Raw genomic sequence first — 72089 nt, 5'->3', positions numbered from 1 at the left:
GGCTGGAGAAAAGGAGGCTCAGGGGGAATTTCTGGCTCTGCGCAAGTCCCTGACAGGAGGGACAACTGAGGGGTTGAGTTCTGGGAACAGGGAACAGGGACAGGAGGAGGGGGGAATGGCCCAAACTGTGCCAGGGGAGGTTTAGACTGGATATTGGGGAAAATTTTTTCACTGAAAGAGAGATCAGACACTGGCACAGCTGCCCAGGGCAGTGGTGGACAGGGGCACCTGGGGTCAGGGGTTATAGTGAGCACAGCACTGCTGGGGGAATGGCTAGACTTGATAATCCTGAAAATCCTTTTCCAGCTGAATGATTCCATGATTCCCTGGTCTTTCAGGGGTCAAGACCTCTTACTTTTGGTGCTGAGCCCCACATTTCAAGGTCCTAGAGCCCGGCCCTGGCAGAGCAGCTCCTGGGCACTTTTCCTGCCTGTGCAGAGCTCGGTGGGCTCAGGTGCTGCTGCACAACCCACTGACAATTAATTTCCTGTACACGATCATGATGTGTTTGTAAAACAAACTCTGCTCAAGTACTGGCTGCCTCTGAAGCAGGAGGCACTGGAATGGCTGAGTTTCAAGCTATTCTCCTTTTGCCCTGACAGGCACAACCAAACTCCAGCTCGCAGCAGCTTCAGTCTGTCATCGCTGATACAAAGCCACGAGCTGCAATTAAATTTCTGGGCAATTTACAGACTTCCTGGTAAGTCAGGGTTCTGATGAAGGACATGGACTCTCTATGCACTGTGGAACACCCATTTTTTGTGGATCACAGGGAATTGCTGGCCAGTTTTGTGACTTCTCTGTCTGTGTTTGCTGTTCCTCAGCCTCTCATCTTTCCCTTTCCTGTGCCCTCGTGAGACCCCACCTGCAGCAACTCTTAAAAAAAAAAAACAACTACAGTTGGATTGCTGTCCCACCAATTCTGCCTTTCAGGACGTGTTTCCTCATGAGAATCCAGGCACAGTGGGAGTTTTCCTGCTCCCAGCAGTGAGGTAGGACACGTTTGTTGACAGGCTGACACATGCAGCACGTCCTTGCAGCGAGGACAAGCTCTGTGCAGAGGAAAAAACCTTGGGAGAGCTGGACAAGCCCTCACAGGATCCAGGAGCCACCCCAGACCTCTCTACATTCCATTCAAATGCCAGGTGTGCTCTTTTGATCTGGCTCCAGGAGAGAGAAGGCACGGAGTGAGGCAGGAGCACTTCCATCCTCATGGATGAGGAGAGGGGCAGGATGCCTTGTGGCAGATGCTGGTTTTGCTTTTTTTTTTGGAGCACTATTGGGTAATGCTTGGAACCTGTCAATGAGCTTGATGCAAAAGCTGAGTGGGATGGAGACACTGAGCTGAGTGGGATGGAGATCTGGTTTTTACTACTGATGTATTGATCTAATCCTTCCATGCTTTCCATGTATGTCCTGGATATTTATGGCATAAGAACACACCACTAGAAACACTGAGCACCCAGATCATCCAATTTTTATCACTTTGTAAAGCTCCTCTTTGAAGTGTCTTGAAGGGGATTTTTTGCTGTTTAGTAATAGTCAGAATTTAGAGCACATGGGAAATAAAAGGAGTTATTCTGTAGTAACCTCCTGAATGATAACAGTGCTGTGTACAGGGGAACTTGTCTGTCTAAAAGGAGCATATCCTTTAAAATTGAATAAATTCTACCTCCCTAGGAGGAGCTTTCTATGCCTGGAATAAGAAGAAATTACTTTCCTTCTGCTGAGTGGAGATTTTGCGAACATATTTCATTGTTTTGGGGTTTTAAAATTAATTTTATTGGGGGGGGCGGGGGGTGGTTTAAGCAAATACCATGACTTGAAGTTTTGGGTGAACTCCCTCTTTCCTGAGAGTTTTTGGGTGGAATAAAGAACAGAAGTGAAAGTTTATCTGAGGCTAATGACTTTGTTCTTCAGCTTAAATTAGATTGTTTCCATGACAATCCTTCAGTTAATTGCACTTAAGCCACTTAATACCACAGTTTCTTCTGGGCTTCCTGTGCTGCTGCATGTGTGGCCTGACAGGAGCTTTCTTAGCAAAACAGCTGAAACTGCACCAGTGAGGACTCAGAATATGGAAAGGAAAAGAGAAGTGAGGAAGAATAACAGAACAATGGACAATGAGTGTGAGTCTGACCCAAACTGCTGGGATGCACATGGAGCTGAGGATGATTGAGGCAGAAAGGAAGAAATGAGAATAAAAACTTCTCCCCTGGGTTCAAAGCTCTTGGGGAAAGCACAGGAGCCCCTCCAGTTGCTGAGGTCAAACATGGAGGAGATGGCTGTGTAGAGTTTTAGGATGTCTGGAGCTGCCAATTTCCAATTAAATTAAAAAATAGAGCTCTGAACGTGGAGAAACATGAAGGAGGAAAGCCTGTGTGATGCCATATGACTCGATTTGGACAAGAGGTAAATTTTAGAAATAGTGCAAAATTCTGGACTCAGAATTTTGACCTGTTACTGAAAAAGCAGCATTTCAGATTTTAGATATGGAGCTGTTTCTCTGAGATGTGTGGCTGAAGAAAACAAGATAAATGTGAATAAAGATCTGCGAGAATCTTCTGGAAGTCAGTCCTTTTCCATGGATGTTTTTGGCAATATAACCTGCACCAGCTCCTTGTGCTTGTTCACTTATCAAGTGAAGGTGGGTGATGTTGTGTTGGCCAATATTTTCTTTTACATGACCTGGATAATGTAATGGGAACTCTGTCAGGAATTTATGAATGACAACAAAACTGTAAAATGCTGCCAGAATGGGGGAGGACAGAATTTCAATTATAAATTACAGACTGGGGGAAACCTCTAAAAGAGCTGCTATAACTTCATCATAACATTAAAGATCATGGATTTGTGTAGGAATAATCATCCTCACAGGGGCAGCATTGGGAGCAAATGGCCAGGTAAGGTCTGCACTGAGGAATTTGGGAGCAGAAAATGCTGCAGGGGAGGAGGTCAATGTGGACAGGTGCCAGTTTAGGGGTGACCACGACAATCAGCACTCACAGCCCCTGTGGGGTTCTGCTCCCCAGGGAAGGTGGGCACCACTAGGGGACAACCCAGACCAACTTTCAGCTCTCTGATCCCTCTTGGAGCTGTAAACATGAGATCATTCCGGGATATCTCCTGCATATGTCCTACATATGTCTGCAGTCTTCACTGTGAACTCTGCAAATACTGCAAAGAATAATATGAAAGCACAGCCCAGATGAGGTGGTATCAGAATGTAGGGAAAAAAAAAAAGCTTAGAATGTAGGGGGAAAAAAAATCCAAGTGACAAAAGCTGGATGAATCTGGAAACTTGCTCCTTCATAGCTTTGTGATTAGAATCCTGCTTTCTGTCTTTCTTTGGCTGTCCTGTTTGATTGCTCAGAAATGGGGGAAGTCTCAACTAATTTCCTTGATCCTTACAGTCAATATCTGAATGTCCTTTTTTCCTGCATTTCCAGGCCAGGTAGGGAACTTCTCCTGGATGCTTGTGGTGATTATGGATGCCTTAAAAGCTGTTGGAAATCACAGGATTTCTGGTGCCTCTGATGTTGGCTTATATCTATCTGGCTTTCTTCTGTGACTTTCACAGGTCCTTAAGAATTAAGCACTTCTGCTGGAATTGAGGTGATGTGGGAGTATCACCATTCCTAAATCTTTTTTCTTTCCACCCAGATCTCTTGGGTGTTCCTGTGCCTGCAGGTCGTGTGTCACAGTTGTGTCCTGTTGGGGAGACACAGATTTGTTCTGGCTCAGGATGTTTTAATGCTTTTAAGGTAAATTTTTTTTTTTTTTTTTTTTTTTTTTTTTTTTTTTTTTTTTTAGTGTAAAAATGGGACCATCCACCAACCTTTCCTGCCCTGATGACTGCCAGCTTCTCCTGATCCTGTGGAGGGAGGGACATGGATAGGGTAGGTTTAGATCAGATGTTAGGAAGGAATTGTTCCCTGTGAGGGTGGGGAGGCCCTGGCACAGGGTGCCCAGAGCAGCTGTGGCTGCCCCTGGATCCCTGGAATGTCCAAGGCCAGGTTGGACATTGGGGCTTGGAGCAGCCTGGGACAGTGGAAGGTGCCTCTGCCATGACAGGGCTGGGACTGGATGAGCTTTAAGGTCCCTTCCAACCCAAACCATCCTGTGGTTCTACAATTTTACAACCTCATCAAAACAATACCTATTATTGAACATTTTATTTATATATTTATTTTCTGAGCAGTAACTCCCCTGTCAGTTTTTTTGTGGCTGCAGTGAATTCTGGGCTGAGCTCAGGGTCCTGCATTCCTGGTGAGATCTCGACCAACATTTAAATGTGTGTTGAGCCCTGTCTGACAAACCTGGCAATTTGCAGTTTCCCTATAAATGCCACTTTGCATAGCAAGTATTTTTCAATCAGTATCATCTGTCTTGCAGGTTTTGTTTCCTCCAGGATAACAAACCCCTCCTCTGTTTGCAAGAGTCTTTTGCTCTTTCCAAGAGTTGCAAACCATTTACTGAGGGTAATAGTAACTCAGGCTCAGTAAAAGGAACCATACGGCTGAGTTAAGATCCTCCAAGGAGGAATATGGCTGGAAGCAGCTCAGGTCTCTGCACTGAGCTGTTAAGGCTGAGCTTCCAAGTTTCTAATCAAAAGCTGAAACCAGATGGAAGTAAAATGTGAGGAATAATATGAAAAATATGTTGCCGAGGAGATCAAATGGAAGAAAGAAAATGAAAATGTTCTCAATTGACTGCAGGGTTCCTTCAGAAGCAGCTTTGGAGGAGTCACCTCGTTCATCCTCCACCTTTATTTTGCCTCCCCAGGTGCACCCAGGTGAGGCCAAGTGGAGCTGGGGCTTTGCCACAGTGCTCTGCCAGCACTGAGCACCTCAGGCTTTCTGTGTTACTAAATCAGATTTAGGAATCCAGCAGGTTTTCTGTGCTCTCCAAAGGCTCTCCCTGCTGAAAGGACAATAATTGAAGGTGTCTGCTCTGTTCTTGTCTATTTGAGGTAGTTAGGATGACTTTCTCTGAAGAGCAAGATTTAGAAGGACCTGAAACCTCCTGATCTGAAGATCCAACAATTCAAGGAGGAGAAGGGAAAATAAATAATTAAATCTCTCTGACAAGCAAGATGTGTCCTTATTCAGAGAACAGGAATACCATTCTTTCCTTCTTTGGGGAATACATGAACAGAAAAATGAACCCAGAGACAATAACATAAGAGTGTTGTCAAAGTATTCCAAAAAATAACTGAGACTTGTGCAGATGCCAAGTCTAACTTTGGCTGATTCTCTTTTTTAGGAATGTTGTAGAGCAATTTTCTGAATTCTATTAATATAACAAGCAAACAGACTTTAGATGCTCTGGATCTACATTGTGGGAAGTAAAGGTGATTTCTTGGAGATTTTATAGAGGCCAAGAGGCTGCATGCTTTTGAAACATGAACTCAGATGTTATTTATAAACTAAAAGATGGTAAAAAGTTTAGGGGAGGGAAAGAGGGATGCAAGGCCTATGGAAAATATACTGGTAATGGTACAGGATATGTGCAGCCCATGATGAGGGATGATCACAACAATAAATTCTGTTTATTCCAGCCATGGCAGGGAGGATGGAGAGGAGAGGCCTGTCCATGGCTCTGAGCTGATTCCTTTCTGTAGCACTTGGCCTCTGCTGCAGCAGCTTTGTTTGAATGTACATTGCAGTGTCCTTCTGCAAAATTAGCATGGGAGTGACCTGCTGAACCTTCCACCACTGAAGTGCATTTGTCTTTCCCTGATGTGGTTTCCCAGACTCCTGGAAACACTGGTGTGTCCTCAAGCTCCCTGCAGGGCTGACAGTTTGGGTGCTGAGCTCCAGAACAGGAGGCTGAAATGTTGATTTGATTCCTTGCTCATTCCCAGCTCCCTCAGTGTCTTACATTTATAATGGAAGAGCCTAAACAGAGGCACAGATACTTTTACAGTAATAACAAAATACTGTTTAGGTGCAAAAAGCAGCTGGTTTTGACAAGGTTAACAAGATTTTGGGTTTTGCTGCTGTTGGCTCAGGGGTCCTGTATTTCTTATCTCTTGTTTTTCTTCCTATTTGCTTTTCTTACCCTGATAAAATGAACCAAGAGCCTTGAAGTTTTCCATCTTTTCCGGGGATCAGACTGTCCCAAAGGCACCAGAATTCCCAAGCTGAGAGCAGAGGGCTCAGCTTTCCTCTGTTTCCTCCAAAACACCCCTCAGCTGCAGCCTGAGCCTCTCCTGCAACGTCAGAGTTGTCACAGAGGAGCAGCACCACGTTCTGCTGCTTCCATCACACTGGGAAAATAAATAAAAGCAATTTCACTTTGACCTCTGGCTTAGAGAGGAAGACAATTTAAACACAAAGAATAAACATAAAATGGAGGACACACAGTTGAAGCACTACCAAGTCATTCCTACTTATTCTGTTTATCTTTTGTTGTTGATTAGACTCTGCTTGACTAAGGACCTTCTGTGCCTTCAGAGCAAAGATGTGAATGAAAGTAACAAGAATTTAACAACAACAGTGAATTAGTTCTTGCAATGTTACCTGTCAACAGTGGCAGACAAGAAGCTGTCTCCAGATGATTCCAATTTCTCACATCTTCTATCATCTGAACAGCTTTAGGTAATATTGCAGCAATCAAAGAGGGGTAGGAGAAGCTGAGTAACGGTGTCACCAGAGTCAGGAAATGTATTCCTAAGCATGCTGTCACAATATGACTGCAGGAATGCAGGATTAGTGAACTTCTGACAATATGTGTGTCAGATTTCCAGGCATAACTCACTATTTTGGTGTTGTGTGGATGTGTGGAGAAAGTACCCAGAGCAATCTGCTGGAGCAGTGAGGAACAAAAATTAATAAAACTTGTTGAAAGGGGCTAAAAAGGCAAGGCTGTGCAGGTTGCACAGTCTTCATTCAAGGTGAAGGCAAAGGAAAAAATGCCTTTGAGAGTAGAAATGTTTTGAATGAGAAGCACAGCCTTGAGTGGAATCTGCAAACTGAACGAGTCCAAACAACTCTCACAGAAGAAGAAAGGGGAAACCTGGAGGAAGAAGAAAAAAAAAAAAAAAAACCCAAGCAGCTGTTAGGAAATGTTACTCCAAAGTAGTTGATGAGGAGAAATGAGTAGTTTTAAGTAGGCTCAAGTTTTTCAGGCCTCAGAGGCTGGTTAAGCTCTGGCTGGTGCAGCACAGTGGAGGTGCTAAGACCATGTTCCTGCTTCCAATTTCATGCTGCATTTGCACTTTCCACCTCTCAGTCCTGATGTGCTTATCTCCCCTGCTGGATCACTGAATCAGGAGTAATCTTTAGCTAAATATTTCCTAAAGCTCTTGAAACCTAATGTCTAGTGGGTCAGGAGAGAGGGTTTGGAGAGAGGGTTGAGTGATACCTTCCTTTTCTGATCTCCCCATGTTCCTCCTCCTTCTTTCTGGTTTCCATTTCATGATGTTTGAGTCATACGAGCTGAATCAGATGATTGGTATTGGAGATCTTAGAATTCCAAAGTGGTTTGGGATGGGACATGTTGGGAAAGATGGGACAGGAAGGGCTTGTGGATATGATTGCCTGGTAAGAAATACTGGAGATGTCAAACCTGTGAGTGAAATAGGAATGAAGGGCAGCTCTGAGATGTGATCATGGCAGGCAGGAAGACGGGGATGAGCTGGAGATGGGTCGAAGGACAGAACACGAAAGGCCCCAAGGGTGCAGCCCCTCTCCACCCTGCCAAGGCATCAGGGAAAAGGTGGATAAGAAAAGTCTCTTTAGAGTTTAGAATACAGGATGATGTGGTGATAGAGCAGTTCTCATGGGCTGCAGGCAAAGTCTGTAGGGTTTGTATCTTGTGCCGGTTGGTCACTGTAAATTAGAATATTCAACACAAAAGGAGATGGAATGGATTGTGACAAGGTCCTCACTCTCTCTTACCCCTCTGACCCCTGCCCTCTTACCTGCCCCAGCTCTCTTAGCTCCTTTACTCCCTTACCCCTGCGATCTCCCTCACCTCACACCCTCTCTCTCCCTCTCTCTTTTGGGGTTTCCCTCCAGCCCAGGCTGGTGGCTGAAGTCAAAGCCCTTTTTACCCACAACCCTTGCAATAAAACCCCGTGTTCTAGAACATCTCAGCTCTGCAGAGTTCCTTCTCCCTGTGCCATCCATGGATGTTCCTACAATCAAGCTCATCCACTTCCAACCCCAACACCTTCCCCTAGCCCAGGTTGCTCCAGTCTGGCTTTGGACACCTCCAGGGATGGAGCAGCCACAGCTGCTCTGGGCAGCCAGGGCTTCCCCACCCTCCCAGGGAAAAACACGAACGTGGCTCCACATTTGCTGGATGCTCCAATTTTTTTTTTGCTCCCTATGAACAGGCAGAGCACTCCAAGACACCTCCCTGCAGCACATTTCTCCAGGCCTGGCTGTAACTTTGCCTTCTGTCCTGGGCAGAGCACAGGCACATCTCTCTCTCAGGAGGGCTCTTTGCTGCAGGACTTTGTCCAAACATTTTCCCACTGGATCTAATCCAGTCTGGGATCGCAACTGTCGTGAGAATGCAACAAATCATTCTGGGAAGTATCTAATTTTGCCCCTATTGGTCAAAGCAATGTTTATGCACAGCCAGAGCCACATGACAGAGGAGAGGGTACTCTTGAACCCTGTTAGCAATGTCTACTAAAATAAAATACCAGAGCTCCCAAGCTTTTGTATGAGTAAATGGCAAAACTACTGTTTTCTAGTTTGAACAACCCCTGATTTGAACATCACTGGGAAAAAGCCAAGAAAGGAACTGGAGTCAGCCCAGAAACTTTTTTTTTTATCCTTGTGGCTGCTTTATTTAATCAATAAACAAACAAACAAACAACCCCTCTCAATAAACCAACAAAAAAGCCTTTTCAAAAATGTACTTTTTCTTTGAAAGGGTGTTTTAGGGCTTTACGATGATGCTTGAGATGTGGTGCCGACACAGAGACTGCCAGGGAAATGTGAAACATAAAATAAATGCCTTAAGTGCATGTGGTTTTGCTAATTTTCAGTCCTGCCTCAAATAAATAATTGAATAAATAAAACATTTTTTTCAGTTCCTCTATAGGAACTTCTTCACATTTCCCAGGTGTCTGCAAAGGCCCAGCCTGGCTGAGAACTCTCTTCAGCAGTTTTCCAGTGGAGGGGACTGCAGAGCTCTCACACATCAAGGGCAAATGGCCAAGAAATGGATTATTCCCATGGGTTGCTCCAAATCCTCTGGAGGGGTGGGTTTACCTTGGGAGTCACAGCATCTCCTGGGTGACAATTTGAGAAACAAATGAAGGTTTATGGCACGAGGTGCAGAGCAGGTAAGTGAAATATATTGCAAAAAAAAAAAAAAAAAAAAAAAAAAAAAAAAAAAAAAAGAGGAAAAATAGAATGAGAGCTGCTGCTGTTGAGGAGCATTTAAAAATAATATTAATAACCAACATCCTGAGCATAAATAAAAATAGTCTGTGAAAATAAAAGAGAAATAAGAATGGGATGAAGGAAATTGGCTAAAACAAAACAGAAACTGGGGAGTGCTGAGAAAGTGCCAGTTGTTGAATCACCTTTGATGCTCCAACACAAGATCCTGTTACAACTGGTTAACACAAACCCAGGAATGGTTGATGGATGGGAAGATAAATGCTGGATACTCTGCCTGAAGACTGATGGATTGTTATAAACATTAAGAATAAACTATTACAATCAACATCACTATTTGGTGCTGAAGGAGCCAGAGTAGATTCAGTTTGCAAAAATCTGATTTATTAATTTGATTCTTCCTGTTTGCATGGCTTTGATATTCCAAAGTCAGTATTCAAATCTTGCTGTTGCTGACAGCTGTATTGGGATTTATTAATCACCAAATGAATCATCTCTTCACTCACATTAGACACTGTCTAAACAGTTTGATAAAGGTGAAGGTGATCTGAGTTTAGGGAAGATGAGATAAGTAATATTTTTTTTCAATTTGTCCCAAATCCATTGTAGTTAAGATGATCTGTATCTTAAATTCTTCTGTAATGTCTTTAACACATTGGTGAAATAGAAGCAATTTAGTATTTCAAGTGCAAATTTCGAGAAAGTTTTTGTGTTGGTTATACTTGAGGTGCTGAGGACCCCATCTTGCATTTTCAGAAAGAAAAATTTCTTGATGTAACTTAGTTGGATGGTTCTAAATGACAGAGAGTAGGTTTAGATCAGATGTGAGGAAGCCATTCTTCCCTCTGAGGTGGTGAGGGGCTGGGATGGATTTCCCAGAGAAGCTGTGGCTGCCCCTGGATCCCTGGAATTGTCCAAGGCCAGGTTGGACAGGGCTTGGAGCAACCTGGGACAGTGGAAAGTGTCCCTGCCATGGCCTGAAGGTCCCTTCCCACCCAAACCATTCCATGATTCCATAATTGTATGAAAATGGGGATTTGTCAGCAATGCTGAGCTTATACAGGATCTGCTACTCGTGGAATGTGTGGCCTTAATTTTCACAGTCCCACTCTCCTCCCTGTGCTGGCTGTAGAAATTGCAATCAGAATAACTGATTTCACTCAGGACAAAGCAAAAAAACCTTTGACTTCTCCCAGAAGCTTTATTGCCACTGTTCTCCTGGCTCTGAGCTCTCTCTTATTGCAGCAGCATGGAGGAAGCATGGAAAACTCCATTTGAGCAAGTAACCCAAATCTGGGTTTTTTTTTTTTGTTTGGGTTTTTTCTTTCCTACGTCAGCAATTAGTCACTAATTGCATCAATCCCTTCAATGCATAATGAGCTGCATTCTGTGTGGGTCACTGTGCTGACGTGGCCAGGGTGGGGCAAGGAGATGCTCTGAGTTCAACGTGGCTTTTCCACATCAGCTCCTGGCCTGGTGGGAAAAAGGGTTTGTGCAGTTCAGTGGCAAGAGCTGTGTGTGGCCATTCTGACCCCTGGAAAATAACACTGCAGGAGCTGCCTGGAGGGGATGGTTTGGGGATGGGTTTGGGGATGATTTGAGGATGGTTTGGGGATGGTTTTGGGGTTGGTTTGGGGATGGTTTGGGGATGGTTTTAGGGATGGTTTGGGGATGGGTTTGGGGATGGTTTGGAGATGATTTGGGGATGATTTGAGGATGGTTTGGGGATGGTTTGGGAATGATTTGGGGATGGGTGTGGGGATGATTTGAGGATGGGTTTGAGGATGGATTTGGGGATGGTTTGGGGATAAGTTTGGGGGTGGATTTGGGGATGGTTTGGAGATGATTTGGGGATGGGTTTGGGGATGGGTTTGGGGATGGGTTTGGGGATGGTTTGGGGATAAGTTTGGGGGTGGATTTGGGGATGGTTTGGAGATGATTTGGGGATGGGTTTGGGGATGGTTTGGGGATGGTGGTGGTGCCTGGCATATCTGTCTGGGCTCACAGCTCACTGCAGTCACACAGCTGAGGAGTTGTTTGCTTCAGCCTGACAATAACCCTGGCCAAGTTTGTTGTCTTTGGCTTCAGGGATCAGCTTTGGGAGCGCACACTGAAAGGGAATTTCAGGAACTCTTGACTTCCTAGAACGAGAGGACGGGGCTTCCATCATTCCCCAGTAAACAATCCCAGTTTAGAACAGCACTTTCCCATTAGATACTGCTTTTCCTGTGCTCCTAATCATCTAAATTTATGGATATGATCCCAAAACCTCTTTTTTGCTCCTCTTGTCTATTCTGATTTATAGTCTTGAAGTTAATGGAGGACAAGGGACTTTTCACAAAATTTTGAATTCTGGTCACCTTCACTTCTTCATTTCAGCTCATTACAGCTGTTCTGATTCAGAATATTTTTAACAAAGCCTCCAGTTTTACTGTTTGCTAAACAACATTTGCGGCTAAAAATTTCTTATAATTGTTGTCAGTGACGTAAAAGCCTTTAAAAAATTCGTGCAAAATCTGTCTGCTTGGTTTTTTTACTACCTTAATTGGAAAATGTTTTCCATGACTTTCTGAAAAGTATTCTGGACATTGTGTGAGAAAACAAAATAAAAGTTTTACATTTATAGGTTTGTTACAGTGGACCTTGTCCAGCAAATTGAGCATAGTGTCTTGTTACTTCTCTGTTGAGCAGCTCCTTCCTCTGTCCAGCATGTTCTACCCCACTTAAAATGTCAACTCACAGTGTCTAAAGGCTTGGAATGTCCATGTTTATAGAAATTTGGGTTCCAGTCTCTGTAAAAGAGCCTAGAACCAAAGCAATCCTTTGCAGCTGGTGACACGAACACTTTCCCTTTTTTTCCCTGTGCATCATCAATCCAAAAAAGAAAACAAACAGAGCTTGAATGTCATTGCCACAGATCAGACTGGAATGAGTGCTCGGTTCAGCTTCTAAATCAGACAAGTCCTGTTCTAATTAGAACCTGTAATAAAAGGCTCGTTATTTATTGCTTAATAGACCTGTCACCAAGGAATTGGGATTGTGCACAATCCTTCCTTCCTGCCACAGCTTAACTTGTTCTCAGACTTGGACTCGGTGCAGTAGAACTGGAACGTGGCCAGACCCAGTGATTCAAGAGGAAAAAGGGAAACGGAACAAAATCCCCAGAGGACACATCTGAGCAGTAACAACAGCAGATGTGTTTTTGCACAGAGGTGCCACGAGCATCTGTGTGTTCACCCCAGGCTGGAGGTGTCACCTGGCTGAGGTTCTTGAAGAGGTTTTTGCAGCCAGGTGAGTCACTCCTGCTCCCATCACATCTCTCAAGGGCAAGATCTTGCTAAATGCCTGACAGAGCCCACTGAGTGTGCTGGATTATGGAAATCGAGGCGATAAAAAAAGAGGCAATCCGTGAGTCAGTGTGCTCAGTACAGGCTTGCCTTTTCCAGGCAGAAGGAGCCTTCACACAGGCTCTGGAGCTGAGCACCGCTTTGCAGAGAGGGGCTGCTGGGGTTTGTGCAGGAACTGCTGGCAATATTCTATTTAAAAGCCATGTGTGCCTAAGCAATGCTTCAAAAGAAAAAGCCATTTGCATTTAAAGCAGAAATCCAGTTCACTGACTTAGACATTTCACTGACTTAGACATTTCACTGATTTAGACATGAGCACTTTTGGCTTGTTTTTATTTTACTTTTTCTTTAAAAATTCTTTTATTTTTCTTTGCTGTAAACCAAGAAATTTTTCTCCTCCAGAACAGCTTGTCACAAACACAACAGGATAACCTCCAACCCAATCCCAGCTGCTTTAATTGTCAGATTGTAATGTCCCCATCATTCAGACAGCAAAGGTGCACAACAAAACTTGGCAGTCTCATTGTTCCTCTTCATTTCTCAGAGAGTTTAGGGAAACCCTTCAAAAAACTATGAATTTCTGATTCCCTTGGGAAGTATTTGGTGTTTGAAATCTGGAAGGACAAGAAGGAAAACTCAAAGAACATTGAGGAAATGCTGACTGGATTGTTGAAATAAAGACAATTATTGCAGCAGAGTTATCACTGTGAGGATAAGGATTAAATATTTTATCTGGTAATTCGAGGCCAATGCTGGGTTCTGCTGTAAAATTGGGCACACAGGAAAGAGCTGATCATCTCATCCTCTTTAACACCAACCAAACCAAAGAACATCCATTTTTTCTAATAAGACTAGTCCTGTCAGGATTCCCTTCTACTCTTTAAAACCAATGGATGCTGTCTCCTGGCCAGATTAGAAACTGGATAATTCTGTCTTGTATTTTCTCAGTTTCAGCCCTGTGCCAGGTGTTCTGCTGGAGTTTTCTCTGTGTATTAAACTGGTAATTCCATATTTTGTTCTGCTTTGGGCTACATTCAATGCTCTTTAGGTTTTGCTGATTTGCACTTCCCAAAGTAATTTGGTTGAAGGGTGATCCTGAAGTGTCAATGTACAATCCTTGATGCTTTTACTGACCAAGGGATTCAGGATTGAATCTCAGGCCCAATGATTTACATCAGGCTCAGAACAATCTGTAGGCACAGAGACACTGACTCCTCCAGAGCAGAGGATTCCTCAGGTGAACAAGCTGAGAAAAGTGAAAACACACACAGAGAGCGATTCCAAACCCTGCAAGGAAATTCCCCGAGTGGTTGTAATTGCTCTCCTGAGGTGCTGCTTACTAAAGAAGAGCTGGCAAAGGTGTGGCTGCTCTTTAATCGCCTGTTTGAACAAGGGATTAGAGAGTGGAGCAGCAATGTCATGTCAGGGGTGAAAGGAAACCAGGAGAAAGAAAGCACGACTGTTATGTAAACCCTGTCAGCATCAACATTTCCTGTCTGTACTGCAGCTGAAGTGAAAATAATCACCCAGGCCCGATGAAGGGCAGGCTGGTTGCAGGTGTAGGCATTGCAATGGGCTTTCTGCCATTCCCAGCTTCCTGGCATTCCTGGTTTTCTGCCATTCCCAGCTCTTGGCATCCCCTGAGCAGCAGGAATGACTGAATAACCTCTGGGGTTTCAGATGGGCTCTTGCCAATCTCCCACACCCCCCTCGAAAAAAAGCCCCACCAAACTAATAACAGCAATGATGAGAGGATGAGTCCCCATGCTGGGTGATGGAAACTAATTATTATCCATCTTTCTAGACATTGATCTGTTTTCCTCCAGGCACAATTTAACCTTCACTCCTTAGTCAGACTGGCTGAGCAGGAGTGGAATTGTGGGTGTCAGGCTTGTGGCATTTGGCTAAAGGTGAAACCAAATTGATCTGATCTCCTTTTTCAATATAAGGATCTTGCTTTTCTGTCCTCAGAGTCTAAAGAGAATTTCAGATTCTTGAATTAGTGACTATCCAAATCTTCCAATAAAACTGCTTCTTAGCTGTCCCTCTAGTTGGTCTCATTTTAGATGAAGTAGCTTTATTTTTTCTCAGCCATAAATGTTTTCAATCCTTTTATTTAGAAAAGTAGGGCTTTGAGAAGAAATGAAGAAGCTCCATCTTTAGGGAAGCAGTTGGTTATCATGCTTATATCTATAATTAAAACTGGTAGACTTGTTAAACAGTAGGAAGAAAATTCAGCACACAGTGAGTAGCACTTGTTCCAAAAGCAGTGGAAAAGCTGAGGGCACCAGAGGAACTCCTGAGAAATGCAGAGAGCCCTCAGTGAGCAGTTAATGTTGAACAAAGTCGGTCTGTAGGGATCCTTCCTCACAGGTTTTTCAGTTATTGTCACCTTACACAAAACCCTGAGCAGCTCCATTCTCCACGCTGAGCTCCAGCCTTGACTCATCCTACAGATTCTAATGCAGCTACAAGAGAAAGTAACTTACCTGAGTATGGATGGTCCTGTCAGCCCTTGGATCCTGCAGAAACAAAGAGATGAGGCTGATTTGGGTGCCTTTGGCAGCATGAGTTGAGCTGTGGTGTCCTCTGGCCCTCTCTCACTCAGAACCCAGCAAGTTCTGGCTGAGCAGTTAAATCCTGCAGTTGTTTTCTTCTTTCCCTAAAGTGACATCAACAAACAGATTTCCCCCTCTGCTCTGCTCTGCTGTGTGGCCTCTTGGTGTGATCTGTAATCAGGGATGGCAGCTCCCAGGATTGCTTTAATTATCGTGGAATCCCAGAATAGTTTGGGCTGGAAGGAACCTTTAGGATCATTTTCTTCCACCCCCTGCCATGGGCTGGCACACCTTCCACTGTCCCAGGTTGCTCCAAGCCCCATCCAGCCTGGCCTTGAACACTTCCAGGGATCCAGGGGCAGCCACAGCTCCTCAGGGCTTCACGCTGTTCCAGGGCCTCCCCACCCTCATAGGGAGGAATTTCTTCTCAATATCCCATCTAAATCTTCCCTCCTTCAGCTTAAAGCCATTCCCCACTATCACCAAGTGTCCTTGTCTGAAGTCCCTCTCCAGCTTTCTCGGGGAAGAAAGGCATCACTTTCAGGGCTTTTGAAGAAATGCCAGGTCTTACACATGTTTGCAATCACCAAAGGCATTCAGGAGACACTTTCAATTGCAATTCTCTTATGTCAGTGGCAAAATAATCTCAGTCTCCATAAACCTGGGAGTCCTGAATGAGCAGCAGCTCCATTCCCCTCTAGTCCCGCTGTGTCAGGTCTGGAAAACAGTTCTACAGCAATTTGTTATTGTGGCTTTAAGGCCACTGGGGAGCACAGGGGGAAGCCTGCTCCAATTCCATGCTTTGCTCTGCCTCAGAGCACTGTGTGTCACTGATGTCCCTGCATCCCTCCTGTGATGGTGACAGGACGGTGGCTGCCCCTGCTCCTGTGTCCTGCTGCTCTCAGGGCTTCTGATACCTCTGTGATTGCACTCAAAGCACCCTGAGCCTTCCTTGCCTCCCCCACTCCAGAACAAGTTGTTATCTGGAGGATCAGGACGGCCAGGAGCTGCCTTCTCCTCAGCCTTTCAGATAAGTGATGATTCACGAAATTATTGCAAATATTGCTGTTCTGGAGAGAGCCATATTTCCTCACTGGGACATTGCTGCCCCCACACCATAAAAACTTATCAGAGCGGGGTGAAAACTGTGTCTTAGATTGCAATATAAGATGTAACCAGCAGTCTGTATTCTATTACCATCTGTAAAAACCAGGTGGGGCAGTTTTCTTTATCTCTTCCACAACCCATCCTCCCTCCAGGGGATATCTGCTGTTCATGGGCCATCCAGGCTCACTGCAGGGCTGATACAATTCCATCATCCCATGGGGAGATGCTCCACCCAGGGGGAGGAGCCTGGAATTCCTTCCTGGATAAAAACTGGGATTCAGAACACCAGCACAGCCTGTTTGCACTGGATTCCCAGAGGGAGACCAGACCCATCTCACCACCACTGATCCCTTCTACAGGATCATCTCTGCTCCAACACAACCACATCTGTCCCTGCAGAAGAACTGCAGCCACCATTTAATTGCACTACTCCCAACACCCTGACCAACAGGTATCAGGTTGTATTTTTTAACTTTAATTTTCCTAGCAAAGAACTGTTATTCCTATTCCCATATCTTTGCCTGAGGGCCTGTTAATTTTGAAATTATAATTTGGAGAGAGGGAGGGTTTACAATTCTCCATTTCAAGGGAGGCTCCAGCCTTCCTTAGCAGACACTTGTCTTTCCAAACCAAACCAGACTGGCAGAGCAGTGATGGTCAGCAGTGGTGTCTGTGCCCTCCACGTCACACAGACTGGCACTGTCCCACCAGGAAGCACCTCCTGCCTTGCCCTGGATTTAAACCCACTGGCACTGTTTTACCCCAGCACGTTTTCTCTGGAGATTTGCTGCCCTGCTGTGCTGCTTACGTGGAGGAAGCAAAGGTCAGCTCTGCTTTTTGCATTAAAGCAAGAACCGTGCGGGAGGGGAGGCCACGGTGGCTGTGCCCTCTAGGATTTGGAAGGGACCACGCTGAAAAACCTCGGTGGTATTTGTTTTGAAACAGTTTCTGCAATGGAGAACAGCTGCTCTTCCAAAGGAAACAAGGAGAGGATCTGCAGCTTTTGGAGACGCCCAGCACAGGCCTGGGGCTCCGCCGGGTATTTCTGGAGGTCGATGTCCCCAACACGCAGAAATCTCAAGCACAGGGTTATTTTGGGTCCTTGCTAAAACACGGCCTTGGTGATTTTTTTTTAATATTTATTTTTGGATTTTATTCTATCGTACATGAAAATGCTTGCTGCTACGGCAGGTCCTCGTTACCAGAGCACTGGCTTGAGAAAATTATCAAATTGGGATGATAAGGCACGTGAACTTTTAAATTTTGTAGAAGTATATTGACATTTGAAATCCTATAATTCTAATATAGCTCTGAAGTAATGAGCTGTAAAATACCATTTTAACCCAAAAAATACACATTTTGAGATTCTACTCTTGCGCAGACAAATGTTCCAAAATAATTCAGAATGGATTATTTTTGCAATGCAAATACTTTGGCAATTTTAAAATACGCACTAAAGGTCTTAGTTAGAAATTGATCTGGCAGCAATGAAAAACTAGTGTTTCTACCAGGACTTCACTAAAATGATTGATTATCTATGATTAATACCTTAATGGATAATTAGTAACACTGGAAGCAAATTTCAAAAGTTCTGTTTCGGTCTCTTGGTATTTGGACAAAAAATAAAAATTCAATTGAAAATAAACCTACCATAAACTGGCAGGGAAGTTTGCTTGTAAAAGAGAGCAATATGTGTGAAAACTATGTGGAAAATGTTTTCTTTTTGCTAAAAGCTTATTCAACAGCCCAGAGTTGTAGGGGGCGAATGAGACTAAAACAAAACCAGCAAATAACTTACAAAACACCAAAGCTTTCCAAAAGAGTTTAATAAATAATGAGGTCCTTTCTGTACTGTATAAACTATAAATATACCATGCAGTCCTTTATAACTTAAAATAATTTACAGGCTGAGGTAGGGGGGGTCGGAGGGCGCGCGGAGGGCTCAGGGCCTGGCCGCCTTCCTGCTGAGCACGCAGACGCAGGCGGTGTCGATGCGGATGAACCTCCAGGCCGCCTGCTTGCCCTCCATGGTCAGGGCCTTGACAAAGGTGTGGGTGGTGGTGCAGTACGAGTTCCAGTGCTTGGCGTCGATGCCGCGGCACCCGCCCGACACCGGCTTGGGGTCCCTGCACTTGGTCTCGAAAAAGTACTGCTTGAAGACGTTGTTGTTGATGTTGACCTCGCCCAGCACCGTCACCTCCTTGCCCTTGATGTCGGTGGCCGTGGTTTTGTCCCCGACCCACATGCTGACGCTGTCGCACACCGAGAACTCCCCGCGGTGCAGCACGGGGTGCGTGCTCCTCCTGCTCCTGGCAGTCCTGTTGAGAGCCCCCGCGCCGCTGAGAAACCCCAAATTCCGGCCCTGCCCGGCCACCGGCGGGGGCTGAGTGCTGAACAGCACCCGGGGAGAGCGGAAACGCCGCTTCCGAAAAATTTTGGGGTCCACGGTAATGTTTACAGCCTCTCTCCTGCCGGGGCTCCACGTGGAGTGGCCGTGGGATGTGTGTGGAGCCTCCTGGGCGCTGCGGGGTCGGTCGCTCCGGGTGCTGAGCAGGGAGTGTTCCGCAGGGTACTCCAGTGGAGCATTGTCCTCTGACTGGGGAGCTGCCTGTGTGCCGATCAAAACAGCTACAGCCAGAGTGTACAACAGCATGGGCATTACGTGATGACCTGGAACGAGAGAGAAAGGCTCTGTTACTGCAGTCAGAGTATAGAACAGCAAGGGCATTATGTGATCACCTAGAATGAGAGAGAAAGGCTCTGTGATGACCTAGAACAGGAGAGAAAGGCTCTGTTACTGTAGAACAGCATGGGCATTACATTATTATCTAGAACAGGAAAGAAAGGCACTGTTACTTCAGTCAGAGTGTAGAACAGCATGAGCATTGTGTTATAACCTAGAACAGCAGAGAAAGGTTCTGTTACTGCAGAATGTAGAACAGCATGGACATTTCATTACTACTCAGAATGAGAGAGAAAGGCACTGTTATTGCAGTCAGAGTGTAGAACAGGCACTGTTACTGCAGTCAGAGTGTAGAACAGCATGGCATTACATTATCACCTAGAACAGGAGAGAAAGGCTCTGTTATTGCAGTCAAAGTGTAGAACAACATGGGCATTACATTATTACCCAGAACGAGAGAGAAAAGCACTGTTACTGCAGTCACAGTGTAGAACAGGCACTGTTGCTGCAGTCAGAGTGTAGAACAGCATGGGCATTACATTATCACCTAGAATGAGAGAGAGAGGCACTGTTACTGTGAGCCAGGTGGGCACAAACTGCTGCCGTTCTGGCCATAAATTTGTCAGATACCCGGGATCATACAGATTTCATCTGGTATTCATGTGAGTGCCAGATGTTGTTCTTCCGGAAGAACTCATTCAGACAGCATCAGTGTTCTTAATAAAGCGAGAACATTAGAAAATAATAGCTAGATTATTATTAATTCCTCTGGTATTTGTTGTTAGAGCACTGTTTATGAAGCACTTGTTTGGTGTTATTAATGTGGAGACCATATGGCGACAGCATGTTCCCAGGAGTCAGACCTCTAGTGAGTTTTGCAGCAACCTTTTTGGCCAGGGCCCGTGTCTTGGCTGCAGAGGAGTGAAAGTAGAAGCAGTCCCTTGGCTAAAACAGCTGTCCATTCCCTAAATTTATCTGCAGAGGTGTCCTTGGAGGCCACCAAGCCAGTACCTCGTGCCATTACCTGTCTTAGGTTGCAATGCAAGGTGTAACCTGATGTATGTATTTTATCACTGTTTTATCTGCTCTCTATCAGTATCTATTCTACCAGCTGTTAAAACCAACTGGGGCCATGTTCTTTATCTCTTCCAGGCCCCATCCTCCCTCCAGGGGATCTCTGCTGTCCATGGGCCATCCAGGCTCACTGCAGGGCTGAGACAATTCCATCATCTCATGGGGATGCTCCACCCAGGGGGAGGAGTCCAGAATTCCCACCTGGATCAAACCTGGGATTTGGAACTCCAGCACAGCCTGTTTGCACTGGATTCCCAGAGGAAAACCAGACCCATCTCAGCACCACTGGACCTTCAGAGGAAAACTCCACCCTTCTACAGGATCATTGCTCCAACAGAACCACATGTGTCACTGCAGGAGAACTGCAGCCATGATTTAATTGGACTGCTACCAACATCCTGACCAGCAAGGTGTCAGATTGTATTCTGATTCTGCCAGTGGGGTGTTTGTTTGGATTTTTGTGGTTTTGTATTTTGGTGGGGTTTTTTTGTTTATTTTATTTGGGTGGTTTTTTTGTTCTGCTGCATTTTTATTTTAATTTTCCTAGTAAAGAACTGTTATTCCTATTCCTATATCTTTCCTTGAAAGCCCCTTAATTTCAAAATTATAATAATTCTAAAGGGAGGGGGTTTGCATTCTCCATTTCTAGGCAGGCTCCTGCCTTCCTTAGCAGACACCTGTCATCCCAAACCAAGACATTATCACACCCTCAGCAGCCACACTCCAGTGCCACATTGCCAGACCCCACTGCTGGCTGGCTCAGCAGCCTCCAGCTCTCCCCCCTGCCCTTCCAGCACACACCACATCACTGAGTTAGGGCAGAAAAAGCCCAGGCTCCTTCCTTGAAGAGCTCAGGTATCTGTGTCACAAGGACAAATGGGATTTTTCCACATTCAAGGGCAAATATGGGAGCTCTGTGGGTGCCAAGCTGCATTGGCATCCTAAACACAGCACAGCCAAAGCACTGGGAATTCTGGACAGGAAAACACCTGGGTTTGTTGGTTTTTTTTCAGAATGCCACAAGCAAAACCTCCCTAAAAGTGCCTGCAGAGCAGATGCAGTGCCAGTGCTGGTCCTCCTTCAATCCAGAGGACAGGCACATCTGTTTGGGTGTGGAGAAGTGCAAGCCAAATGTCTAAACCTTTGCTAAGACCCATGTCATGCTGGAAGAGCAGCAGCAGCAATACCTCGTTGGGCAACTACCATGTGCTGACTAATCCAGCCACATGTTGGGAATGAGAGACATTCAGAGAGGCTCTGGAATTGCAGTGAAGGGCAGACATTGTATTTCCTCTGTAAAGACTTAATAAGCAGAGACAGGGTATAAACAGAAAAGCCTGGATGAGGCTCCTCCCCGTCTCTTTGCCTTGTTTTCCTGACATGTCTCAGCTGGCCCTGAGCTCTGCCGTGGCTGGCCAGCAGGCAGGGAGCCCCAAAGCCACTGGACAAACAGGGTTTTGTACCAGAGGAATCGGGCTCTGCAGTTCCACTGTGATTTCCCAGAATGTCTTAATGTTTTTTCTGGGTGTGGGTCAATTCTGGTTGCAGTTTCCCCTCTCTGTGGAGCTTTCTCAGATTAGAATCCCAAGCAGCACTGGAGGACTCGACCAGGGTGCTCTGCCAGAGCAGAATCCTGTGGAAAATGCAGAACAACCCTAGGATGTCCCACAGGACCTGGTGTGTCTTATCTCAGACAGGAGCTGAAATGACATAAACAGCAGGGTTTGTGCAGGGCTGAGCAAACATTTAGGAAACCAGAAGGTTGTGTCTGAGGAGGGTGGAGAGGCAGAGCCTGCCTGGAGGGGAGGAAGGCAGAGAAAGGCCAAAAGACCTGTGAGCACTTGTCTGTGCAACTTGTGCTGGAGGCACTGGGGACAAAATGATGACAAGGGGAGTCAAATGTTTATCACAGAGCAAATCCTCACTGTCCCAAAGCCACTTTAGTTTTGCTCAAAACCAGGCTGAGGGTTGCTGCTTTCCCACGTGCTGCTCGTGCTGGAGCACTCGTCATCCTCTGTATAAGGAAACAGAGCTGGGTGTAGCTCAGAGCTTGGCTCTGCACCCTCCAGAGAGTAACCCCTTGTTCTACCACCAAATTAAAGTCAGATGGTTCACTGCATCTCTCTCCAGAGTCAGCTTTCCCGACAGAAATGTTAATGGGGAAAGGGTTGCAGAATAAAATCCAGGCACAATTTAGCCATGCCAACGGCAGCCTCAGTGTATTGTGTTTATGCATAAACCCCTTTTTTTTATTATTTCCTTCTATAGGAAAGAGATGCTGCAATGTCAGCAAAGGGCTGGTTCTGGTTTTGTGCTGTACCACATTTGCTGCTCTAAAATGCAGCTACATTTCCCTCCCTTCTCTTGTGTTGCCTGTGCTGAGGTTTTTGCTTTAAGGCCATTAACACAAAAGCAGACAGACCTTGCCTGCTCCCCTTTTTTCTTTAATTGCCTTGTATTTCCTCTCCTTGTGCTAAATCATTATGTGGAGTGTGGCCAAACACAGACAGAATGTATTTGGGATAGGAGGTAACTTTTCTGAAGATTCAAAATGGAATGTTTTTATCAATTAGTGAGTTAATGGAGAATGGAAAGTGACGCATTAAAAAGTGAACTCGACTTGATGACAACACAAGCAAGAGAAGTTAACACTGAAGAACAGCTGTGCCTTGGGCTGCTGTGAGGGTTGTGAACTCTTGATGCCACACAGAGGTATTTTACAGGCTATTTTTGGGGATTTGGGGATGTCCCTGCTCACGGCAGGGGGTTGGAACAGGATGAGCTTTAAGGTCCCTTCCAACACAAACCATTTTGGGATTCTACGATTCTCTCTCCAAACTTTGTCACATAATTAGTTCTTAGAGCCTCTGCTGGTGCTTTCTGGGGATGTTCGCAGTGGGTGCCTCGTGCAGCCACCTGGACTTGCAGGGGATGTGCAGCTGCCAGTCCCAGTGCTGGGGGTCCCTGGCCACAAAGGTTATCACAAAATGACACTGACCTGCACTGACCCCACTTCTGTGCTGATCAAGTGTCATTAACCCTTCCCCTGGAGCCATGGGTGACTCCAGGCTGCTGTGGGCAGGGAGTGCTGCCTTACCTCTGAGTGGACTGCACGAAGAACTGCTCCCTCAGCAAGGTCCTGATTTCATCCAGAGCTGAGCCGGGCTGGGCTGCACCTTGCCATGGGGCCCTGCTGCTCCTGCCAGCTGCCTGTGCCGTGGGTCACTGGGGGCAGAAGGGTTGGTGTCAGTAATTAGCCAGAAAAATCAGTATTTCCATTCCCATTCCCCCTTTGGCAGCAGGAGCATGGAGACAAAACCCCTTGGATTTCTGAGCTGTGCCTTCTCCCTGTCACAGCTTGTCCAAAGCACATCCAGACTTTGCAGAGCAGCACTTTTGTAAGACAGAGCAGCCTTTACTCAGCACCTCTGCTAGACTGTGATTATTGATCCACTGCTCCCCACTCCCCTCAGAGCCTTCCAGGCTCACCAAACCCAGGAGTGATGCCTGATGGCCAGGCACAAACCAGGGCTCACAGCCCCAACATCTGTTCTGGGCAGCAAGTCTGGTTACAATTAAATTCAGGAGGAGAATCACAGATTGTCATTTATTGGCAGGCAATTATCTGGTTGTGGCTGATATTTGAGAAGACTTGAAGATACAAAACTCACATAAAAGCACACATTTAGGTGTTTTTTGTGTTGCTGCTGTAAGGGCAGCAACCACTACATTGAGAATGGTCATAAAGACCCCAGCTAAAGGAAAATCATTATTTTCTTCACCAATTAAATTCATCACATTGACACCTTCTCAGCAAAACACATTTCCTGATTGTAAATTCATGGCACTAAAAGGGACAGAAGCAGTATTTTATTAATTTATTATTCAATGGCTTATCTGCTCCATTTCCTAAGGGAATAGGGGTTGGATAAGGTAAATAGGGGTTGGATAAGGTAAATAGGGGTTGGATAAGGTAAATAGATGGATAAGGTACTCCTGTACTGCAAAAATCCTGTTGCATTCAGGCTGGAGTGCATTTGCTGAGGAGAACAAGCTGCTAATGCCAAAGCATGAACTGGACTCACTTTCCACCTGCACAGTGTCTGTCCTCAGGAGCTCTGGCTGCCAGCAAAGGCAGCCGCTACCTTTGGCTCCTACCAACACCCAAGCACAATTTAAACCTCCAGCTGAAACCTTCCCAGCCTGTTTCCAGCAGTGCAGGGGCACAGGAGTCACCCTGTTCCGTGCTCCTGGAGCAACATTTGTGCAGTGGTTTGGCCCCCCTGCCTTTGTCTCAGGTTCCCCCTGGGTGTTGCAGCGTTGGTTGCACTCATGTCAACATGTCACAGAGGTCACACAGAGTTCCAGAGGCCAGAGCTTCATGCTACAGATGGAGTTATGCTGTATTTTTGCAGGAATGTACTAGTGAAGTAATAACCCTTTCAGTGAACTCTGGAGAGTTGAGTACCAGTAATGATAGAGCTATAACATGCTGGCCACTGCCAAAAATAATCCAACAACTTTTCCAACTGTTCTGCCACCCTAAGAAAACACTGTTCCAGTTCCAACTGGCTGGTTTTTTTAACCACAAAAGCATTTATTTTCAGCAGGACTTTTTTTTTTTTTTTTTTTAAAGTTCTTTTACTGTCTTTTTCCCGGATTCCTGGCTGTGGCAGAATCCAGTAAATGATGTGGTGTTATTCAGCATCCATAGACTGTTCCTCTGTTCTACCACTCCCAGACATTCATAAAACATCCTCCTGAAGTGAGTCTTTCTTCAGCATTTACATGAATACGGGATGACACACCTGGTGGGTAAAAATGCCTCACTCCAATCTTATTTCTTAGTCTCAGGGTAGGATTAAAGAATCCCAGACCAGTTTTGGCCACAGGGTGCTCAGAGAAGCTTTGGCTGCCCCTGGATCCTTGGAAATGTCCAAGGCCAGGCTGGAGCAACCTGGGATGGTGGAAGGTGTCCCTGCCCATGGCAGAGGCTTTAAGATGAGATTTAAGGTCTCTCCCAACCCAAACCATTCTGGGATTCCACAATTCTGTAATTCTGTATTCACACCAAAATCAAATGGTTCTGTGTCTTGAAAAGCTCTTTGCTTGCAGGACCTGTAAGTGCAGCAAAGGCCAAACAAAACAAGTTTAGGGAATTCCCTTTTTGTTAAAGTTTCCCACAGAATCCAAGGAAAAATGGACAATCAGGGAATGTTGCCTGGAAAGTTATTAGGAAGGAAAATTTAATAAATTTTCTAAATTAATTATTTCCAGTAAGAACAGCAGTCAGGGCAGCCTTCTCACTGCACAGTGACCAGATGCCATTAAAGCAACTCCTCTACAGAGAAAAGATAAATTAATGCTCATTTGGCTCGGTCAAACACAGCAAGTAAATTATTTTCTAAACAAAAATAAACATAGTCAATAAACATAAGCATAGAACGTTGTAATCTAAGGCATGATACAAATTGGAATGTTGTTTTCTGTCATTCTTGAAGTTGTTGGCATGTTTTAGGGATGTGCAAAAAATAAACAGGAGCTGCTTGGCTGTCAGTGCAGCAAGTGGGATCGTGGAGGTCACCAAAATAAGCAACAAGTAGTGAATTAGTTTTGTCTCATTGCTTCTGGTAGTGAGAGAGAAATGAGGGAGGCAGTTCCTGCTGAATTTGCTGGTAAAAAGAAGGTGCCTCTGGCACAGCTCTCCTGGAAACACTTTCGCAGGTACACGAGTTATGTGAATTAAAATTTAGCAGTAACGACTCAGGGGAAAGATGTCTGAGCCCTGGGAGGCCTTGAAGGGAATCCTGAAGCCATTATGACTAAGAGCAGTGTCAGACCACAGCTTGCCCTTGATCTTAACTGATGAGCAAGGAAATGGGAATCTCTAATGGACCCAACATTTCATTCCTCCATTATATCTCCAGTGACTCAGCCTGTAAATAAGAGCTTTATGAGTGCTGGAGAGCCAGCTGGAAACTACCTGTGTCTCATACACTTCCTTTTTTTTTTTTTTTTTTTTTCCTTTCCTTTCCTTTTCTTTCTTTTCCAAATGCCTCCAGCACTGAGATGTTGCTTTGAGGATTTCTAGGGAGAGCAGCAGACTGAGAAAAAATGCTGCCCTGCAGGGGAGCATCGTGTCACTGTGATCCTCCTCATCACCAGGATGTGTGTGCACTCAGAATCTGCCTGCACACCTCTGACTCAGCCTAAAACCCTGATAGAGATAATGACAGGGATGGTTCACAGCCCTCTGAGCCTCTGGTGATTTGGGCTGCTCAAGGGGGAATTGCACCATGAGTCCTGACCCATCCCTGGAGGTGCTCAAGGCCAGGTTGGATGGGCTTGGAGCAACCTGGTGATGCCTTGAGTTTGAGGTTTTGTGTGTTTTAGATTCTGTGCTGCCCAGGGGTGCAGTTCTGAGCCTCACATCAAGTGCCATTAACTCTGCACAGAGCAGGGAGACAAAACAAACCCTTTTCCTGCTGCACACCAAGGACAACTTTCAGGCCCCAAAGCACAAACAAGGGTGGACTGAGGGGAGGAACAAGCAGGATGGGACCTCACAACCTGAAACTGTAATTGGACAATTAAACCCCAATATGCAAATGGACCAAAATTTATAAAAGTGTGAGATCTCACGACCCTTTGTCCATTTTGTGACCATTTTGGGTCCATCTTGGGTGTAGCCCTGGCCAGGCTCTTGTCCTGCCCAAGGTGAACCCTAAAGGCCCTTCAATAAATACTTATTTTATTCTCCAGCTCTGTCCAGTCTCTGTTCCAGCTCAGCCTTCCCAAGGCATCACTGGGATGGTGAAATATTCCCTGCCCATGCCAGGGGGTGCAGCCAGATGGTCCTTGAGGTCCCTTCCAACCAAACCATGCTGTGGTTCTGTAGGGTGGGGATGTACCAAATCCAAACCCAATGAGGTTTTGGAAAACACTTCTTAAGGTTTATTCTATATTTATTGGGCTATAAGTGTCGGAAGTGACTTATTTTCAAGGGCCTAATTTTATCCTTTATTTCATCCTGAACCACTTTCAGGTGTCTCTGCAGAAAAGTCCAAAGAGAAGAAAATGAAATGTATTTCCCATCACCTTCATTGACATCCCATTCTCTGAGAACATTTGGTGGTGGGTGAAGCCACCTGCTGGGACAGATCCAGCCTGGAGGTTTGTGACAGTTCTGGTGACACAGGACAGGCACAGCTCACCTTTACAAGACTCACTTTAAAACCCCCTGAGAGGTAAAAACAAACCCAAAGCTCCTAAGAATATAATAATTTACTTTTGGCTTCTCAAATTTGTTTTACAGTGTTTGGCATCACCATACTCTCACTTGTGGGAATTCAGAGGCATCAACAGTCTTGTAAAATGTGATTCCTTTGGGAAAAAAAACCCCCACAATTTTAGGTCAGGGTGGTCATAGCAGCAAAGGCTTGTGACAGGATGCAGCCCTTGCTGTGACAGATTGAGTGTGAAACATGTACAGAAACACCCTGTAAAGAAAGCTTTATCCTGCTGCAGATAACAAACCCAAACTGACAGTTGTTAAATGAGAGATAAAGGGATTGTCCCTGATAAAAATCTCTTTAAATAAAGCGAAGGAAAACGCGTCACTCACGAAACCAGCGACAAATCTGGGAATAAATGACAGAAAACAGCTTTTTGGAGGAGCTGATTCTCCTGAAGGCAATGACCTCAATGGCGTAAAGCTGGTAAATTAAATGAGCTAGAAATAAAAATCCTGGCTGGGAGTGAGTTATTGGAGCACACCAGGGTTGTAGATCATCCCTATATTGCCATCCAGGAAGCAAATCCTGAAATCAGTGATTGACATGTGATGATTGCTTTGGAACTTTCCATATCTCCTTGAAGCTGGATATATATATATTTTATAGGACTCCAGGGTTTCATATATCCTAATTCATAGGCACCAAGGAGTGACTAAAGCTCTCAGGCACTAACTGACAGGAAAACTACTGCAGGATAAATGGGATAAATCCATCCATATAAAGTTGGATGCCTCCATCCTCCCCAGCTGGCGGCTTGCAAGGGACTTCTGCTCCCTACAATTCCTGTCCAAACACAGCAGGACTCATTCCTTATTCCTGCTTAAAACACTGAATCCAAAGACCTTCCTGAGGCTGAAGCATGGCCTGTTCTTCTCCCCTCTGCACCTTTCTCGAATGGATTTAAATTTGGGAATATTTGGCTTGCTATATTTGGCCCTGAGGTTTCCAATACAAAATTACCAGGAATGAAAGGACTGGAATTTCAGACTTCACAACACTACCAAAAATCAAACTGGAATTCAGCTGGGAACAAAAAAAGTATGAGGGCAGTCAGACTGTGATGTTACATCCCCTCTTACAGCCAAGAGTAGTTAAGGCAGAAAAATACAATATCTTCAGGGCCAGTAAACCTTTCCAACTAGTGATCTTATTCCAGCTATTCAGAAGGGAATAGAAATCCTGATTCTTTTCCAAACACTGATTAATAAGAACCAGCTGAATCCCAGCAGCCATTCTAGCATTTATTTTTTTTATTCAGGCTCGTATTTTTCATTTATATTCTCCTTTTTCACTTTTCTACAACTGCACAAATAAACATCGACAACACGGGTGATTTTTAGCCATTGCACGTGTCGTGGTGTAAGGAATCAATGCAGTGACTCCAAAAATGAGGCAGAAAACAAAAAATTAGCTGGGATGTCATGATCAGATTCCCAAAGGTAGAGTCCATCATCTCCAGTCCTTCTCTGCATCACGAATTTGGAAAAGAACATTATGTGAGGACAAGGACCAGCCATAAATTACAACCACGGCTTTTCAGATTTTCCCCTTTTATTAATTATTTACATCCAGAAGGGTTTTTATCTCCTGCAAATCTTCCAGCGTGTTTATAACTATTTCAAATGACTCAATGATATTTTAATGGGGCTGGAATTCTGAGAAGCTCCAAAGGGAAGCTGAAGGGTGTCTGTGCTTGGCATGTCAGAGTTCAGAGGGATGCAGCAAAGGATAGAGTTGAAAGCACTTTAAAATCTCTGTTCTACTGAACTGAGGCTCTGGCTGCACCTGATAAAAAGTTCTGTAGCTGGAGAAATTCAAACTGATGTATTGGTTGGTTTTTTTGGTTTTTTTTCCACTAAAAATCCCCTTAAAGATATAGACAAAAATCTACAAAATTAAATCTTATGACATTGAGGTGCTCTTGTGTTCACTCAGAGCGCTGAGATAGGGAAGAAGCAGTCAGTGCTGGAATGGAATATTGCTTTGCTTTTTTCTGTAGGATTTTTTTTCCATCCAGAAATGTCGAGTGGTTTTACCAACACTTAATAAAATGATCCTCCTCACTCGCTTATGGTCAGTAGAATTTACTTCTATAGCACGTGAAGAACCCAAAGAATAACACAACATTCTGGCCAAGCAGTAGCAATGTTCCTCACCTCCTTTTGTTTTCTTTTTTTTTAAATTTCTAGGCTATTCTTTCCCATTTTTAAATCTATTTTACTTTCATGAGACCCACAGAATTCAATTGCCTTCTTAGGGATTGAATTCCCTCTCTTGTGATTTACTTTACATCACAATAGGAAAAATCATGACAAAGACCCCTCAAATGACACCTCAAGAAATCAAATTCTTTATTTTTATTGCAGCTGGAAATGGGTGTTGAACCCCAGAGCAGCCACAGTCATTCTGTGCCCTCCTTGTTGTAACTCACAATGCACAATAATACTTTGAACTATTAAAAAATTGAGTATTTTTCCTTAAACCAGCACAGCCCAAGGTGAATTTTGTGTGTACAAAAGAACTCAATCATTGGGTTGTTTGATTTCTATATTCTTTGACATCTCCTGTGCATTTGAAAAGAATATTTTCATATTTTCTGGACAACTGGACATAAGCTTTGTGTCCTGCTGTACATGAAGATTTGGGCAGATATTTGTCTATCTGCTCATTGCAAAGCCTGAGGCTTTTCTGCAGATTGTGAGGATGTGGAAATACTCAAAGCCTTGTACTCCACCTGCCTTTCCCTTTTGAGATTCAGTTCAAAACCATTTATTTAGAATTCCAAATCACTCCATTATAGATACAGTGGGTTTTAAACTAAGAAGATCTAAATAAATAGCAATATAGTGATATATTATAATAATAAAAATATATTAAGTAACAATCTTAGTGCTAAATCTAAACTAAGCAAATACTTTACTTGGGTTCAAGAAAAAACTTTCAGCTTTGAAGTATTTTGCTGCTTGCTGGTGGCTTAAAAATTTGGTTACCAAAGAGGTGGAAAAAAAAGAGTTTTCTTTCCCTGCACAGCAGGAACCTTTTAGATGTGGTGTAGTTTTGAAATTAGAGGGTAAAACCTCCTAAGAAACAGGGTAGAGATTTCCACAAAAAAAAAAAAAAAAAAAAAAAAAGTGGAAACACCACCAAATAAAACAAAATAAACCACAGAAACACTGAGTTATCAGATTGCAGTGTCATCTCGTAATGTTCTCTGCAGGCACAAGTAGTTCTTGCAGGAGAAATAGGAGTCTCCTGGTATCTGGGGTAGTTTACCAAGAAAAACATGAAGTTTTTTTACAATTGCTTAGGCCTTTCAGATATTCCTGCTAATGCTGTGGCTCATCTGAGCACAATCAGAAAAAAAGGAAATAAGCAAATGGATTTTCACCTTGCACTTCCAACACTCCAGATAATTGTGAGTTTTTCCATGGAGAGACAGAGCTGGATTGTGAACTGTGATTCTGCTGCTGGAATTTTTACCCCTGGTTTTTCATACTTTTTATATCTGTCCTCAGCACTCAGTGAGGATTAAAGCCTGATTTCTCTGGAAGTGTGTTGACACCATTCAAAATGCTCCATACCTACATTCCCCCCCCCCTGTACTTTTCTTCTGAGCTCAGCCTGAGAGATCATCCTGATTACTTGGCAGCAGAGTAAACTGCACAGCCCAAGTGTTCGGGATGTTTGGGAAACTGAACCCACTTCTTCACATGCTTTTATTTGCCTTATTGTCCTTATTTGTTCATTGTATTTTAGCGTGTGCGTGCCTCGAGGGGCAGAAAAACAAGAGTGGTTTTGCCAGTGTTTGTGATCCATGTGAGCACCAGCTCCTTCTCCCTTTACCAAACCCCTTTTCTGCCCCTTTCTTTATGGAGTGGACGGATTAAAAAGCAGCAGGAGAGTGAGATAACCATCCCTAAAAATCTCTTCTCTCTCTCTCTCTCTCCTGCCCCTGGTTGTGCTTATGTGTTGACATCTTCTGTTTTGTTTCCTCTCCAGCTCCAAGTGCTGCTCCACGTGCTGACTCTGCCTCCTTTATCTGCTCCTGCCTTCTCCTGTCACACATTGAGTCCAGCTGCCTCTGAGCTGCTGCCCCACACAATCTCCTCTGCAGCATCTTGGCTTTCATCTGTTGTGAAAGGTATTTAGTCCTTGCTGTGGGATTGTTTTAACTCGTTGCTGTGTTAACTCACAGTCCCAGACAACTGCTGGCAGCCCCTAAAGAGGGCTGGTAATGAAATGTGATGGGTTCTGTACATTAACAACAAAATATATAATGAGAGAAGTGAATGAAAGTTGTGTTTGCTTGCACTGAGGTGGCACAGAGATTGATTTAGGGGTTACTTCATCCCTGTGCTCTGAGGATCTCAGCTCTCCTTCAGCTGCCACCCTGACACCAGAACTGTGAGGCCAGGGGAGCACAGCCCAAATTTCAGCCCTTTCAGCATCCCCAGTGTGTCAGGACAAACACAGCCTGAACTTCTTCCTTTTCAGCATCCCCAGTGTGTCAGGCAGGGGAAAACAGCCCAAACTTCAGCACCCCCAACATCCCCAGTGTGTGAGGCCAGGGAAACACAGCCCAAACTTTATCCTCTCAGCATCCTCAGTGTGTGAGGACAAACACAACTCAAACTTCTTCCTTTTCAACATCCCCAGTGTATCAGGCAGGGGGAAACAGCCCAAACTTCAGCCCTCTGAGCATCCCCAGAGTGTCAGGACAAACACAGCCCAAATTTCAGCCCTTCCAACATCCCCAGTGTGACAGGCAAGGGAAAACAACCCAAACTTCAGCCCTTTCCGCATCTCCAGTGTGTCAGGACAAACACAGCCCAAAGTTCATTCCCCAGTGTGTCAGGCAGGGGAAGCGCAGCCCAAACTTCAGCCCTCTGAGCATCCCCAGTGTGTCAGGCAGCTGCTGCACAACAAATCTGCTCGTGCTCCCAGGGAGCAGAGACAGTCTGAGCTGGGGCCATATTTCAGCTGGACATTGTGGGCTGCTGGGCACAGACCCAGCCAGCAGTGGGGAGTAGGAGTAGGAGTTTTCCATCTTTGTGTTATGTCAGAGTCTGAGGGGAGGCAGCTGCTGTGGATGTTTTCACACAGGAGGTTTTTTATTTATTCCCCCTGCTCAGCCGTTTAAGGTGAAATGAAATTTAAGGTGACACTTCAAAGTGGGAAAAAGGATTGTTTGTCTGGATCTTGAACAGCTCAGGAATAGCCTCACCTCACACAAAGCCTGAAGGATGTAACACACAGAGAGAAGTGAATGATGCTGCAGCCTGCAGGAAAGTCCTCCCTGTGCTGGGAGCCTGAGCTGCCTCTGGAATAAATTCCTGTGTTTTTGAACACCTTTCCTGGCCACACATCCCCTCTGTGCAAAGGACAGGCCAACAGGAGAGTAAAGGTGTCTGTAAAGGAGAGATCAGGTCCTGTCCTGCACTGTGGGAATCCTTCAAGCTCAGAACTGAGCTCAAAGAAGTTTAAATGGAGTTCAGCAACCTTTGCTTAAGAACAGGAAACAGGGAGTTGGACTGACCTGGCAGCCTCAGCAGCTCTTCTAAATCTCTGTTTGGCAACTCGCTTGTGTGAGGAGCATCTGAAGGGTCTTTACATTTTCTGGCATCGTCTGGTTGTTGAAAGGCTTTTGTTGCTACAGTGCAAATTATCATGGGAAAGATGCCTCTTTTTCCTTCAAATTGTGCCTTTGAGTGTTTCTACCACTAGAAATGTTCTGTAACTATTTTCTGGAACTCTCTTTGGCCCTGCTCTGAGTCTGAACAGCTCTGAATGCCTGAATTGCAACACAATCCTATCACTGATGGCGTTGGACATCTTTGGACTACTCACACTTCAGCTTTCCTTGGGGTTCACTGACTTCCCTGGTATGTGGACTTGGAAATTCTTATAAAACTAGACCAGGATTAGAAGATCACTATTCCTGTGTTTAGCAGCATATTGTTTTCCTTGTTACCTTTTATTAAATTAGATATGAACCTTTTTTTTTGCCCCCATTTCCATCCAATCAGTGGATGGAATGTGGGAACTCTTGGACTGGGAGGACCAAAAACTGCTGGAATGAGTTTCCTCAAGCTACATCCACCAAAACAACCTTACAGAACTTGATTAAACAAAACTGTCTCTTAGTCACAACCTTGGAGAAAACAGGGGGAAGGAGTGAGGGCAGGAGGGGCTTCTGAAAGCTGTGGAGTGGAACCTTGAGACAGCAAAGAGAAGCTGCAGAACCAAAAACTTTGTAAAAAAAAAAAAATAATCTCAAGGCTACACCTGGTAAGTGAAATGCAGCTTGAAGTTCACAGGATCATTAAGATGGGGAAAATCCTTTGAGTTTGTTAACACAGCACTGTCATGTCCACCACTAAAGCACATCTTCAACACCACATCTACGTGGGTTTTGGGCATTTCCAGGTATTCCATTCCAACAGTGCCCTGGGCAGCCGAAGAAATTTTCATTAATATCCAATCTTCCTCTGGGCCAGCCTGAGGCTGTTCCCTCTGCTCCTGTCCCTGTTCCCAGAGCCTGACCCCCCCTGGCTGTCCCCTCCTGTCAGGGACTTGTGCAGAGCCAGAAATTCCCCCCTGATCCTCCTTTTCTCCAGGCTGAGCCCCTTTCCCAACTCCCTCAGCCCCTCCTGGTGCTCCAACCCCTTCCCCAGCTCAGTTCCCTTCTCTGGACATGTTCCACTCAGACCATGTTCCTTCCAGTTTAATAAGGAAAAAATTCTGCAGAAAAACACTGGAAGATGTTTGGAGCCTTTGGTTGGCAGGGACACCTTCACTATCCCAGGCTGCTCCAAACCTCATCCAAACCTGGCCTTGGACACTTCCAGGGGTCCAGGGGCAGCCACAGCTGCTCTGGGCACCCTGTGCCAGGGCAAACCCACCCTTCCTTCCCAAAATCCCATCTAAACCCTGCTCTTTGTTAGTGGGAATCAATTCCCCTTGTCCTGTCACTTCAGACTATCCAAAGTCTCTCTCAGAGCCCCTTTAGACCCTGGAAGGAGCTCTCAGGTCTCCTTGGACCCTTTTTTTTTTTTTTTTTCCCCAGCCTTTCCTTGTAGGAGATGATTTCAATCCCAGTACAAAATGGAGCCTGTTATTCAAAGCAGTGTGGATAAAAAGTCATGGCCTGCCTGGAAGAGTTCTATCTTTGTGCAAGCTTTGATGTTAAAAAATAGCAACTTGAACTCACAGATGTACTGATTACCCTGCTCAAAAGGAGACGTGGAATCTCTTCTCAGAATTACAGCATTTTAATTAGAAGAATGTGAGCGAAGCCTTAATCTTGTTAGGAGGGATAGATACGGATGAGGGAAGAAATAAAAATCCACAGCAACGTGGTCCAAACACGAAAAGCTGTGTCTGGGAGGGTGGTAACAACACCAGAACTGCTCCCTGCCACTGCTGTTCCTGCAAGACTAAGCTTGACAGTGACTAAGTTGGAAGAAAAAGCTCTTCTGCCTTTTAGCACTGAGCTACATCACTCACAGCTGCTTGGGGAAAAAATAAAAAAAAATATGGGAAAGGTACCTCAGCTTTACAAACCAAATCCACAGATACTTGATTATTCCCTTTAAAGTTCTTTTGAGCCCTTCTGAATTCTTGTGACATTCGAGGATCAATAAGAATCTCATCTGTAGCTGATCCTGACAGATGTTAATCTTTGCCTTGGCTTTGCAGCCTGCTTGGAAATAGTACTTGTTCCTTCATGTCAGGCCTCTGGCAATGCTCTCAGAGTCAGGATTACAGTCTCCAGTGAATCCCATTTGTACTGTCATTAACTTTCTAAACTGTTCCCCCATAGCTGGCAACCTCTCCAAGCTTGGAGATCTGCTTAGTGGGAAGCTGGGAGAGTGATGGGCTTTGCCTGTCTGGATTCATTGTGCTTTTAATTGAGATTTGTTTAATTTTTTGTCATTAAGTCCATTTACATTGTAGGCATTTCACGACCGTGATTACACACATTGTGCCTGCACCCTTGGCTGTGTTTTGTGCCATTTACCTATTAAAGAAAGAGAAAAAAAAAAAAAAAAAAAGCTCTGTGTTTACTGAAGATTTTTACAAGTAGCCATTTTTTTCCCCTTCCATTAACTTTATTATTAAATTAATCTAATTTTTGGATTGGAAAAAACGGCTCATCTGCAGATTCTGTGCTGTGTCCTGAGGAAGTTATTAGATTTATTTGGCAAAATAAATATAAATCCTCTACAGCTGAGGAATTCAGTACCTGCTTGTCTGGAAGGGATTGTCAGAACCCATAAACATGGGAATTATGGTTGATTCCAAATTAGGGATGAATCTCCATCAGAAAGCAACAGGAATGGGAACATTTCTCCTGCAAATGCCAAAGATTTTATGGTGAACAGCAATCCCTGGGTGCAGCATTGCTGTGTCCCTCAGTCCCAGAGGTGTGGGAGGGCTTGGAGCAGCCTGGTCCAGTGCAAAGTGGAATAAAATGAGCTTTAAAGTCTCTTCCAACTCTGGAATTCTGTAATTCCATGATTTTCTGACAGATCAGGGGTACAGGTGACTTCTCTGCTCTCACAATGTGAGTCAGGGGTGCTCAGAGCTGGGTGAGTTACAACACCAGCTCGATAGTGATCACTCCAGCAGCTGGGGAAGCCAAATTCCTGCTGGTTAATAAGAGAAAAGAAAGCTGATTAATCAGCTGAGTCATCCTGCTGTGCCTCAGTGCTGGTATGAGTGGCATTCCCTATGGATCAGCCTATTCCGAGGGAAAAGCCAAACCATAATCAAGGCTAATTGACTGAGCTCAATCAAATGTTTCAAAATACCACCCATGAGTTAAACATCAAATAAAAAAAAAAAAAAAAAAAAAAAGCAGGGATATTCCCAGTCAGGCTTCCTGAATTGCTTCCTGAAAACTTGTTCTTTGCAATAATTTGAAGGTTTTTTTTGCACCAGAGCTGCCTTTTATTTCCATTTCCTGGCCTTACAGCAGGTTACAGGGTAATGCACAGATTAACAGGCTGCAACAAGACACTTCCACTCTCACATTTCCTCCTTCTGAAAGATGCTGCAGTGCTGCCTTGTCTCTGCAATAAAAACCCTGCAGCCTCCAGGAGTTAAAACAACTTTTTAGGAGGTTTTAGAAAGATAAATAATACCAACTTCTTGCAGCTATTAGAACTAGCAGCAAAAATTGCAGTATTTTAGAGTGAAGCCAGGCTTTTTCATCATTATGTTTAGAGAATTAATCCCAAAAGGACATTTCTATGAGTTTTGCTTCTTGCATCCAGCAGAAATTGTTTCAAAGAGGAGATGAAACGTCAGACTTTTTTTTTTTGCAACAGCTTGTCTGGTGGAAAATAACGGTGGCTATTGAACATTTGAACATTTGTCTGGCTCCTGATGTGCCCCAGGTTGTGTGCAGGGATGAAACAGCAGCAGCACATCTGTAAATGAATCATCTCCCTCCCTGCACGCACTTGGGTTGGTTGCACAATTTTATCGACTGCTCTACTTCGATGAGTGTTTGATATTTGTCATGTGCAGCTACCCCAGTTCATTGTAATATCAGGAATTCCGAGCACAATTAACAACTGGGTTTGATGTCACAGCTAACGAGGCACGAGACAGGGCAATGGCACACAGGGTGAGCCACGGCTCTGTGGTCAGCAGTGATCTCAGGACTGAGGTTCCAACACGGACATCTGGCTGCAAACTTTGTACCTGGATATTTCCTCCTCTGGCTGAGCCTCCAGAGCAGGTGGGAGCAGCTCAGGTGAGCCCCAGCATTGGGGAGAGTCAATGTGGAATCCTGGGATGGTTTGGTTGGAAGGGACCTTCAAGCTCATCCAGATACATTCCACCATCCCAGGGTGCTCCAGGTCCCATCCAGCCTGGCCTTGGGCACTGCCAGGGATCCAGGAACACCCACAGCTCCTCTGGGAAATCATTCCAGCCCCTCCCCAGCCTCACAGGGAAAAACAGGAAGGATGTTGAGATGCTTGAGGGTGTCCAGAGGAGGCAACAAGGCTGGTGAGGGACTGGGAACACAAGGAATGAGGAATGGCTGAGGGAGCTGGGGGTGTTTATCCTGGAGAAAAGGAGACTCAGGGGTGACCTGATCACTCTCTACAACCTCCTGAAAGGTGCCTGTGCTCAGGTGAGGTTGGTCTCTTTCTCCAGGCAGCACTGACAGAATGAGAGGCCACAGTCTCAAGCTGCACCAAGGGAAATACAGGCTGGATATCAGGAAAAAGCTTTTTATAGAAAGGGTAATAAAGTATTGGAATGGTCTGCCTGGGGAGGTGGTGGATTCACCATCACTGGATGGGGCACTTGGTGCTGTGGTTTAGTTGAGGTTGGGTTGGGTTGGACTTGATGATCCTGGAGGTCTCTCCCAACCCAATGATTCCGATTTTGATTCTGAATTCCTTGCCAATATCCCACCTAAACCTTCCAACCTTCCTGTCCACCCCTGCCAGGGATTTCTCAGGAAATCTGGGAACAGTGAAACCTTCCAAACTGCTCCTTCCCCTCGTGGTCCCCTGGGAAATCCTGGTGGGTCCCCCCAGCTCTGGGATGTGACTTTGGCCTTTGTTGTGGGGCATTGGTCACAACAGGGGGTGCAAAATTATTTAATGAGTGTGATGGTGTCCAAGCAAATGATCTTGGGGGTCTTTTCCAACCTTAATGATGCTGTAATAAATTCCATTATATATATATTTTCCCACGTAATCATGATTCTGGTTTGTATTTCCACTTAAATTCCATCACTTTTCTGCAGCAGGACATGAAAACAGGTGTCACAGGCTTCACACCTTCTACAGCTCCACAAAAAAAAAAAAAAAAAAAAAAAAAAAAAAAAAAAAAAAAAAAAAAAAAAAAAAAAATCAGAAAACTCCTATTCCAAATCTGAATTCCCGTGGGGGTTCTGCCAATATTAATTAGCACAAATAACCTGATATATTTGAAATTAGCTGTCATTATAACAACCCCTCATGTAACCACGTATTTTCCCTGTCTGGATATTTGCTGTGCACCTTGTATTTATTACAAGTGTTATTTGTTAATGCTTTTGTGTGGTGGATCAGTTGTCAGGAGGAATGATTGTAGTTACAAAAAAAAAAAAAAAAGCAGTTTTATTGTGAACTGGAAGGAAGAGAATATGGATGAGGATGGAGAGGGAGGAGATAGAAGATGACATTTGTAGCCAGATGTGATTTGTAGGGTGAAAATATTAAATGCTGCTGAAAAGTGGGACTCCACAGATTATTGACATCATTGTGGCAATAGGAATAGATTTTTCTTTGCTATTTGCCTATTTTTGCTGCAATTTTAATCAGATGATGAATACATGACAATTTTACATTGTCTAACACAAAAGAAATCGGCTTTTTTATTCTGTTTTTTTTAAAACAACACATGTCTAGCAGATTTCTAACTGAACCATCTTTTTTTAAGAAAGCCTATTGTGATTGAATTTTGCATCTTTCAACTTTTCTCTGGGGTCTCTTTACATTAGTATTGGGTTCAAAGCAATAATCAAGGTCTGAGCCTTACAAGATCATTTTTTTTTTTTGCCTGCTTAAAATGAAAACCAGAGGGGAGTTTTGCTGATTAGGTGTGTACTTCATTTCTGTGCACAACGCCAGAGTTTAAATACATGTCACTTGTAAAATGAGCTTTTGCAAATTCAAAGGGAGAGAGAGAGAGATGAACTTTAAATCCGAACTTTAAATCCGAACTTTAAACCTCACATCAGTTTTCCTGTGGCACTGGAGATGTGTTATTTTCACAGAAATTATTTCCTTTTGCTTTCAAGTGATGGCACAGGCAAAGTTAACTTGAATTCTTTAAAAAAAAAAAATTGAAATACTGAACAAAAGGGGAGAAATTCTGCAGGTCATTGAATAGTTCCTTAATTTCAAAGAGGAGGGGAAGAAATGAGAAGGGCCACACAATTTTCTCTCTCAGAACACACAGAGAAAAGAAATGGTCTCTAATCCAGCCCTTCCCAGCACCAGGAACGTGAACCCAGGGAGAGCTCGTGGATCAAACTCCCTCTGATGCTTTGGATTCTGGAGGCTTTGCCAAAACCAGAAACTCACACTTTTGGCACAGATGAAGTGTCCTGGAATGTGAGGCTGAGCAGTGACCCTTTGCACTCTCCTCTTTACAGCTCGTGCCTGAGAAAATGATCAGAGGAAGGTTTGGCAGGAGGAAAACGTGGATGGTGAATTTTCAGAGCACTGATAACACCAACCACAGAATTCCAGGATGGTTTGGGTGGGAAAGGACCTTAAAGCTCATCCCATTCCACCCCTGCCATGGGCAGGGACACCTTCCACTGGCCCAGTATGAGGGGAGGGATGGAAAAGATTTTTGACACAGAAAATAAACCGATTATTTATTTCCCTTGACACATTTCAGGAACTTTCTCCCCCCAGGTAAGAAATGCAGTTCCTGTGATCAGTTTTGCTGAGGGAAATGGATATAACTGGGTAGCACTGAGCAGAAATGAGAATAATCAATTTATTCCTTTTTAGACAGAACCCCTTTAATGTCCTCTCAGCACAGGAAAATGACCAGTTGTCTCTGATAGGGGGAAATAGAGGATTCTAAGAGCAAGATGAGCAAATCATGGTCTAAATAACTCACACAAATTTTATGACTGAGGGAATGCACCCACCTAAAATCCCTCACTGCCCTGGTGCTGGGACAGAGAGAATCCCAAAAGGATCATGGAATAATGGGCAGGAAATGATGCATTTGGAAAATGCAGGCTGTGTCATCCACCACAGGGCAAAGCTCTTTGTGAACAAGCACAGGTCTTTTCTCATACCTGACTCATCCAGCACATAAAGTCGTCAAAGAAAAAGAATAAAAGCTATGTTTCCAAATAGAAAAAAAAAAAACCCCACATATTCTGTGAGCCAGAGATCTTAAATGTATCCTAATCAAAGTATTACGTAGCAATGAGGTGCCTGGCAAATCCCCATGACAAAAATTTCTGAATAATTCTTTTTTTTTTTCCCTCAAAGAGCCTGGATCACAAAATAAAACAGTCAAAAGTAAAGCAGTGAACCAGACCAATAAAAGATCTGTGTCACCTTTCTACCTCTACAACAGGGGGAAATACAAAGTGATTTAAGAAGTGGAAAAAAAAAAATCAAAATATTAGTTTTTCACTTGGCAAATAGAAAGTTATCAAACACATAATCTGCTTCCCAGCTGTATTTATCCTGGTTAATTTACTCACTGTAAGTCAGGACTGTCAAAATCAGTGTAATTTTTATAAATTTCTTGGGCAGTTAACAAGTAAATGAATTAAGGCAATTTTTTTGCTGCATCCCCTTTAAGGCAGAAAATATTTCTCCCAAATAATGGCAGTTCAAAAGAAACGAGTTATGAACCAGATTCATTTTCATGACTAATGGCAGTTATTCATTTAATTCATTTCTTTGAGGAGCTTGATATTTGCATAACATAAATGGTCATTATGGTTTAGTGGGCACCGTGGTGTTCGTCAAAGGTTGGACTTGCTGACCTTGGAGGTCTTTCCCAACCTCAATAATTCCACAATTGTGTCAAGAATACGTAAATCAAGGCCCAAACTTGTTTAACTTTCTGGTTGAATTTTGTTTGTCTCTGTTCTTGAAGCTTTTCCCACTGAAAAAAATCAGTGGGGATTTTGGTTCTTAGCAAGTCAATGGGAGCAGAATCTGATCTTTTATTAGCACATTGTTATGGACCCCATGGGGACAGGAAATTGGATTTTGGAGCCAGGAAGATAAATGAGGGAAAGACTTTTTGGAAGCAGTTTATGGCCTGTGTTGGTTTTCAGTTTTAGAAAAACTCTGAATGAAAAAAGGCTTGAACTACCTCAGGTGGTCTGGGCACTGCAGGTTTGATTTCTGTCACACCGAGGGGGGTTTTGTCAGGGCCAGGCAATTCCTCACCTTGAGAGGTCAGCAACTCTCAGTTTGTTCTAGGAAATAACCCTGGGAAATGTGGAAGTCGTGTCCATGGGATAGGACAAGAGGAATGGCTTTAAACTGAAAGAGAAGGGTTAGATGGATACTGGGGACAAAATCCTCCCTGGGAGGGTGGTGAGACCCTGGCAGAGGGTGCCCAGAGCAGCTGTGATGCCCCTGGATCCCTGGAAGTGTCCAAAGCCAGGCTGGACAGAGATTGGAGCAGCCTGGAATAGTGGAAGTTGCCCCTGCCATGTCCAGGGGTGGGATGGGATGAGTTCCCTTCTCACCCAAACAATCCTGTGATTTTATGTGATCAAACCAATCCCAGGCACAGCCAGTCTGTGACTGACACATCTCGATTTGGGTCACCTCATGGTGCCCACCACTGTGCCATAAACTCCCCAAGCATTGATGGAAATGCAGGGGAATAAAGAAGAAAAGTGATTAACAGCTGCCTCCAAGAATAAGGAAAAGTCCAAGGAATTTCATTCAGTGATCAGTGACCTGGGACAACTCCAAGGATGGACAGGAATGTGACAAAAAAGCCACCAAACCTTATTTCAAACTACCTGCTGCAGTCATTTGATTTTAAATAATAAATTTGTGTGTGTATTTAGGGCCTGATTTCTCCTTGCACTGGGCAACTTTCAGCTCTGTGCAGGCTCCAAATTCTGAGCAGCCCTTTGCTCATTTTCTCCTGCTGTGCAGCCCTGGTGTGATGTGAATGTCTCTCACTCTGGGTTGTTGCAGCCAGCTCTGGATGTCCTTGGTGGCTCCTCAGCTCTCTGCCAATGCACTCAGGTTCTTGGCATCCAGGTTTAACTGCTGGCTTTGCCTTCTCTGCTGCATTTCTCAGGGTGATGCAGCTCTCAGTGTTGTCAGTGTAATTAATGAGGCATTTCCCTGCTATTTTTTTACTTGAGTAAAGTAAAATTGCACACTTATTTGTGTGTAATATTTTTAGTAGAAGCTTTGGGAAATACCTGAGTTCAATAAAAAATTTCAAATAAGATGTCAGCTCCATATGAAGACCACATTGAGATGAAATAAAATGATGTTTCCCCATTTCAGTGAATTTCACAAGATGCCCCAGGACTCACAGGCCTTTCTCCAATGTCTCCTGATCTGCTCAGACCCTGATTTGCTGAAGAGCTGTAATTCCCATCACTGGTGTCCTTCTGCAGTGGTACCATCCATGAACACTGGCCTACACCTAATCCTTGAGCAAAACTCAAAATGAGAGATGCTATTTTACCTTTCCTTTTTGCTAAATTGCCATTCTTTCACCAATGAACTGGCAGCCCACAGTAAATATTGCACAGCCACCTTTTTTGGGGTGGGGTAAGCCAAGAATTTGACAACTTAAGGAGGAGGAACTGGAGCAGAAGTGCATCCAGATGAGGAATTTTTCCTCCTGCAGCCCCTGGGGATGACTGGGAGTGAGGTGCACACAGAACAGCCCCATGGGGATCTGTAGATTTGCCTGAAGAGCTGTAATTCCCATCACTGGTGTCCTTCTGCAGTGGTACCATCCATGAACACTGGCCTACACCTAATCCTCGAGCAAAACCCAAAATGAGAGATGCTATTTTACCTTTCCATTTTGCCAGAATTGCCATTCTTTCACCAATGAACTGGCAGCCCACAGTAAATATTGCACAGCCACCTTTTTTGGGGTGGGGTAAGCCAAGAATTTGACAACTTAAGGAGGAGGAACTGGAGCAGAAGTGCATCCAGATGAGGAATTTTGCCTCCTGAATCCCTGGGGATGGCTGGGAGTGGGGTGCACACACTCCTTGTGCTGCTCATCCCTCTCAGGGCTCATTGTAGGAAGCTTCCACAGGTTTGTGGAAGCTCAAGGCATCAGTTTTGCTCTCAATATTCCTGTCTGATCCCTGTGACCTGCACTGTCCCATGGGCAGCAATTCCACATCTCCCTTATGGCCAAAGAGAGAGGAATCACCTCGTTCTGTTCCCCCCAGCGTTGCCACCTGCCAGCTTTGCTTCCTGCTCCTCGATTTTTGACAACAGCCATTTCCTCTCAACATCTTAAGGACAACTGTGGCTATAAATATCTCCCTCACAACCCTGCACAGCCATCTCTTTTTCCAGACAGGAATCATAATCTCTGTAGTTTCTCTAAATACGGAAAAATGTTCCAGGCTTTCATCATCCTGCACCTTTTCTTGTTTTACTTTATGCTTTTGTCTTTGTGAGCAGTGACCAGAACTACAAGCAGGATTTGGGGATGGGTTTATATATTGAGATCTTCTTTCCCTCTAAATTCTATGACTTTAGAATTAGTGGCACTGGGCAGACAGGAGTGCAATAACTCAACATTGATTGACACTGTGAAAATGATCTTGCTTTGCTTTTCCACGTATTTTTTTGGTATAAATTCACATCCACACGCACACAAATATTTAATGAATTCTGTGGGCCTGCACAAAGGGCATTGTGGGGGAGAGAAAAAGCCACAACACATCCCACAGGACATCTGTCCCTGCGCTTTGCTTGGAGAAATGTTCTTTAAACTGCTTTGGCCTCTGTGACCCTGCTCAGGTCAGACCAGCACAGGGAGAATTTCCTTCTGGCCAGGGCAGGAATGTTGTAGGAGTGTTGGTGCCTTTTGCTTCTACAGAATCATGGAATCATTGAGGCTGGAAAAGGCCTCTGAGAAGGTTGAATTAACACAGCACCACCATGCCCACCCCTGAAAAGACCTCTGAGAAGGTTGAATCCACACATTGACACAGCACCACTGGTGACCCTTTCAGGGGAGAAATTTTCCATAATAATCCAACCTGACCCTCCCATGGCACAACTTGGGGCCACTTTTTCTTGTCCTGTCCCTGTTCCCTGTTCCCAGAGCTCAACCCCCTGGCTTTCCCCTCCTGTCAGGGAGTTTTGCAGAGTCACAAATTCCCTCTGAGTCTCCTTTTTCTCCAGGCTGAGCCCCTTTCCCATCTCCCCCAGCCCCTCCTGGTGCTCCAGACCCTTCCCCAACTCCGCTGCCCTGGGAAAACTTTATTTCTTTCTTTTTTTCCACAAGATAAATGTGATGGGAAGAGATGTTTCCCTCCTTTCTCTGGAAATAGGATGAAATTTGATAAATAATTGTGTTTAACAAGCCCTTTGCCCAGGCAGCTGCCGGCAGAGGTCACCGTTGCTGTAGCTGGGCTGGAAGGGGTTGAGTTTTTTCCTGCCTTTTTTATTGGCCTCACATTTTGGGATTGACAAATATTTCTAACCCCACCAATCCAGAGCTGCTGTTGGAGCACTGAGACTTTTGGAATGAAACCACTGGGTTTAGTATTTAGTAACCCTTTAACTTTTTTCTATTTTTTTTTTTTTTTAACCAGCAGTTTGTAAAATGCAGATTTAATAAATAAATAAAGAAATAAATAAATAATCAAAGATTTCTGTCAACTACTTAAAATTACCAGTATTTTTTTCCCAAGTGCCTTTAATTTAAGTCAGTAATGGTTATTAGTATATATTCAATATTCTGTTAGTACTAAAAGAATTTTTTAAGGAAATAAAAAACCAGTTAACAGAACCTGTGCTTAAAGGAACATTTATATGGCCAAAGCTGTGGAGCAGTCGGGGAATTTATGGGATTTATTCTGTTGATTGGACATCCCATTAAATAAAGATATTTTTTACACCTGAAAATGCTAATCTGAATGCGTATTTTAGCTATTTCTCTAAACTGATTTTTTTAAAATGACTATCTTGTGGTTATTTCACAGGCTGCTCAGTTACCCCATGAAGTAATTATTTATTTAGCATTTTAACCCATTGAAATGATGCTGGTGCTCACTGTAACTCTCCACTGAACTCGAATGAAGGCGATTAAAAAGATAATTTCAGATTTCAATGGGGAAAAGGGGCAATGCTCAGATAAAAGGATGAGGAAATAGAGGCACAGTTACTTTCTTCACCACCTTGTTGGGAGGGCCAGATCCCTGTGGGGTGAGAGGTTGGGATTGATAAAACTGTGCAATTCCTGCTCCTGCACAGAATTGTCTCCAGACCTCGCTGAGATTTGTTTAAAAACAATCCATATCTATGATTATTAATACATTTAAAGGCCAAGTTGTTCTTATCACACTTGAGAACTCTCCAATATATTTAATTCTTCGTTCCATCCCTGTAACATCTTGGGGAAAGTGCAGAAAACATTGCAGCCCTCTGAATTTCAGACAAAACTGCCTGAAATGGCACTTGGCAGGGGGATTTTAAAAGCCTTTTTTCCACAATATTCTGAACCAGCTCAGAAATGTCACGAGCAGGAATGTACAGACAACTCAACTCCCTCTCTGTCTTATTGCAGATAATCATCACATTTTAGTTTGGCTTAGCAAAATAAATAAAAAAAATGCCCCTAAAAAACTTTTTAAGATATTGTAATGCATGAAAATATCCATGAATTTTAAAAGCTTTTTTTCCCACAATATTCTGAACCAGTTCAGAAATGTCACGAGCAGGAATGCACAGACAACTCAGCTCCTTCTCTGTCTTATTGTAAATAATCATCACATTTTAGTTTGGCTTAGCAAAATAAAAAAAAAATACCCCCAAAAAACTTTTTGAGATATTTTAATGCATGAAAATATCCATAAAATTTAAAAGCCTTTTTTCCACAATATTCTGAACCAGCTCAGAAATGTCACGAGCAGGAACCCACAGACAACTCAGCTCCCTCTCTGTCTTATTGCAGATAATAATCACATTTTTCACTTTGCAAAAAAAAAAATGCCCCCAAAAAACTTTATTGAGATACTGTAATGCATGAAAACATCCATAAATTATCCGTCTGACAGTCACAATGCAACTTCCAAGCTGTGACAACTCGGAAAACCAGCCTGACAGGCACGCTCACTTTTTTTTGGGGTGTTTTTTCTAAAACTTCTGCAGCTTCATAAGGAGAATTTAAAGCGAAAAAAAGAACCGAAGCACAAACACTTTTTTTGTTCTCAAATTCCTTCTGTCTCCCCTCTGCCTGGGCTCCCAGTTTTTTTTTTTTTTTTATCTGGGAGCAGTGTCTCAGTGTTATCAGCAGCTATAAATCAATAAATATTGGCAGCTCCATCCTGTCACTGCACACAGGCAGCAAAGGGGGTCGTGAGCTTTTCCAAGTGGACTTGGGAAAAAAAAAAAAAAGTGTTTTTCCAAGTGTTATCCAGAGGATAACTCGGTATTTTAGTGAAGTATTGCTCTGTCTGCAGCTTAAAGGACCCAGACTTTGATTTAGCAGAATTCCTATTTATTTATATAAGTAAAGAAAGAAAGGAGTTTTTATCTCAGGGAGGGGAAAGGAAATAAAAAAGCCTCAATATTCACAACAAAGAATTTTCACAGAGGTGTAACTGCCGTAGAATGCAAATAAAACTTAAATTCCCATATACCTGGATGAAAAGAGCGAGAACACTCGCATTTCCCTGAGCTTGAGAGACGCTTTTCAAGCCTTGAGCTGCCCCAGGAACACCTTCCAGATGTGCGGGACCTGCCTGGGGCAGATGTGATTTTTGCTTTTCCACCGACACCAATAAAAAAAAAAAAAAACAAACCAAACAAAAAAAAAAAAAAAAAAAAAAAAAAAAAAAAAAAAAAAAAAAAAGCAAAAACCCAAATAAAATAAAATAAAATAAAATAAAATAAAAAATAAAAATAAAATAATAAAAAAAATCCAAATGCTGTTCTCAAGCAGGGAGCTCTGGGATCATCCCATCCCATCTGTGTCTCCTCTTGCCAGGGGGAATCTCCAAGCTCCACACCGAGCACCATCCAAAGGGGGGTTTCTCACCTCAAATCTCCAAACTCTGCGCTGTCCCAGGGATGTCCAGGCTCCTCCTGTGTCCGAGGCACCGCCGTGCTCAGCCCGCAGAGCCATTCACATCCCCGCTGCCCCCGCAGCCTCATTCAGGGCTCTTCTCTCTCTCTTCTCTCTCTCTCTCTCTCTGTGCTCTGATTCACAGCCGGGCTCCCTCTGGGTCCTAGCGCTGTGGACGGACGTGTGAGAGCTGCAGGGAACTCGCAGGAAATCGGCGCTTTTGGCTCCTTGCCGAGAGCAAGGCAGGGATAGCACAGATGTGCAGGGAAAGTTTGGGGAAGCTGGCAGAGACTGGGACCCTCCCCCCGAGGGATGTTCCCACTCCGCATCACAATCCTTGCCCTCGGTTTAGAGATGAGTGGAATTCCCAGCTCTCTGGTGAATGGGTCCTATAGAAAATCATCCCCAGAGTTCTTTTTTGCTCATCTTTGCTCACCTGGAGGGACACTAATGGTTAATTGAGGAAGGAGTGGATTCCTTGCGAAAACTGTATTTTATCAACTGGCGAATGTGTCCTATAGAAAAATCACCCCCAGAGTTCTTTTTTGCTCATCTGGAGGGACACTAATGGTTAATTAAAGAAGGAGTAGAGTGGATTCCCTGCAAAAACTGTGCAGTCTTCATTATCAGCTGGTTTTAACTGGGGTCCTATAGAAAATCATCTCCAGAGTTCTTTTTTGCTCACCTGGAGGAGCAGCAATGGTTAATTGGGGAAGGAGTGGAACAAGTTTCCAATCCTTGCACTCGGTTTAAAGATGAGTGGAATTCCCAGCTCCCCTGGTGAATGGGTCCTATAGAAAATCATCTCCAGAGCCCTTTTTTGCTCGCCTTTGCTCACCTGGAGGGACAGCAATGGTTAATTGAGGAAGGAGTGGAACAAGTTTCCAATCCTTGCCCTCGGTTTAAAGATGAGTGGAATTCCCAGCGCTCTGGTGAATGGGTGCTTTGGAAAATCATCCCCAGAGCCCTTTTTTTGCTCATCTTTGAGCAAAATCTTGTTCCTGGAGGAGCAGCAATGGTTAATTGAGGAAGGAGTGGATTCCCTGCAAAAACTGTGCAATCTTCATTATCAGTTGGTGAATGGGTCCTATAGAAAATCATCCCCAGAGCCCTTTTTTGCTCACCTGGAGGAGCAGCAATGGTTAATTGAGGAAGGAGTGAGTTTTTCCCTGCAAAAACTGTGCAATCTTCATTATCAGCTGGTGAATGGGTCCTATAGAAACTCATCCCCAGAGTCCTTTTTTCGCTCATCTTTGCTCATCTTTGCTCACCTGGAGGAGCAGCAATGGTTAATTGAGGAAGGAGTGGAGGGGATTCCCAAAACTGTGCAATCTTCATTATCAACTGGTGAATGGGTCTTATAGAAAATCATCTCCAGAGCCCTTTTTTTGCTCACCTGGAGGGACACTAATGGTTAATTGGGGAAGGAGTGGAACAAGTTTCCAATCCTTGCACTCGGTTTAAAGATGAGTGGGATTCCCAGCTCTCTGGTGAATGGATTCTATACAAAATCATCCCCAGAGCCCTTTTTTTGCTCATCTTTGAGCAAAATCTTGTTCCTGGAGGGACAGCAATGGTTAATTGGGGAAGGAGTAGAGTGGATTCCCAAAACTGTGCAATCTTCATTATCAGCTGGTGAATGGGTCCTATGGAAAATCATCCCCAGAGCCCTTTTTTGCTCATCTTTGCTCACCTGGAGGAGCAGCAATGGTTAATTGAGGAAGGAGTGGAGTGAGTTTTTCCCTGCAAAAACTGTGCAATCTTCATTATCAGCTGGTTTTAACTGGGGTCAGCCAAGCGCTGCTTGAGAGTAGCAAAGAAATATTTGACCCTGACTTGAGGGAAAGATTATATAAGGAACCTTCCAGCAGAAATATTCTGTGTTTAACGAGCTCACCTTGAGCAAGGAGGAGATATGGAAACGTTTTCCAGCGTGTTTGAGAGGGATTAAGTAGTTTATAAGGGAACTACAGTGGGATTTATGTAAATATAGGGAAGAAATGTAAAAATTTTAAACTTTTTTATGTATATATAAAAAAAGGCAATTTGGCTAAAAAAAAAACCTCAACTCTGAGAAAAGTTGGCAGCTCTGTAGAGGATTATGAAGCAGCCCCTTAGAATTTCATAGTTCTTGTTCTGGCACCAAAGTGGAACCTTTGTGATTATACAGATCCAAGGGGTGGAGAAAAAAATTAAAAGCAGATCACTGCATTTTTATCTAAGTGGAAGTAATCAAACACTTTTGATTCCATCCAGGAGAGGGCAGCCAGCTGGAGAGACTGATCCTTAAATCCTTTGGGAAAAGGGGAAGATGTGTGGAAGGCACTACCTAAAGGCAAAGGGCAAGGAGGCAGAGAAACCTTGAGAAAATCAAGTTATTTGCTGCTTTCTCAACCTGGAGCACCCATATCCTCATGTTTTATTTACCACCAGCAGAAAAAAAAACTTCAATTCCTCCCCCACAGAGCCAAAGTGGCTTCAGTGATTTATTCTTGGAGGTGATGTGTGTTTTAAAATTGCCTGGAATATCCTTTAGGATATTAAATATCCTGAGTGCTGAAATTGCCTTTCCCCATTTGCCAGGATTATGCAAATTGATTTGGTTTTTTTTTCTTCAAGAAAAATCTTTCTGCATGTGATGGCAGTGACAGGCCAAAGTGTGTCTTCATTTACACAGGGAGGGTTTCTGCAGATGTTGCCTGCAAACCTTGGCCTCAGGATTTGGCCAATTTGGCCATGGCAGAGCTGCCAGGCTGGGCTTGTGCTGAGATTTGTCTCATTAGGACATCCCCAGATCAGGACTTTGTGCTGGAAAATTGGAAAGAACCTTAAAACTCATTGTGACTGCAGCAAACAGCATCAGATGAGAGCGATAAAATGATGGGATTTTTCTTTTCTTTACATAAAAGTTAGTGCACACTCGTGTTGAGCATCTCTAAGATTATTTCTTGGCAAGATCTGCCTGTTTTTTTCCTTAAAACCATGTCACAAAAGCTCATTTGGACACAGCAATCAACAACACATTGTGCTTGTGCTTAATCTCTATCACCAGCACTAATTTCTTGAAGAAATCCTTCAAATATCTTGAAGAAATCCTCCTCCTGTCCCACATTCTCATCCCTCCTGAGCTCAGCCCAGCAGAGCTGGGGAAGAAGCAGGAGCTTGTCTGGATTTTTCTGACATGGTTCCCATGTCACCCAAACAAACAGCAATTCAGCTTTTGGAGAAGGTGTGGCAGCACAGAGGAATGTCTGATCCCAGGGCACTGCTGTGCTCAGAGGTGAATCCCTCTCCTTCTGCAGTGCTTGGAGGAGCAGAATTAAAGAGGGAAACCTTGCTCAACCCTCCGTGAGCTGGTTTTGGCAGGTCACTGGTGCAAGGTGAGGGATGGGAATGTCAGGGTGAGGGAGGAAAGATGTGCTCTGGAATCAGACATTCTTTACTCTGGGTAAAGAGTCTTCTGAGCACAGGATTAATTATTATTCCTGATTCTGGTTGCGTCCAGTTATTTCTCTGCTTCTACTACAATTTAAAGTCTCCCATTGTGGGGATTCACCAGAGTAAGACAGACTTAATCAGCATATCTAGTCTGGTGACTGGGATGTCTTGGAAAGAACAAACAGAACTTTGAGCAAATGAGAAGTTGGGATTAGAAATCTGCTCAAGAGAAGAAGATTCAATCAACCCCCTACATAAATATGTTGAAGAATGTATGAGTTGTTTGTATGATCTTTTAACCTAATTATTGTAGTAGAAATTATTAACGTGACTGAAATGGTGTATAAGTTCTTGGAAAACCTGAGTAAAATCAGATCCTGATCATGGTCAGTCTCCCCGTCTCTCCATCAATCGCCGATATCCCATGATCTCTTGGATGAGATTTGTGGCTGCCCCAGCCCTGGAAATGTCCAAGGCCAGGTTGGACAGGGCTTGGAGCAGCCTGGGATAGTGGAAGGTGTCCCAGCTCATGGCAAAAGGTGGAACAAGATGAGTTTTAAGTCCTTTCCAACCCAAAATGTTACACCATTCTATGGATTCCTCCTGGAATCCGTGGCCTTTGTGCTGCTGAAAGTCTCAGGAAAAGCATTTGGGAAGAAGTGTCTGTTTAGAAGAAACAGCCTTCGAGGAAAAAAATGTTGCTTTTGATGAATCCTCATTTATTTCTGAAATCTTTGTGGGTTTGGAAGCAACACGGGCGAGTCCAGCTGCTGTTCATCAAATCTTGGCACTTCAGAGAGGTGTCAGGTCACTGAGAAAGGGACCCACAGAGCATCAAACAGTTTTCAGAGATCTTGTAAACATATAAAGGGATGGGATGAGCTTAACAAGTTTTATTTTCCTCAGAGACACTTATTGAAATGTGCGTGTGCATTTCATTCAAGACTTCCTTGTAACGCTAAGCTTTTACACGAGAAAAGATGTATCACAAGGAACTCTCTCCCCCTGCCTGTCCTGGGAGTGCTTTGATGTGAGTGTGAGGAAGAGTTATAAACATCTCAAATTAAACACTCAGAGTGGGAGACGGTGTCTGTTTTACCTGAAAGAATATTTCGCTTCTGCACTTTTACATTTGCAGGAAGCAGAAGGTTGTTAACTTGTGTAAACTTGTCTGAGAGTTGTTCCCAGGGCTAAAGTGAATGGAAGGAGATCACAGAATCCCTGACTGCTTTGGGTTGGAACGGACCTTAAAGCTCATCCAGTTCTACCCTGCCATGGCAGGGACACCTTCCACTGTCCCAGGGTGCTCCAAGCCCCATCCAAACCTGGCTTTGGACACTTCCAGGGATCCAGGGGCAGCCACAGATTCTCTCTGGGCACCCTGTGCTTGTGCCAACCCACCCTCACAGGGAATAATTCCTTCCCAAAATCCCATCCATCCCTGCCCTCTGGCAGTGGGATCCATTTCCTTTATCCTGTCCCTCCATCCCTCATCCCCAGTCCCTCTCCAGCTCTCCAGGAGCTCCTTTAGTCCCTGGAAGGATCTCTAAGTTCTCCCTGGAGCCTTCTCCTCTCCAGGTGAGCACCCCCAGCTCTCCCAGCCTGGCTCCACAGGAGATATTAAATCTTTATCACCCATCTAGAGGAACCTCACCCATGTTTGGCTGAGTAGAAATTAATCAAGAGGTTGGAAGGGATGATCACAGCTCAAATTCTCTTCTTGTGTTCGTTACAGACAATGAAAAAGTTGATAGAGGAGTTGAGGGTCTGTTTTGCCTTTGGGGGGTTTGAGCAGCACCACTGTGAGGTTGTGTGTGCTGGAGACATTTCCAGAATAAAAAACAAAACTCACTTATGGGTCATGGATAAATGGGTCAGACAAACAAGTTCATTACTGATTTACTGTAGGGCTCAGTCTCCTGTAAATATTTTCTTAACTGTCTCTGCCTCATGGCTTCACAGCTGAGTCGATACCACACGGGGAATGGGCTTGGGTCGGAAAATCGATGGGAACACGATGCAATTCCAGCAGCCTGGACACAACCACTCATCCCTGCTGGACTGCTGGACTCATCTGCACTCATCCTTCCTTTCTCTTTCACTTGGCTCCCTACTGCAGAGGGAGAAAGAAACGCTTTGACTCGAAATGAAAACATCTCAAAAGCCTGAGAGGACTAAAAGCAAAATTCCTGGTGATGGTTCAAGTGCTGTTACAGACAGAAGATAATTGTAGTGGCAGTGACATATAGACAGAGCTCTGAGAAAAATCTCACTTTCTGCTCCAGACTCTGCACAGATTTGGCCTGACAGTTGTTTGAAGAGATAACAACAACCACCATTTCTTTCTGGAAATGCACAGGCTTGCAGATAATACATTCCTTTATTTAATATATATTTTTATTAATGGCTCTAAACTGAGGAGAGTAGATTTAAATTAGATGTTGGGGTGAAATTCTCTCTGAGAGTGGTGAGGCCCAGAGAAACTGTGGCTGCCCCTGGAGCCCTGGAAGTGTCCAAGGCCAGGTTGGATGTGGCTTGGAGCCACCTGGGCTTGTGGAAGGTGTCCCTGCCCATGGCAGGGGTGGAAAGGGATGAGATTTGAGGCTTTTTCCAACCCAAACCATTCTGTGATTAATTATCAGCTATTAATTGACAGAGAGGCTCAAATAACAGTGTATATGCTATTTAAAATATTAGAGGAACTATGGATTTTGGGAATCACCACTCAGATGTTGGTTCTGTGCTCTTCTGTGAGAGGATGAATATTTTTAAGAAATTACGCTCAGTAGTGGCAAAGTTTTTTTCCCAGGATTGAGTTTTTTGCACTTGGCTGAGCCAGACTTGGGTTGAAGTTCTCCTTGGAAACTGTTGTTTCTCAGAGTTTGCTGATGGTGGATGTTGTTTGAGGCCTCTCTCCTTGAACAGAAGCTGCTCTGATGGATTTCCAGAAGGAGAACACCTGCTCTGCTGCACCTTTCGCATTCATCTCCTTGACAGAGACATTTAAAGAGCCAGCACAAAACATCCCTCCCCGGTGCTGGGGTCGGGTATTTTTGCCTGGTTTCTGTGCTGCCAACACTGTGCCAGCATTAATCTTTCAAGGGGATCCTGTTTTGGGGAGTTCCAGCACTGCCAGAGAATCTCAGCAGCTCAAGGACTCACTCCCTCAATGCCACCATGAAATGGGACCATTTACCAAGTAAATATTTATTGAAAGGCCTTTAGGGTGCACCTTGGGCAGGAGAAGAGCCTGGTCAGGGCTACACCCAAAATGATCACAAAAATGGACAACCAGCCACGAGGTCTTACACTTTTATAAGTTTTGGTCCATTTGAATATTGGGATTTAATTGTCCAATTCCAGCTCCAGACTGTGAGGTTTCATCCTTCTTGTTCCTCCCCTCAGTCCACCATTGTTTGTGTTTTCAGGACTGAAAGTTGTCCTTGGTGTTCAGCAGGAAAAGGATTTGTTTTGTCTCCCTGCTCTGTGCAGAGTTAATGGCACTTGATGTGAAACTCAGAACTTCACCCCTGGGCAGCACAGAGTCTGAAAAACATGACAGCTCAAAATTCAGGCATCATTCCCAGTTTGGATGGATGAAATGGGTCTGGTGCTTCCCTTCCTTCCACCCCACTGCTGTCCCAGCCCTTTGGGGCAGGAGCTGTGCCTGTCCAGCCCTGGCCTCTCACAGGGGCACAGCCCGTGGTGGTTCCATGGGAATCATCTCCCTGCAGGACCTGCTTTGCTCACGACCTCTGGCAGTTGGCAGCTGCTTAAGGGATTTTCTATCTGCAGGGGATGAGCATTAAAATCTGATCCTTTTTGCCCTGTTAGTGGGCAGATGACACATGATCACTGCACATTCTCCCTCCTGTCAGGGCTGAATCCTCCTGTGTGCAGCAGCACTGGGACTGTGGGATCAGATTATTCTCCAGGGATGCTCCTGTAGCCCTAAACAGCAAATTCATGCACAAAACACCACAGGAACTGTGGCCACTGGGCCAAAGATTCTCCCACAGGAGTGTCTGCTCTTTTCAGAGTGCCCCCAAACATTCCAGGGTGCCCCTTGACCTCCTGCTGCAGAACAGACCACAGGGAGAGCTTGCTGCTCTCAGGGAATGTTGTTTTGTTGCTTAAATTCTTCTGGAGGGGGTTGGACAAACCCTTTGGCATTTGAGTTGCCTGGTATATAATTTTTTTTAAGGGTAAAATTGGGCTTTTCATGAAACACCTTTTCCTTTTGGTCTGAATGTGATCTTTTTCTATGAACACTCTGCTCAAAGATTCCCTCTCAGGCACTGGGTTTGCTGGAAAGTTTTTAAGAAAGCTTTTGTGGAAAGGAAATTGAAATAACAACTAAGAAAATGCCACCAAGCCATAGAATTGAGGTAAAAAAAGGTAATTTGGCAGAATTAGCAATTACTGAGCGATAACAGGAATTACCTGGTTGCTTTTAAAGTTCATCCAGGATTTGTCCAGCCTCTGCCACCAGGACAAGCTTTACCATAAATCAGCCCATTTCTTCAAACATTTCTGCCCTGTAAAAGTTTCCCAGCTACCTGTGCTTTGCCATAAATCAGAGAACATGAGAGAGGCCACACTTTGAGGAGAGCCCCAGATTGCCCCCCAGTCATTCCAGATTTAATTTCCTTAGGTTGAATTCCAACTTTGAAAAAGAATCCCATCTGCAGGATTCTCCCTGGCCAGCCTTTCTCTGTGTTTCCAAGAAGGAGCTCACTCAGGAATTGCTGTAAAACATGGCTTTCTGTTCCTAGCACTGTTGCAGGGGCAGTAATTAAAACCAGGACTTTTATTCACTCTTTACATACCAAGGCCTGGAAGCATCAGCTCTGTGGGAAATGGAACTGGGTTGGTTTGGCTTGGAGTTTTGGTTGGATTATTTTTAATATTATTAATTATTTTTATTTTGTTTGTTATTATTTGTTATCGTTATTATTTGTTATCGTTATTATTTGTGACCGTTATTATTTGTTATTATTTATTATTGTTACTGCTACTGGTGTTTCTTTAGGGATGGAAAAAAGTGTTTAGTGACTACAGCAGATTGAAATGAATAAAAAATGCACTGTGCCCCCAGAAGTGACAGCTGGAGGTAAGATTTATTCACATCCATTGCAGGAGGGATGTTGAAGGCACGCCCCTACCCTAATTCCATTTCTATCTGGATGAACCTGTTGTCCATGAACTCGTCTGCCTGAGGCACTTCTTGCTTCCAAACCTTTTCTGGCAGCAACATCCACGAGTTCTCCACTATCTCTGCAAAGTCCCTGTGCATGTTCTGAGCTGCTCCCAGTGAGTGCCCCCAGGTTTGAGCAGTGTCAGGGTTCTGGAGCAGCGCTCCCATCCCCACCTCATCCATCACCTTCACCACTCTGAGAACCTTCCCTGTGCTCTGCCTCCCCTCCCTCCCCAGCCCAAGGAGCCACAGGCTCACCAAGCAGCTGTTTCATCACTTTAATCTCTTTCCACGCCCTTCTGTGAGCCTTTTCTCCCTCCCCTGTGCCCTTGCAGAGCCTGGAGCTGCACATGGACCCGTTTGGGTGGATGCAGAGGTGACCCAAGGTTTGTGCAGGTGATTTCTGAGCCTCACATATTTCCTGATTCATTTTGAAAGCATTGATGCCATCCAATAAAACCATTTTTGTGTGTACAGCATCAAGCCATCTGTTGCACTAAATGTTCATTAAAAACCCCTTCTCCATGTGAAAAAACTTTTTTTACTTTTTTTTTCCATGCTGCAGGAGCATTCCAGCTCGTTGGTGCCTGTTTGCAAGTCCCTGCCAGCTGATCCCTCCAGCTGCTGTGCTGTCCTCTGCTCCTGCCATGGGCCAATTGTAATTTCAAAATATTATTTTAATTAAGAAGGAAAATGTGCTTGGAGAGACCAAACCCTCTGTGGGGACACTCAGGTGTGTTTAACCTGATTAAGAGACCTGGACACCAGGCTCACACCCATTTACTGTGAAATGTCTCTTTCCTGCACTGGGTTTTATTGGTGGAAGAGAGCAGTGCTACTGCTTTGTGAGGCTGATCCCTTGTTTTTCTGCTGGTTTAAACTCTGCAGATGCTGAAAAAGCTTTTCTGCTTTCACGGGAGTGAGGTCAGACCTGGCTGCAGTTTTTCTTTAGCCATGTGAGCCCTGTCCTGGACACAAGTCCAGCCTACCAAGCACCTCTCACCTGGCTCAGGGAAGCTGAGTCTGTCTCTTTTGGAGAGAGCTCATTTATTTTTAGGGTATCATCACTCATAAAACCACCCTTCTCTCACCAAGGACCAGAATATCAGAGTTGTGGGAGCTGTCCTGTGTTCTCTCACTCACTCAGTGTGGCTCTGGCCAGGCTCCTGCACTCAGCTCTCATCCTCGCAGCATTACCTGGGCAGGTACAAGGGATGCAGGAGAGACTCCTGTCTATGAAATTAGGAATATAAACTTCACATCAATCTTGGAAGGAGATGCATTTGACAATTTGCCCCATCCCTGGAAAGTGTCCAAGGCCAGGTTGGAGCAACCTGATCTAGCGGGAGGTGTGGAACAAGATGAGCTTTAAGGTCCTTTCCAACCCAAACCATTCCATGATTTTATGATTCTGATTTTAAAGTAGCTGGAAAAAAAGTGCCCAGCTGGAGGGGCCCTGCCCTGACCCCAGGGATTCAAAGGATGGATTTGCCCTTCACCATCTCTCTGTCCAGTATCTGCTTATCTTTATTGATAAATCTTAATGAGGCTTTAGGGAAGGTTGAAAAGAACTGCAAATAATCACTTTTAAAGCAAAGCTCTAGAAGTATTTAATACCATACTCATCTTCCAGGACCTGAGCTCTGTATTGTATAACAATAGAGATAATGAAAGTGTGAAACACTGGGGGCTCCCTGCCAATGTTACAACTTGTTTTTGCTACTAAAAAAGGCAGTAAACTGGGAGGGCACATCCACCAGTGAGTTGCTTTGCACTTGCCCTGATTCTTACACTTGTTTTCTGCACTTCCTCTGGGCTCTGCTGGAGGCAGAACTCCAGGCCAGAACTACCTGGCTGAGCCAGTGAGAGAGTGTTCAGTTGTTTTGGAAGAAAAGGCAAAGTTCTGCCTGTGAGAATTGTTCTGAGTCAAAAAAAATGAATGGAAACAAAGCTTTTCAGTTTTGATGTGATGAAAATTAAGCATAAAGTGAGGTCCTGGTAGGGCTGTCACACTCATACACCAGGTTTTTATTTCAGTATCTCAGGTATTGTCTCATCTTCACTGAGATTTTCACCTCTGCATTCCACCAAAATAAAATCCCTCCATTTTCAGCAGTGAAGTGAAGCTCTCAAGCAACTCACTTTTATTTATGCTGGATTTCCTTGCCCTGTGAGGTGGCCTGGGACCACAAGGACTGGGGGAGACTGGGGAGCAGGAAATATTCAGGAAAAATAGTGGAACAGCTGGAGTAGATATTTGGGACTCTACAGAGATGGGGTGAAGTGGTGAGGGGCCAGGTGAGGTGAGGTGGGGAGGAGGCACAAGGAGCCAGCACTAACCCCCTGCACACACCTGCAGAAATAATGGTGTTTTCAATGCAATAATGGTGTTTTAAATGCAATAATAGTGTTTTCAATGCAATAACGGTGTTTTCAATTCAATAACAGTGTTTTCAATGCAATAATGGTGTTTTCAATGCAATAACAGTGTTTTCAATGCAATTATAGTGTTTTCAATGGGCTTGTAGGAAAAGGGAGAATTTTGGGATAAGGAAAATAGCTTTTTATGGTTTCTGCCAAACCATTGTAGTGGGTCAAGCCTTGCAAACAGAAATAGGTTTGAATTTCAGGGACACTTTGAGATCCCCCTCCCAGGGGTGTCCTGAAGAGCCTCTGTGCCATTGTCACCAGACCTGCAACACTGGGACATGAAACTCCACCTGTGAAAATCAGCCAGCCCTCCAATGCAGGTTTAAGACATGCAGCTGCAGCATGAGTTGAAAAGTGCTCTTTGCATGCACAGAGGGAATCCAAACCAATTTGGGTTTGAGGAAAGCAGGGTTTACTCCAGGACACAAGTCAGCCTTTGCAGATCATTGGACAGCTCACCCTCGTACAGATCATGCCTTTTTATGGGGACATTCCAGCTCCAAAGAAAGCAAATTCTTCTCAAACACATTGTCTTAGTTAAACTTTTAATGTGTTTTGATATTGCCAGCAGCAGCTTTATATAATGCAGCCGTGGAGCAAACAAAACTCACTCTGTGCTCTTGAGGAATGGAAGCCCATGGATGGAGGGGATGGCTTGGCACTGTGGGATTTGCCTGGAATCAATGGGTTAATGACTTCCAGCACTGCCTCGGGACTGGGATTTACAGAATGTTCTGGAAGCAGGGGACAGAGTGAGGTTTTGGCCAGCTCACCTTGAGCCCAGGTTATGGATGGCTGGAAAAGCCCCACTCAGACCAAACCAGTTACAGACTGGGCTTCTGGTACCCAAACCAGTTATTGACTGGGGTTCTGATCCCCAAATCAGCTACTAATCGGGGTTCTGATCCCCAAACCAAGACAGACAGGGCTTCTGGTCCCCAAATCAGTTATTAATTGGTGTTCTGATATCCAAACTGGTTATTGACTGGGGTTCTGATCCCCAAACCAGGACAGACAGGGCTTCTGGTCCCCAAACCAGGACAGACAGGGCTTCTGGTCCCCAAATCAGTTACTAATTGGGATTTTGATCCCCAAACCAGGATTGACTGGGGTTCTGATCCCCAAACAAGTTACTGCTTCTAACCTGGAAATCAATACTATTTCCTCTTTCCTAAGGGCAGTGCACAGGACACGTATTTCCCAAACATCAAGGAGATAAGGCTGGAGCAGTCACTGCCATAAAAAGGAGTTTGGATGGTGCCACTGCTCAGTTTCTCTCCCTCATCTCCGTGTCCCTGAGCTCTGGGAGCCTGGCAGAGCTGTGGGTGACACTGTGGGGACGTGCAGCTCCTCATGGGGAGCATCACTCCTGGCTCCTGCCTGGCTGCCCATGATCTGCTGAAGTCCTGGCTCTGCAGGAGCTCCTGGGACTAGGCACCCTTCTCCTTGCTCTGCTGGGATTCCTTGGAAGCACAGAACCACCTGATGTCCCAAAATTGTTCTTCATAATTGTCTTAAGTTTGGAAAGACAGGTGTTTGCCAGGGAGAACCTAAAGCTTCCCTTGGAATGGTGAATGTAAACCCCCTCCCTCTGAATTATTATAATTTTGAAATTAAGGGGCTCTCAGGCAAAGATATGTGAATAGGAATAACAGTTATTTACTAGGAATATTAAAAATAAAAATGTGGTAGTACAAAACAGCAAACAAACAAAAAACACTGACAGAGAGAGAATATTGACCCTGTTGGTCTGGGTGTTGGTGTCAGTCCAATCAAATCCTTCTGGACTGACAGATGTGGTTCTGGTGGACCAATGATCCTGTAGAAGGGTGGAGTTTTCCTCTGAAGGTCCAGTGGTGGTGAGATGGGTCTGGTCTCCCTCTGGGAATCCAAACAGGCTGTGCTGGAGTTCCCAATGCCAGGTTTGATCCAGGTGGGAATTCTGGGCTCCTCCCCCTGGGTGGAGCATCTCCCCATGGGATGATGGAATTGTCTCAGCCCTGCAGTGAGCCTGGATGGCCCATGGACAGCAGAGATCCCCTGGGGGGAGGATGGGGCCTGGAAGAGATAAAGAAAAAACACCTCCCCAACTGTTTTTTAGAGATGGAATAGAATACACACTACTGGTTACATCCTGCATTGCAACCCAAGACAAAAATGGACCAAGGGACATTTGGTATTTTGGATTGTCCTCTTCATACTGTTCTTTTCAGGAAAGCAAAAGACAATTGTACATTGCATTTGTCACTCCACAAGCCTTTCCAAAATCTGGGTCATTCCAAATTCAAGCTGTCACATGGGTAAAATAATTCTGCTTAGGAATTAAGGTGGGAATTTTAAGTGTTAAATACATTTGCTTTATGTTTTCCTGTAAAGAACAACTGCTCAGGAGTTCTGGAAGTCCAGGGGAACTTACAGGATATTTAAAGAATGTGTCTCTTATTCTTTGAGTCTAATACTGATTTTATACCTGCAGCTCTTTTGTAGAACCTGAGTCATTTTACAACATCGTGGTCAGTGGGGAAAGTTGTGTCAATCAAACAAATCCTCACCTGTGTTTGTAAATCTTATCTCTTAAATTCTTAAGGGCTTTGTCCAGGTAAAGCAGAAGGAAAGAGGGATCCAGGAGTTGTCCTCAAGGTGGTGGGAAAATCTGTAACTTGTCTGAAGGCCAGGGCAGGCAGGGCATGGACAGACTGCCCAGAGTGGAAGGGAACTGTTCATCTCTATTTTTAAATGACTCCCTTTCTTTTTAGAATTCTGTTCAACGCTGTGATGCCTCTGCATGTCCAGCAGTTGAATTATTAGCACTTAGAGCATTGATGAGAGCCAGCAAACCAAGCTGGAGCACGGCTGGCAAAGGAAATATTTGTGTAAGAGGTGACTGACAGCAACTTGTCCCCGTCTGCAAAGTTTCTTCTGTGACTTCTGTGTCAAAAGTGAGTTCTTCAAAACCTCCAGCTCCCTCAATTTTTTAACCTGCTTGCTGGGAACAAGAAAATGTCTCTTTCCCAGCATTCTCCTTTTCACATTGGCCTTGTTGCAAGCAAGAGCTGAGTGAAAAGGAGAAAAACCCAAACCAGAACAACAACAAAAAAACTCCCCAACACAACCTTTCATTCCAGAGTCCAATTTGCAATGAGAATCTTTGAGTCTATTTTTGTCCAATTCCATTTGGACAAAATTCAAGAATTTGATTTTTCCCATTGCTTTACTTTGTACTCTGGTTGACTCGGCAGGCACGGGCTGAAACCAATGCTGAACCACAAAATTCAATTAAAACACAGGGAGTGGGCAGGGAGGAGAAATCAATGGGTGGATTAGTCTATCAGCTGCTGTTCCCATGATCTTCTTATCTTATCCTGCACTACAAGAACATTTGGGAAGTGGAGTCGTTCTAAAATCAGCTCAGGCTGCTGTGTCCTCTCAGCACAGAGCAGAAAATTGGATCAATAGCCTGAGCCTTTTCCTCTTTGCTTTCCTCCTAAACAGCTGGACTGCCAAATCCAGCCAGAGAATGGAGGCTAATCTGGGGTTTAATCCTCTGCTCTCCCACTATGGAGTTAAACAACAGAGCCTGAGACAAGCAGGAATCAGTGCAGATTCCAAGCCAGGCTGCTTAGGGTTTACATGTGTTTAAAATTTTTAAATATTTTTTAACGTATTTTGTCTGCTGTTCTTGCATCTATCAACTACGTCAGATGTTTGGAACAGAAATGTTTATCAATCAATCTTTGAATTACCTTGAAAACCTAAAGCGGGAGGGAAATGTTTTGAAATAACAATATTTAATTTTTAATTTGTTTCTACTCCTATGATATATTTCACTTTTTCTGTAGAACGTAATAGCAGCACTTCTGAAGTTTTACATCAAAGGTCCTTGAGGGGAAGAGAACAGAAAGGAAAAAACCACATTTTTGACCTTGTATGAGCTGTCTCAGAAATGGCCAATTATGACCTTTTCCAACCTTAACAATTCTCTGATTGATACCTGGACCTCCATTTAAATAGAAAAAAAATTAATTTTTTATTTGTTCTCTTTTACTCACTATCAATATTAGATTGGTTTGCTGGTGGAAAACTGTGTAAAGCCTGGCTGGGAAGTCCTGACTCGTGGAATGGCTGGAAAACAGGAGGGGAGAGGGATTGGTGGTGGTTTCCTTCAGATAAACTCACTGTGAGTGAGGGATCTGCACCCTGCTGCACAGAAACCCCACCAAATGTCTCTGGGGATGAACAAACTGGAACATTTCACTGCAAGAAAAGCAGTCCAGCACCTGGAATTATTGGAACACCCAGTTTGGGGTCACACAGGGCCAGTTCTGACCCCTCAGTCCCTGCTCAAAATTTGGTTTCCTCGAAAATTCGGTATTTTTGGCTGGGTTCAGGTGGCAGATAACAATGTTTTGGTGTTGATGTGAGAGGTGGTGACTTCAGTTTGAGCTTTCATATTTTTGAGATTCTGTGCTGCCTGGGAGTGCAGTTCTGGGCCTCACATTAACTGCCAGTAAGCTCTTTTCACAGAGTAGGTAGACAAAACAAACCCTTTTCCTGCTGAAGACCAAGGACAACTTCCAGACCCAACAGCACAAACAATGGTGGATTGAAGGGAGGAACAAGAAGGATGAGACCTCACAACTTGAAGCTGGAATTGAACAATTAAACCCCAATACGCAAACCTTTAAAAAGTGTAAAACCTCGTGCATTTTGTGACTATTTTGGGTCCACCTTGGGTGTGGCCCTGGTCAAGGTGTATCTTGGAGGCCTTTCAATAAATCCCTACTTTATTCTCTAGCTCTGTCCAGTCTCTGTTCCAGCTCAGCCTCCCCAAGGCATCAGTGGGGTGATGGAAATGCAATGGGATGGGCTTTCAGTCCCTTCCAACCCAAACCATTCCATGGCTCCTCCAGCTGTGTCTCTACCAGAACATTTATCACTATGGAAAGAACAAGTTTAGAATGTGCTGTTCAGGTGTTGGTGATGTGGGAGTTGATATTTGGGGTGCAGGGTGACCTGTGTAAGGATGGGGCTGCACTCACACTCTTCTGTGTCCCCAAAGGGAATCATGAAGGATTCCAGATTGGTTTGGGTTGTAAGGACCTTACAGATCATCCTCGTAAAACAGTGGAATGAAGTGATAATTGGTGCCCCTGCAAAGTGGCTGCTGATGTTGGTGGTTAAAGCCAATGGGAACTGTGTTCACATCAGGAATTCCAGCTGTGCATTGATCTCTCAGCACCCCAAATCTCACCTGCTCCACTGGGAGCCATCCCTGCCCAAGGGTGGAGCCACTCCAGGGTTCCTCCAGATGTTTCTCTGCTGGAACATTTCTCACTGTGGAAAGAGCAGCTGTTTGGTTCCAGCAGGAGAAGCCAAAAGTAGTGTCTGAGCAAACTTCATCTACAGACCGAGGTGTTGGAAATAAACCTTATCACAGAATCCTGGGCTGGTCTGGGTTGGGAGGGACATTAATGATCACCCAGTGCCACCCCTGCCATGGGCAGGGACACCTTCCACTATCTCAGGTGGCTCCAGGGCTGCAGTTGTTTTTCATTTCAGAAGGAGAGGAATACATGGAATACTTGAGTCTGGAGAGGAGTAAAATAATGGGGGAAAGGAGTAAAATAACGGGGAGGAGTAAAATAATGGGGAAAAGGAATAAAATAATGTGGAAAATGGGAGGGATTTGATGGAATGGAGTGCTGAGAGCCATGGCAAAGGTGATGCAACCTGGCCTTGGACACTTCCAGGGAAGGATCCAGGGGCTTCTCTGTGCCAGTGGGAGCAACATCCCTGTCTGCTGCCAGAAATGGACAATCCCCATTGCTCTGGGGTGGTTTGAATGTTTTCCTGAGCATTCCTCCAAGAATATCTTGTCTCTCTTAAGCACCTCCAAGCACCCATAAACACATCATCCTTTCTGCACTTCCCTCAGCGTATTTATTTTTGCAGCAGGGAAGGGGGGGAGATGGAAAATCCTCTGAGCAGTAGCCACAGAAGCTGATCCACCACTGAGCAGGCACAAGGCCAAGTGGATGCATGGGCATACATGCAGACAGCCCAAAGGACAGATGTATCAAATCAGATTTATGAGGTCAGTTTTCCCAGCCAATAAAGCCCAGATTGCTGTCTGCCCCATTATAACCTTCCTGTGTTTAAATGGATGTGAAACAGATAATCCAGCCTTTGGCGGGAACAGCGCTGATAAAACACAAACATTATTTCTGTGGCCACGTTAAGATTATTTTTTTTCCAATTCAGCAGAAAGTGTTAGCTTTTGAAGATTGTTAAAGAGGTCACAGTATTTTTATACTGGTTGTGTGTGAATAAAAATTTTCTCAGTCCAAGAGAAGGACCAGAGGATGTGTATTAATTACTATTATTATTATAGAGTAGAGTACAGCACTCTATAATAAGGAAGGGACTCTATATCTGGATGGGATGAGATCTGTCCTGGGCAGACCTGTGTAACTGATATCTGCTCCTCACACCCCAGATAAAATGGTTTGAGCCCTGGTGTTTCCCTCAAGCTGAAGGTTGTACCTGTCAAAGTGGTTGTTCTATGGATGGGACAGGATTTTGAGAATATTCCATCCCGCCATTTATAGTTATTATTGGCCACGTTATTTCCCCAAACCTATAAAATGAAATGCAAATGTCCCATTAGGAAGGTGGTCTATCCGTTATCTCTAGGATAACTGCCTGAAAAAGTTGCATTTTTTTCCTTTTATTTTCACTTAAACAAAGCAATTTTCCATTCTGTAAGATCCCTTCTCTCAGCAAACAAACCTAAATTGGTTCAATATTGTTGTTTGAATCTCTATTTACTTATCCTATGGGAAAGAAATGTAAATTAAAGTATGAACATTACATGCAAGACACTTCAGGATGATATTGAAATTGTACAGTAAAAATAGCTTTCTGATGGGAATATATTAAATAACATTGAACATAAAGACTCGTTGGCAGTGTCATTTGCCAGCTGCAAAAACAGTATTGGGATGGGAAACATGCTAGGAAGAAGCAGGCACTTGGGAAGAATACATTAGTGAAAAAAGCTATTTTTATTTAAAGTTCTATACAGTCAAAGTTCATCTCCCTATGTTTTCTGAGGATTAGGCTTTCAGTGGCAGTGAAACTTTTGGCCCAAATGTTCCTGGAATCACATTGTCCTCTCTAGAACCTAATGAGGAGAAATTAATCCATTATATTAAAACTTATTGTTGTGAATTTCATAATTTGCTTTTTATTTTTCCCCTAAGATTTTTTTTTTTTTGTCTTGCCTCGTAAAACAGTGGAATGAAGTGATAATTGGTGCCTCTGGAAAGTGGCTGCTGATGTTGGTGGTTAAAACCATTGGGTCCCACTGGGAACTTTTATAGGAAAGAAAGAGCAAAGGGAGGTAATTCAGATTCTGAGTCTCACAAAGCTGACACTGCCCTGAGCAGCTCCTTGGGACAGTTCTCAGGTGGGACTTTCCCCACCTTCTCTCAGGAAAATTTCCTGGCATTTGGAGTTATTTTATTCTGGGTAGAGAGATGTGCTGAGCTGGGGCGTTTCTCCAACTTCAGCTTTAAATGAAAGAAAATGTTTTTGTACCAGGAATTCCAGCTGTGCATTGATCTCTCAGCACCCCAAATCTCACCTGCTCCACTGGGAGCCATCCCTGCCCAAGGGTGGAGCCACTCCAGGGTTCCTGCAGATGTTTCTCTGCTGGAACATTTCTCACTGTGGAAAGAGCAGCTGTTTGGTTCCAGCAGGAGAAGCCAAAAGCAGTGTCACAGCAAACTTCATCTACAGACTGAAGTGTTGGGGAAAAAAATTATCATAGAATCACAGAATCACAGATGGTTTGGGCTGGAAGGGACCTTAAATGTCATCCAGTGCCACCCTGCCATGGGCAGGGACACCTTCCACTGTCCCAGGTTGCTCCAACCTGGCCTTGGACCCTTCCAGGGGCAGCCACAGCTTCTCTGGGAACTCTGGTTTAGGGCCTCACCGCCCTTACAGGGAAGAATTCCTTCCTAATATCTGACCTAAATCTTAATTTAAAACTCTCCCTCCTTGTTCTGTCACTGTCTCATGCAGCTGGGAGAAGAATCAGCCACAAATTCTGTGTGAGGAGGTGGTTGCACCCCAAAGGACAGAGAGCTTTTGTCCTTCAGCTCTTGGGGTTGCAGTTATTCCATGAATTTTTTGTGATGTGGATGCTGAGCACATGGTGAAGATCACTTCAGACATCTGACCTTTTTCCACCTTCTTAATTCCACGGGGGAGTTGGTTCTGGAGCTGCCAACGAAGCCTGTGAGGAGCAGATAACAATGAGGTGATAGCACACAAATGTCAGCCTTCATCAAATTAATCCCAGGACAGGCACCCGGATGCGTTTACAGCAGATAATCTAAACACAAACACAGAGTTCTAATCTCTGCCCTGGTGACTCACCAGCAGATGCCTGAGCACAGCCCTGCAAACCTCAAGGCAAAGATCAGCATCTGCTCCAGAGCCTCTTGGAGGCACTTTTTGGAAGGTGTTGCTTTTATTTTCAGCACAGTTGCAATCCCGTTTCTCGGTATTCAACCAGCCCTCAAAATTCTTAGAAGTGAGAGCAGCCAGCAATGGGAAACACAAAGGAGTTTTAGATCCAGGCAGAAAAATTAAGGAATTTTTCCCTCAGAGGGTGCTGGGCACTGCTCAGTCTTCCCAGGGAATGGGCACAGCCCCTGCCAGAGCTCCTGGAGAGTTTGGATTCTGCTCCAGAAATGCCAGAGTGGAATTTTGGGATGTCCTGAGTTGGACTCGATGATCCTCATGGGTCTCTTCCAGCTCAGGATATTCTGTGACTGTGAAGTTCAGGATGTAATCCTGATGTACAGCATTCCCTGGTATCCTTTGGATGTTTTCTCTTGAGAAAAGGAGAACTCTGTGGTTTATAGCACACCTGTGGCTCTTCAAAACTGTTTAGACTGATGTGTAAATGCCTGGTTATTGTCACAGGTGCTGGAGTCTATATTTTTATCCATTTTTTTTATCCTGGGTGAGGTGGTTCCATGGCCTGCAGCCCTCCAGACACACCAAGTGTGGGGTTTTCTTCCTTTTTTTGGAGATTCTGAAGTTTTGCTGCTGAGAGAAGGGAATTCTGTAGGGTCTTCCCAATAGAGGAACAAAGGCTGATCACTGGTTAAATCTGGAATTCAGCAAGGAGAAACCAAGTTGAGTGTCATTTTTGGGGAGTCAGTATCCTGAGGAACAGTGACTTTCCTTCTGCAAAATTAAACTTCAGAGTAGCAGATCACCAGGGTCTACCTTTAATAGATTGGTATGTTTGAAATTATGAGAGTGGGATATTATTTGGTATTATATTTGGTATTATTTGGTGCTATTTAGCCATCTAGCATTAAAAAATAATTCCCTGGAAAAGAAAACTAAGATTCATTGACTGCCACTAAGAGATAAGAACAAATTCCGTGTAGCTCCTGAAACGTGGCCAGATGATCAGTATCATTTTTATTCTCAGATTGTGCCTTTTTTTCACCTTTATTTCTCATTGGATTTCAAACTTAAATAGATTTTAAATAGATTTTAAATTAGAGTGGTTAATTTGTAACCTCAGGGAATAAGTCAGACAATAAGTTCTCCAAAAAGGGGTAAAGAAACCCAAATTCAGTCCTGGGAGGGGAGAAACGTGACTGGATGACACAAAAAAAAAGGAGTTAAATGTTCATTCAAATACCGACCAAAACCACGGCAGAAAGTTCTCAGACCAAGACTCCCAGAGGACATGGACACAGAACTATAAAATAAATACTGAGGAATATGGGACATAAAGAAATTCTAGAAAAAAACCCCAAAAAAACCTTAATGCTGCCCAAAATATCACCTCCCATCCAGCCCAGATAAAAGGTGACATTTGTACTTGGCCTTTTGCATTCTAAGACTTCTACAGACTCCAAATGCAGAAATCAGAGGTTGAAATTTGGTCACCTAAATTTAAAACAGCGATGTGGAAAAACCTCTGTTTATCTACTGCACTCCCATCAGCTGTCATCTTGCTTTTTTTTATTTCTAAGTTAATTAATTCCTTGGAGATGGAGCAGATTTGGGAGGGTTTGGCCCCTTTGGGTTGAATGGAAGGAGCACAATCCCTGCTCTCATTGAGGGCCTCATTCTCTGTGTGTTTTGGTATATTCCATCTCCAACACATGGCTCAGGATTCCACAGCTGAGATCAACCAAGGAAAACTTCAGTGTTTCCACCATTGATTTAAAGTTGTCTGGAAAGATTTAAAGTGACGACATATAGCATTTGGTAAACTATGATTATTGACATCAGACGAGAGACAAAATGTTCTGGAAGTTATTGACAAGAGCAGTAAATTTTGGTATTACTGGTTTTTATTAATCGAGTTGTTTAAGGATTTAACTGCTTTATAAAAATAAGTGTAAAATTATAGCATAGAATTGAAGTTGATAATTGTTATGTATTATGTTTTCCTAATAAAATCTAAAAGCAGTGAAAGCAGAAGAGCTTCACAATTTCTCTTTATTGTCCTGTCCTGTTCTCCTCTCTTCTCTTTCCTTTCCTGTTCTCCTTCCCCTCTGCCACAGAACTTCAATTCCAGCCCCAGCTGTGGGGGAATGTGAGTGATTTTCTCTGAGGAGACCCCATTCATTCCCACTGTAAAATCATTTACCTTCAGGAAAAATGATTCCTTTGTCTCCCTGACTCTTATCAGGACATTCGCTGTTTGTTCTGGTAGTGACAAAACAATCCACTGCCAAGGGTATGTTTTTGTTTCTTGTTTTAAGGGACCTTCAAATAAAATTTCCCTTGCCCTTGGTGTGATGTCTCCATGGACTGATCTCATTCTGGTGACAGGTGAACTGTTCCTGCACAGAAATAAATATTTTATGGTGTTGTGTGAACTCAAACCACAGAGAGCAGCCATGTCCCTCTTGTTCAGGTGGTCAAACAGAAGTTCTGTAAGGAACTGTATAAATAAATTGAAGCTGTAACAAATCTGGGTTGAGTGAACGCTCCCCTCCTCTCCTCCTCTCCAGCAATTCCTCATTTTCACCAGCCCAGCACTGCCAGGGCCACCACTAATCCATGTCCCCAAGTGTCACATCCATATGGCTTTTAAACCACCCCAGCGATGGGGATTCCACCACTGCTCTGGCTGGACATTATTTCAGAGAGGAAATATTCCTTAATATCCATCCTGAGCCTCTTCTGGTCATTCTTCTCTCCTGTCCCTGTTCCCTGTCCCCTCCTGTCAGGGATTTGTCCCCCCTGAGCCCCCTTAACTGCTCCCACTCTTTAAAGTGGTTTCACTTAAATCGAACCAAATAAAACCACAAAATTCTCTAGTCTGAAACAATCTCAATATCACAACGATGCATTTCCAAAAGCCAATTTCTGTGCTGACACTGCTGGGATCTTGTGGTCCAGGAGAGGAAATTCCTTATGGATCTTTTAGAAGGTGGGAAGAAAAATGGGATTAAAGAGTTGATTTCCAGGAAGTCCTGAGGTCTGAACCCAGGCTTGTGGATATTCAGAAGTGATTAGGGATGGGAAAATAGCAATGAGATTGTTTTCATGGTGAGATCTGGTCTTCAAACTCCCTGAAGAATTACAGGAGGATGTTATTACATCATATTTTCTGTCAAATGGAATGGAAGGTAAAGGTCAGTGGAGGAATGTGAAGTGATGCACCAGGATTGCATTAAAAATAAATAAATAAATAAATAAACCCTTCAAAAACCTAATTTTGCACTAAGAGTCATTGGCTCTGAGCTGACTGTTCAGAATCAGGAAAAATACCTTTTTCTGGCTTGTTTTTAATTATCCTCTAACACGAGGTGAGCTGCAGAATAAATCCTGTCCCTGTGAAAATTCCCTGGGCAGTTATTCCAGTGCTCCAGGGGGAAGGGAGTGGAGCTGGGAAAGGTCTGAACAAGGGTGACAAGTGAAGGGGATACAGATATTTTTAATGCAAAAGGAGAGAAATATATGGAATACTTGAGTCTGGAAAGGGGTAAAATAATGGGGGAAAGGAGTAAAATAATAAGGAGGAGGAGTGAAATAATAGGGAGGAGGAGTAAAATAATGGGGAGAAGGAATAAAGTAATGGGGGAAAGGAATAAAATAATGGGGGAAAGGAATAAAATAATGGGGGAAAGGAATAAAGTAATGGGGGAAAGGAATAAAATAATGGGGGAAAGGAATAAAATAATGGGGGAAAGGAATAAAGTAATTGGGGAAAGGAATAAAATAATGGGGGAAAGGAATAAAATAATGTGGGAAATGGGAGGAATTTAATGGAATTGAGTCCTGAGAGCTGTGGCAGAGGTGATGCTGTGTGCTTTTACAGCATGGGAAGCAGGGGGCAACAAAATCCACTGTGAGAAAAGAGGATGGATGGATGGATGAACGTTCTTCCAGTTGTTGTAGAATGTTGTGAACGTGGGAAATTTCTGTAGATTCGGGGGGAAAATGAACACATTCCTGGGAAGGAAATCCAGGCAGGGCCAGTGCTGACTTCTGACCTGAGAAACCCCTAAAATGCAAATTTCTGAATACTCTGGAGCCTTTTAATAAATGTGTGTCCTAATCTTTCTACACTCCCTTGTCCTTTAGATGATTGTAGGGAAGACATTTAATTAGGAGGGAAGATATTTTAATTAAACAGAGTTAGAGCTGATCCACTGCTTGTGTTAAATATTTGCTACATTTAGATGGAATTTATTGAGAGAGGAAGCCAAGCTTTCAGTTTTGAAGTTTTTATATTGAGCAAGACATTTGAAAGTAGATATTTTCTTTCCACTCTTTTTATTTTTTTTTTGTTTGTTTGTTTTTGCTTGAGTGGAGGAGGGAAAGCTGCTTTTATGTTGGTTATTTGCTGTGCATGGCTTTTATATCTTCAGTTGTGGACAAACCCAGCACTTAAAGCACTTGCCTACCTGAGATCTCTCAGACTGTCAGTGTAAGAGCAAAAAAACAATAAAAGGGGACAGAAAAATAGTGGATAGTTACTGTAATACAGAGATTTATAAAGGTGAGAGAGTAATTTTTACATCCTGGTTTTTTTGGTGATTGCATTTATGGATTCTGTAATGTGGTATATACATAATACAGTCTATTATATATACAGCATATTATATTATATTATATTATATTATATTATATTATGTTATATTATTGCAATTCATTATAGGTTATGTGTATTTTATATATATTTCTATAATTATTTTATTTTATTCTTAATTCCATTTTTATTTATATTTTTTATTATTTTTATATTTATATATTTTTTTTAAAATATTTTGCTTTATACTTTATTTTTTTTTTCTGGGTGAGGCTGTTAGTCTTATGGCTCAGTTTAAGGTATTCCTGCGTGGAACAGGGAGTTCAGTTCATTGGAATATCTGATTTTTTTTATTTTCTTGGACAATTTTCCATATTTATTATTTCACCTGGGTAAAGGTACTAAATCACCAAGGATAAATGACTTTTTATCCTAAATCATCTATCCTTGGGGATTTAGGATAAATCACCTATCCTTGGTGACTTAGGATAAAAACCAAACTATAACAACCAAGATTTCCTCTAAGAAACTACATAATTATAAACCTTCAAAAAGCCTTAAATAACAACCATAAACCCAAAAATTTTTGGAAAAACGACTCCATTACTGGAACACCAGTCAGATTTGTGTGAGCAGAGGGAATGAGAAGATCTGGACACTCATGAAGTGCTGCTGTTTCTCAGCTCAAACATGATTTTCTTGCTCCGT

General features: G+C 43.9%; 1 protein-coding gene across 1 annotated transcript; it reads right to left on the bottom strand.

Annotated features, from left to right (window-relative positions):
* Positions 1 to 18319: 18319 nt before the first annotated feature.
* NGF (nerve growth factor) lies at positions 18320 to 47467 on the bottom strand (the record flags this gene model as incomplete). Its single annotated transcript, XM_083878614.1, has 3 exons — positions 47203 to 47467; positions 23232 to 23359; positions 18320 to 19047 (listed from the first exon to the last, which is right to left on the bottom strand). Exon 3 carries the CDS (start codon positions 19034 to 19036, stop codon positions 18320 to 18322), a length of 717 nt encoding a protein of 238 aa, XP_083734740.1. The 5' UTR covers positions 19037 to 19047; positions 23232 to 23359; positions 47203 to 47467.
* Positions 47468 to 72089: the final 24622 nt, after the last annotated feature.

This window comes from Zosterops lateralis (genome assembly GCF_965231275.1).
Source record: "Zosterops lateralis genome assembly, chromosome: 26".
In the NCBI taxonomy this organism is placed as follows: domain Eukaryota; kingdom Metazoa; phylum Chordata; class Aves; order Passeriformes; family Zosteropidae; genus Zosterops; species Zosterops lateralis.
This window is presented reverse-complemented; position numbering and strand designations above follow the sequence as displayed.